General features: G+C 41.9%; 1 long non-coding RNA gene across 1 annotated transcript; it reads right to left on the bottom strand.

The window, feature by feature from the left end:
* Positions 1-20,605: 20,605 nt before the first annotated feature.
* LOC133662188 (uncharacterized) lies at positions 20,606-23,497 on the bottom strand. The gene is made up of 3 exons (XR_009828077.1): positions 23,364-23,497; positions 21,507-21,557; positions 20,606-20,975 (listed from the first exon to the last, which is right to left on the bottom strand). It is a non-coding gene; the product is annotated as an uncharacterized LOC133662188 (long non-coding RNA).
* Between the last annotated feature and the right edge of the window lie 48,151 nt (positions 23,498-71,648).

Genomic DNA, 71,648 nt, shown 5'->3' with positions numbered 1-71,648 from the left:
ATATGTATATGTATGTACGACAGGGGCTGACATTAAAAGCATCCTGATTGGCAACCAGGGAAAGGTGTGTCCTGATTGCCAAACAGGACAGGCGAGGGAGCAAGCACTCAGACAAGACAAGTGGCGGAGACAAACAGGAAGTGGAAAACAAAAATAAGAGCGCTGGACAAAAAATATTACAAAAACTAATAATGTGAGATCATGACAATGTGGATATTATTCTCCCTCCCGACTTATCAATCAATGTTCTAATTTCCTCTTCTTCGCTGGTTACTTCCAGCTTTAACACGGTTCCAGTTAGAACTATACTGAAGTGTACAAAGCATTTGTTATTTTCTTGTTTCACTACTTCACATTCACGCTAGCTTAGCGCCGCAGATAGCACAGCTGAAATAATCAGGGGCATCCATGATAACGTTGCTTGGATGGCAACATATGTTGCTCCAAAAACCTGTATGTACCTTTCAGCATTAATGGTGCCTTCACAGATGTGTAAGTTACCCATGCCTTGGGCACTAATACACCCCCATGCCATCACAGATGCTGGCTTTTCAACTTTGCGCCTATAACAATCCGGATGGTTCTTTTCCTCTTTGTTCTGGAGGACACAACGTTCACAGTTTCCAAAAACCATTTGAAATGTGGACTCGTCTGACCACAGAACACGTTTTCACTTTGCATCAGTCCATCTTAGATGAGCTCGGGCCCAGCAAAGCCGGCGGCGTTTCTGGGTGTTGTTGATAAATTGCTTTGGCTTTGCATAGTAGAGTTTTAACTTGCACTTACAGATGTAGCGACAAACTGTAGTTACTGACAGTGGTTTTCTGAAGTGTTCCTGAGCCCATGTGGTGATATCCTTTACACACTGATGTCGTTTTTTGATGCAGTACCGCCTGAGGGATCGAAAGTCACGGGCATTCAATGTTGGTTTTCAGCCTTGCTGCTTACATGCATTGATTTCTCCAGATTCTCTGAACCTTTTGATGATATTACGGACCGTAGATAGTGAAATCCCTAAATTCCTTGCAATAGCTGGTTGAGAAATGTTAGTCTCAAACAATTTGCTCAGGCATTTGTTCACAAAGTGGTGACCTTCGCCCCATCCTTGTTTGTGAATGACTGAGCATTTCATGGGAGCTGCTTTTATACCCAATCATGGCACCCACCTGTTCCCAATTAGCCTGTTCTCCTGTGAGATTTTCCAAATAAGTGTTTGATAAGCATTCATCAACTTTCTCAGTCATTTTTGCCACGTGTGCCAGCTTTTTTGAAACATGTTGCCGGTATCAAATTCCAAATGAGCTAATATTTGCAAAAAATTACCTTTTCCAGTTCGAACGTTAAGTATCTTGTCTTTGCAGTCTATTCCATTGAATATAGGTTGAAAATGATTTGCAAATCATTGTATTCTGTTTTTATTTACCATTTACACAACGTGTCAACTTCACTGGTTTTGGGGTTTGCAAAAGAGACAATGTTTGATTAATGTTCAAAACAGTTGCAGAGTATTCGACGAGCTAAGGTTGGAAAAACGCCCACAATGTTGCATTACGTCACTGTCGACAGTGACCCACCGTCATCATTCACTCCTCCCCTGTGTAAACACTTTTGATTTGTTGACCAATTTTATATGCATTTTCCATGGGAATTATTAAGAAAAATCACTTACCGAGTCTTCGGGTTTTTGGCTCGCATCATTGAGCGGCGCCTCTGAGAGGTTGTCTCTGCGAATGAGGGTGAACTCTCGGATGAACACTGCATCACCGTGATTGGCCCAAACAACAACCTGTAAATGGGAGAAGCCATTACTTACGATGTGTAGACAACCAGCGTGTAACCCACCCGGCCATCCTGTAATTGTTTATGATGCAGTAGCATTGACGTTGTCCTGTCGGTAGAATGTGATGTCACATATGACATGGCAAGCATGTGAAGGGGTTGGGGGTGGGAGGAATGTTGGACGGGGTCCATTAGTAATGCAGCAGGACCCACATTCACAAACTGGGGGGCTCGCAGCTGCTCGCCATGGGTCATAAACACCATGTAATGACTTGGGTCAACTACACTGAGACAAGTGAGAGAGAGGGGAAAAAAAATACTGGGTCGCCACATTCTGCATCTCGCACAGGGGTGTCGAACTCATTTTAGTCCGGGGGCCACATGGAGAAAAATCTACACCGAAGCGGGCCGGACTGGTAAAATCACAGCACGATAACTTAAAAATAAAGACAATTTCAGATTGTTTTCTATGTTTAAAAATAGAACAAGCACATTCTGAAAATGTACAAATCATAAAGTTGTTGTTATTTTTTTTACACTTACATGTTGCGGTTAATAGTATTCTATCTTTATTTGTCATTATCTATACTTTCTGAGTAAATTATGTGATAATGTTCATCAGTCAACTCATTGGTGTTAATTTTCAATCTATCAAGATAAAAAAAAATGATATCAAAATCAAATTAATGGATGTTATTTATGTAATTTGATCATTTTCCTAGACTGGTGCACTAACATCATGTGGTTTTTTTTTTTTTTTAAATATGTAGCATAATCTTCAAAGATACAAATAATTGCTATTGTGACATCTAGTGGACAAATTTAGAACAGCAGTTTCTTTCATTCAAAAATATTGGCTCATTTTTATTCTTAGCAAACTCATCCCGCGGGCCGGATAAAACCGGTTTTACCGGGCCGTACGTTTGGCACCCCTGATCTAGCAGCTTTATTTATCTGTTTGTGCTTTTAGTTGTTGTTCAAAAACTCCTGTTACACTTGAATACTAAAACTGGCTGAGCAGTTTGCTCCTATTTGCTATTTAAAAATGGGTTCTCTTGTGCAATATACTTGCTAATACATGTTGCAGCTTTAGTAGGCTGCTACCTCACACCACTTTGTACTAGGGTTCTACGGTATATACCGGTATTAGTATAGTACCACGATACTAATGAATCATATTCGGTACTGAAACGTACCCCAGCCCCTGCCGTCATCATGTCATGTCATTGCTGGTTTACGAGCAGAGGAGCATGTTTGGTAGTGCACAATCACTGAGTACTTACAAGCAGATGCATTTTGGTTTAAAAACTAAAGATAAAGGTGAAGTTATAACACTGAAACGCCCACCAGAAGAGGTGCTTTAAGACATGGCTAGCTACCTAGCAGCTAACAAGCATCCGCACTCTGCAGTGTTTTAGCTACTTCTAAATCACTAATCCTTGCCTACACGGCGACAAATAAAGTACGTTTCTTACAAGTATCATCCCTGCAGGACGAGGAATAGCTAAACATGCTTCACTACACACCGTAGCTCACCGCACGGCATCAAAATGTAAACAAACGCCATTGGTGGATCTACACCTAACATCCACTGTAATGATACCAAGTAGAGGAGCGTTTTTAGTCGATACTACTATGATTACGTTGATATTTTTTGGCATCACAACATCATCTTTCGTTTTTTTAAATTTATATTATTGTAGCGTTGAACGGGTTTGACAAATGTCTTTGCTTGAAGATGTCAAGAAATGCTGACCCAATGAACGATCGGTTCAATCTTTTAATGATCAAGTCAATTTTAAACACACGCACACAAGTGAAAGCACAGCATATTTAGTCAACAGCCACACATGTCACACTCAGGGTGTCCATATAAAACAAGATTAACACAGTCACAAACATGCACCACACTGTGAACCCACACCAAACAAGTAGACAAACACATTTCGGGAGAACATCCGCACCGCACCGCAACACAACATAAACACAACAGAACAGATACCCAGAATCCTTTGCAACACTAACTCTTCCGGGACGCTACATTATGTTTATAAACTCAGGAAATAGGTCTCTGGACACATGAGGACTTTGAATATGACCAATGTGTGATTCTGTAACAACTTGGTATCGAATTGATACCCAAATGTGTGGTATCATCCAAAACGAATTTAAAGCATTCAAACAACAGTAGAATACATTATTATTACATTTTAACAGAAGTGTAGATAAAACATGTTAAAAGAGAAAGTAAGCAGATATTAACAGTAAATGAACAAGTAGATTAATAATTCATTTTATACCACTTGTCCTTAATAATTTTGACAAAATAATAGAATGGAAAATGACACAATATGTTACTGCATACTTCAGCAGACTAAATTAGGAGCCTTTGTTTGCTTACTTACTACTAAAAGACAAGTTGTCTTGTATGTTCACTATTTTATTTAAGGACAAACTTGCAATAAGAAACACATGTTTAATGTAACGTAAGATTTTTTGTTAAAATTATGCCAATAATGCATTGTTTTGTGGTCCCCTTTATTTAGAAAAGTATCAAAAAGTATCGAAATAATTTTGGGTACAGGTACCAAAATATTGGTATCGGGACAACACTACTTTGAACCTCAACATTGGGTGGCCCAGGTTTTGCTCACATTGTGCCAGGTGTGCCATTGGCGTTGAAGAATACAAAATAATGAGGAATGGAGCTGGTTTAAGAAGCAAGCTAAGGCATGGCAGCGTTCCATTTGACTGGCTCGCAGCCAGGTGAGGTCAAGGATCAAGAATGCCAGCGATTAAAGAATGTGCTGTATTTTGCTTCAAACTTGGGAGCGGGCGCTTCGACAGTGATTGGGCAGTAACCGCAGACCCAGAGTCAAGCGTGGTGATTGTTGCTACTGGCAAAAGCTGTTCGGGGGAACAAATTTGTTGGCTCCTGCGAGAGAATCTTCAACCGATTTTCACAATTTCGCCTTTAATGGCCTTTATAGCGCAGATATTTAATTTCCCTTCGGTCATGTGTGGTCACGGGGGGAGCCAAATGCTTGCCACTTTTGTTCTTTGTGCATTTCAAAGAAAACACAGACGACTGGATTGGTCTTCTGGGAGGTCTGGCAGGAAAGTGTTTGGGGAACTGCCATGCACAATTCTGCAGAAAACGTGCAATGTGATGAAACGTAAACATATAAAATTTAATACATTCAAGTGTGGATCGCATCAAATGCAGTCAAGGGAACAGTGTCTTGTTTTCCAAAACTGCGGAAATACCTTATTCAAGGTAAAATATTTTTGAAGGGAACATCTATTACTGTTATCTCTCAGGTCAGTATGAACTCGTGGAGAGACTCCTACTCATTTCTGGATGGGAAACTGTTGTTTTTATACACTGTATAAAACTGTAACACGTCCCGACCGCACACGTTTGGAGGGCAATCATCAATCACCTTTTCCAAACAGTTGAGTCCTATTTGTGCCAACCCAGCTGTCAATATCAATCCTGTTTTGAGGCGGTGTGATGAGGGGGGACATGTGTTTTGAGGCTTTGGCGTGTGGTTATGAATAAAACTCGGAATTTCAGTGCGTAGCTTAATTGAGGCTTTTCTTAAGCACGCCGCTCGCCATCCGTCTTTGTCGCTGCCATGCGGTCTCTGTGTTCACAGGCTTGTGACCGCACCCGGGTTTGTTATTGATTTTTTTAGTCGGTGATTGCGGGGATTCAGTGCAGCCAACAGTGAGTCAATGTAAAGATCTGGAACACAGTTTTAGTTGTTTGATGCTTCCAGCGTTGTTAAAGTAATGGCCTGGCCTGAATACTACCATTTACTACATCTAGAGAGAGAGGGGTATCAAGAAGAAGTCAGAAACGTTTACCAGAGGCTAAGACCGAACCAAATAGTGTCCAAAGGCCTACTGAAACCCACTACTACCGACCACGCAGTATGATAGTTTATATATCAATGATGAAATCTTAACATTGCAACACATGCCAATACGGCCGGGTTAGATTAGTAAAGTGCAATTTTAAATTTCCCGCGAAATATCCTGCTGAAAACATCTCGGTATGATGGCGTTTGAGCGTGACGTCACGGATTGTAGCGGACATTTTGGGACACCATTGTGGCCAGCTATTAAGTCGTCTATTTTCATCGTAAAATTCCACAGTATTCTGGACATCTGTGTTGGTGAATCTTTTGCAATTTGTTTAATGAACAATGGAGATAGCAAAGAAGAAAGCTGTAGGTGGGAAGCGGTGTATTAGCGGCCGGCTGCAGCAACACAAACACGTAGCGGCTACGTCGTAGCCGGTGTTTCATTGTTTACATTCCTGAACGATGACAGTCAAGCTTTACCATTGGCCTGTGGGGAACTGGGAGAACAGAAACTCTTACCAGGAGGACTTTGAGTTGGATACGCGGTACCGTGAGTACGCAGCTGCGGCTTCCAAACATTTGATCGCTTGCCCGTACGTGCGTGCCGCTATGTGCATGTCACGTACGTAACTTTGGGGAAATATACCTGTATGTGCTGTATGAACTTTGCGGAGGTGAACGGTACTTTGGACTGTGGGATTGAGTGTGTTGTGCGGGTGTTTGATTTGTATTGGCGGGTTATATGGATGGGAGGGGGGAGGTGTTTGTTATGCGGTATTAATTTGTGGCATATTAAATATAAGCCTGGTTGTGTTGTGGCTAATAGAGTATATATATATATGTCTTGTGTTTATTTACTGTTTTAGTCATTCCCAGCTGAATATCAGGTCCCACCCACCTCTCACAGCATCTTCCCTATCTGAATCGCTTCCACTGCCCTCTAGTCCTTCACTCTCACTTTCCTCATCCACGAATCTTTCATCCTCGCTCAAATTAATGGGGAAATCGTCGCTTTCTCGGTCCGAATCGCTCTCGCTGCTGGTGGCCATGATTGTAAACAATGTGCAGATGTGAGGAGCTCCACAACCTGTGACGTCACGCTACTTCTGGTACAGGCAAGGCTTTTTTATCAGCGACCAAAACTTGCAAACTTTATCGTCGATGTTCTCTACTAAATCTTTTTAGCAAAAATATGGCAATATCGCGAAATGATCAAGTATGACATAGAATGGATCTGCTATCCCCGTTTAAATAAGAAAATCTCATTTCAGTAGGCCTTTAATACGAAGCCTAGCAAAAATGCTACATGATGGTATGGATATGCTAACCCAGCAAGCAAAATAAACCTCACTCTAATCACTTTTCTTTCAAAATTTTACAGCGAACACTATGAACTAATGCTCTGTGCTTTTTGCTGAAACACAAACGAACGCTGGAAGCTTGCTTCTGCTGTAACTGCCTCCGCTCGTGCAACTCATTGAGTGACACGTGGACAAATATACAAGCGTATAGCTTGGTTGGTAGAGCGGCCGTGCCAGCAACTTGAGAGTTCCAGGTTCGATCCCCGCTTCCGCCATCCTAGTCACTGCCCTTGTGTCCTTGGGCAAGACACTTTACCCACCTGCTCCCAGTGCCACCCACGCTGGTTTAAATGTAACTTAGATATTGGGTTTCACTATGTAAAGCGCTTTGAGTCACTAGAGAAAAGTGCTATATAAATATACACTACCGTTCAAAAGTTTGGGGTCACATTGAAATGTCCTTATTTTTGAAGGAAAAGCACTGTACTTTTCAATGAAGATAACTTTAAACTAGTCTTAACATTAAAGAAATACACTCTATACATTGCTAATGTGGTAAATTACTATTCTAGCTGCAAATGTCTGGTTTTTGGTGCAATATCTACATAGGTGTATAGAGGCCCATTTCCAGCAACTATCACTCCAGTGTTCTAATGGTACAATGTGTTTGCTCATTGGCTCAGAAGGCTAATTGATGATTAGAAAACCCTTGTGCAATCAGGTTCACACATCTGAAAACCGTTTAGCTCGTTACAGAAGCTACAAAATTGACCTTCCTTTGAGCAGATTGAGTTTCTGGAGCATCACATTTGTGGGGTCAATTAAACGCTCAAAATGGCCAGAAAAAGAGAACTTTCATCTGAAACTCGACAGTCTATTCTTGTTCTTAGAAATGAAGGCTATTCCACAAAATTGTTTGGGTGACCCCAAACTTTTGAACGGTAGTGTAATTCACTTCACTTATGTGCATTGCGCAACTCTTGTTTTCAGTAAAAATTCATGCAATATTTAGCTCTGTGCTCTTGTGTCATCCTTTCGTGTTCCTGATGATTCCCTCTTGTTTTCATGTGGGGTTTTTTGCCTTTTTTATTTGGGACCCTTTGGGACTGTGTGACAAGGGGTGGCACTTTCGTGTCTTCTGTGGTGCTTTTTTTGTGAACTTCTGGATCTGCCTCCCGGGTGCCTTTTGGCCATGGAGACCAGCTGCTGGGTCTCTGCCACACCAGAGTCCGTTTGGAGAGACTGGAGGAGATGCGGATGAAGAGACAGAGCTGCGGAGCTGGCGCTGAGCACCGGGACGGACAAGCTTCACAGTGTCTTGGCTGAATGAGCAGGTATCGGACGCCTCTGTCTCCTTAGACGTATCCTCGCTCATCCATGCCGACTGGACACTGGCCGAGAGTTGATGGGCGGCCGAGGGTGGAGTCGGCTCTCTTGGTTGCTTTGTTGGGTCTGCTCCTGTCTCTGGCCATGCTCCCTCTACCCCAGCAGACGATGGTGTGGAACACCGCAGAGGCCACCACAGTATATATGTTTGTTGTTGTTGTTTTACTTTTGTGGCTCTGCTCTTTTAATGTCTTTAATATCCATCGTGTTCTTTGATGTTTCCCTCTTACACACATGTTTATGTGTGCTATGACTATGAGGTTTTTGTTTTCCTTGGCCTCAGTCTGGACACTAGGTTTAGACTGAATATTTGACCTGTTTCTCACCTTTTTTGAAATGGGCGCCGGAAGTTGGCAGACCTGTCAGCGATCCTGTTCTGTCTCCCTGTAATGTTTGTCTGCTCTTGAATGGGATTGTGTTGAAAATCTTAATTTCCCTTTGGGGATTATTAAAGTATTTCTGATTCTGATAACAGCTACGGTTTCAAGTCTGCGTCGTTTGATGTGAAGAGTGCTTTCAACGTGGTGTAAATGTGATGGACTGTAATCGCCGCCATTACTCCTTGTTAGGGTACAAACTAATTTAGCCCTCTGTTGGCTGCTACCATTTATTACTATGCAACACTCAGTCACACCAGGCACTAGTCTCCGTAGTAACTGTCTTGTCGAGTACAAAACATTGAGTGAGAGGTGTACATATGTGAGATGTTATGCGCGACGGAGTGTTTTTATTGAAATGACAAGTGGCATTTATTGCCCAAGAAGCAATAACAGCTGCAATTTTAAGTCATTGCATCATTGGATTCGGATTTAGTTCCAATTTGATGACTCAAATCCTTCTCAGACTACCTTACTTTAATAATTAACATTTGCAATCTCAGTTTGGCAGGAATCTAAATGATGGATCTGTAAGAACAAAGAAGGCCCTAAAGAGATTTAAAGATGAATGATTTTGGTGGGCTGGGGAGTACGGGCAAGACTTCCCTCTTCCTGAGTTTCACAGGGTTACATAATCTCTCCCTTGCCTGTGTTACATGCTACAATGGGCTGTAAACACAGCGCCGAGGCCATCAATCATGGGCAAGAGTCAGTAGTCGAGAAAACAAGTGGCTTTTTTTTTTTTTGCTCTTTAAGTGGGTGTGATGGAGGATGCATACTGGGTGCATGTCAAAGCAAGAAGCCTTGCAGCTGCTGCTCTTTGATAGCTGCGGGAAGAACATCAACACAGCAATGCAAATTACTTCAAAGAAACCTAAGCCTCGACGTCAACATCTGGGATTTTACCTCTTTAATAAATTCATGCAGCACCTCTCCTCCCCCGCCCTCCCTATTAGGAGCTCTCAGCTCTGGTTCTGCCTGAACAGAAACTTCACTGACATCACCGTGAGAACCAGCGCAGGACTTCCTGCTGCTGATATGCACTCGAAGGAACCAAAAAGGGCCAAAGGTGTCAATTTCCTTTGCGACACATGAAAGACTGCAGAATAAAACACCTGCAAGCAATGCCATTTGTTTTCCTCCCTGTCTGTTCTGGTGACTTTCATGTTTTAAGTCCGAATGAACAGAATAGCCACTTCAAGCCTATTCCAATTATAGTTTTCCAGTATAATGGACATTGAGTGAAGGGTTTGGAGTAGGAGCTCTTTAACATGTGCCACCCTATTTTAAAAAAGACCAAAAATAATTGGAAAAAGGGACGGCGTGGTGAAGTTGGTAGAGTGGCTGTGCCAGCAATCGGAGTGTTGCTGGTTACTGGGGTTCAATTCCCACCTTCTACCTTCCTAGTCACGTCCGTTGTGTCCTTGGGCAAGACACTTCACCCTTTGCCTCTAATGGCTGCTGGTTAGCGCCTTGCATGGCAGCTCCCGCCATCAGTGTGTGAATGTGTGTGTGAATGGGTAAATGTGGAAATACTGTCAAAGCGCTTTGAGTACCTTGAAGGTAGAAAAGCGCTATACAAGTATAACCCATTTATCATTTACTCAAAGGCCATATCATTGACAGATGTGGGCAATTTCTCCGTTGGGTTAGTTACTGAAAACCAGTAACTAGTTACAATTACTAGTTACTTAATTTCAAAAGTAACTCAGTTACTAACTCAGTTACTTACATCAAAAAGTAATGCGTTACTGTGAAAAGTAACTATTTAGTTACTTCTTTTTTTCTTCTTTTTTTTTAAAGCTCCCATTAATGCCCTTTTAGCCTTCATTACAATACTGTTATTGCACTAGAGAATAATACAATCTGTTGATCAACTTGACATGCATTTTTATTTTCATTTTAACATAATTAATGAAAAACAGTGCAACATAAAAAGGCATTTCTCCTTTCTTTAAACTTGGACCAATGACCATTAATAAAAAAACAACTTAAAGTGCAACATAAGAAGGCACATCCTCTTCCTTGAAACATAGGTAGTGAAATAAAGCCTGATGCTGCTGTCTTCCACACTTGGAGTCATGGATTGTACAATCCTTGTTTTTCAGTGCTCAGTAGAGATGTAACACTTTTGAGGGGTTTAAGCACCTGGAGGACCTCCTCTGCCACTCTCACATCATCAGACAGGTTGATGATGTCTTTGACATTTTTCTTCAGGGTGTTGTGGGTCAATACAGAGTATATAGCTGCCTGCTGCTCCAACATATCATAAGTGGAGTTCCACTTCGTTTGGACATGATGTATGAGCTTTATGAGTAGGCAGCTTTAGCATTTCTTGCTTTGTCTTAAGTACATGAGCAGCTGTTGTGCTAGGAAACCTCCTTCCTGATCCATCCTATTGACTGAGATGTGATGCCAAATTCACTACATGTGCAAAGCACCTACCTGTGGTCCCAGTCCTGCCTCATTCACTGCATTTATGTGATTTTTGGCATTATCACTTGTGACTGGGATATCTTTATCTTCAATTCCTCCACTGCTTGTGTCAGTACCTGTGCAATGTGACTCTCGTAGAGTCTGCTGTGATAAAGTGAGCGCTTATCTTCACATAGTTTCCCTGGACGTGCACCAGTCTGTCGTGAGTGCAACAGATGATGCTCTGGATAGTTCATCCACAACTTTTTTCTTCTCCTGCTCATAAAGATCTGGCAAAATCTTATCGCTGAAGTGGGTGCGCGACGGGATATCGTAACGTGGCTCAAGCACGTTCAGCATGTGTTTAAAACCCTCGTCTTGCACAACGGAGTCTGCACCTATAAACACACCGATTAAATGGCGCGGGGCGTTCAAGCTCCTCCGTTACTCCGCCCGCCATGACCACGCTGTGTGTGGACTGAACGTGCATGCGAACAACCTTTTTGTTTTGTTTTATATATCAAACCGCGGATCACGTGTCCCCCTCCCCCCCCACAGCCACACCCAGACACACACACACGGCTCTTTTCTTCTCTCCGGCGTGTGACAGAGGAAGATTCAGAAGACCGCAGCGCTTCTGTTTCTAGCCGATACTACATAAAAAATAACGTAAAATAACGCAGTAACGCATCATGTAGTAACGGTAACTGAGTTACTGAATATAAAAAAATAACGCGTTAGATTACTAGTTACTTTGTAACGCGTTAGTCCCAACACTGGTCATTACCAATTAAACATAAGAAAGAACATAATTTTGGTTTGAAGCTCTTCATGCAGGTGAAACTGTTAGGATCCGCTGCTCGGATCACAGTTTGTTTACAGTTTAGTGTCACGTGTGTTTGTTTCTGTTGCCATGACGGCAGATTTTGCTCACCTGCCTCTGGTTAGCGTTCGGGACGCGCACCTGTTGCCCGAGCCCTAATCAGAGGGCTATTTAGTCTTTGCCCGGGCCTCACTCGGCCTGGCTGCCTAATTTGCTTATATGCAACAAGTATCGACCTCTTTGTTTCCTGCTAGCTTTCAGGCTATGCTTTTGCTTGCTAGCTCTCACGCTAGCCCCTTTGTTTTGTGTCTTCCGTGCTATGAGCACGTTTTTGTTTTTTTTCTGTCTGATTTATTTGCGGAAATAAATCATTTTCCTACCTGCAAGCTGTGTCCGAGCCCGTCTGCATCCTTGGGAGAACACCTCGCACCACGATGCGACCAGGTCGTTACAGTAGGCAGCCAGCAAGAAGTTCTCCCGCAGCGAGCACGTCGGAGGAGCTGGACGAAGGTACGTGGGAGGTGTTGCGAGCGATGGAAGCCGAGACGCTTCGCTATTCGACGGAGGAGAGGTCGAATCTTATGTGGGGAGCTGGAGGCTCTCTTATCCCCATCGACTCCCTCTGGTCGGAAGACATCGCCGCAACACCGCAGTACCGGGCGCGCCGGCAAAGACGGAAGCCGGCCAGAAGGTCCTTCCCTCGCCGTCAAGACGCGCCGCTCCCGCAAGCTCCTCCCCCGGACCGAAGCAAGCTACAAGCTTCCCAAGCTTCCCCTCAGATGTTTGGCAACCCTATCGACCACTTTGCCAAACATTTCACCGATTGGGCTGTCAGTCAGCTGGAGACCCACACGGATGACGTCATCCCGCCCACTGTGGATGACGTCAGAGACGAAGATTTTTTTTTTATTTCTTCTGCTCCCTTTTGTCAGCCACCTCCTAAGGACTTTAATTCTAAGATTAAGCATTATCAGGACATTTTTTTAAGGACTAAATCTAGTCAGTCCCAGTCTCAAGTGGGGGGTGACAATAGACATTTTGGACAATTTAGAGGAGAGGATTCTGCCCTCCCCCTGACCTCCCTCCACCCACCCTTGAAGACGGTTCCAATCCGCAAGGAGCGTGTCTGGGATCCGCTTTTTGAGGGGGGGGGGGCTAGTACTGGGAGCTGTGCGAGTGGGGTGGCACAACGGCGTGCTAAGCCGCAACCTCCTGCTCGGCCACCGCCACCTGTCCTTCGGCGGGCTAAGCCGCAACCTCCTGCTCAGCCACCGCCACCAGTACGTCTGCATGCTAAGCCTCAACCTCCTGCTCGGCCACCGCCACCTGCCCTTCGGCGGGCTAAGCCACAACCTCCTGCCCGGCCGCCACCACCGGTTTTTCGGCCTGCTAAGCTGCAACCGCCAGCTAGGCCACCTGCACCTAAGCTAGCGCCAAGGCTAAGGCTAGCACCAGCTCCACCACAGGTTCCAGTACCTGCACCTCGGCTGGTTCCCACACCAGTACCTGCACCTCGGCTGGTTCCCACACCAGTACCTGCACCTCGGCTGGTTCCCACACCAGTACCTGCACCTCGGCTGGTTCCCGCACCAGTACCTGCTCCACGGCTGGTTCCCGCACCAGTACCTGCACCACGACTGGTTCTCGCACCAGTACCTGCACCACGACTGGTTCTCGCACCAGTACCTGCACCACGACTGGTTCTCGCACCAGTACCTGCACCACGACTGGTTCTCACACCAGTACCTGCACCACGGCTGGTTCTCGCACCAGCACCTGTACTACGACTGGTTCTCGCACCAGCACCGGCTGCCACGACAGCGACTCCGGCTGCCACGACAGCGACTCCGGCTGCCACGACAGCGACTCCGGCTGCCACGACAGCGACTCCGGCTGCCACGACAGCGACTCCGGCTGCCACGACAGCGACTCCTGCTGCCACGACAGCGACTCCGGCTGCCACGACAGCGACTCCGGCTGCCACGACAGCGACTCCGGCTGCCACGACAGCGACTCCTCCGGCTGCCACGGCGACGTCGACTCCTCCGGCTGCCACGGCGACGTCGACTCCTCCGGCTGCCACGGCGACGTCGACTCCTCCGGCTGCCACGGCGACGTCGACTCCTCCGGCTGCCACGGCGACGTTGACACCTACCGCTTCCACGGCGACATCTCAGCGACCTCGAGTGGTCCGGCGGCGCAAGCGGAAAGCAGGTCCCCGCATGCAGCCCTCGAGGTCAGTGAAGGGACGCCAGTGGCGCAAACAGCAGCGACATCCAAGACTTTGTTGCAGGACTCAGAGGCTGCTGAAATTCTGGCGCCACTCATGCCCACCTTCTCGGCGGCCACGAATGTGGCCTTACCGTGGTCGCCCGCCTCGCCAGCGGCGGCGGCGTTCCATTCGCCGCCGCCACCTGACCCTTCCCCGGTGGATTCGGGGACACGTGGCCTGGCGACCCACCACCAAGTCCCCCCCCCGCCCGCCCTTGACTCGTGAACTTTTTGCTTGTTTTTTTTTTTTTTGGGTTCCAGTTGTTTTTTGGGTATTCAAGGGACATCTGGAATCTGTCCTTTTAGGGGGGGGGGTACTGTTAGGATCCGCTGCTCGGATCACAGTTTGTTTACAGTTTAGTGTCACGTGTGTTTGTTTCTGTTGCCATGACGGCAGATTTTGCTCACCTGCCTCTGGTTAGCGTTCGGGACGCGCACCTGTTGCCCGAGCGCTAATCAGAGGGCTATTTAGTCTTTGCCCGGGCCTCACTCGGCCTGGCTGCCTAATTTGCTTATATGCAACAAGTATCGACCTCTTTGTTTCCTGCTAGCTTTCAGGCTATGCTTTTGCTTGCTAGCTCCCACGCTAGCCCCTTTGTTTTGTGTCTTCCGTGCTATGAGCACGTTTTTGTTTTTTTTCTGTCTGATTTCTTTGCGGAAATAAATCATTTTCCTACCTGCAAGCTGTGTCCGAGCCCGTCTGCATCCTTGGGAGAACACCTCGCACCACGATGCGACCAGGTCGTTACAGAAACAAGCCATCCCTAAGCTACAAAACCAGAAAAAACCCATTCGCAAAAATTTTTAAAATATGGAATGAATGGCCAAATCTATATCAGGATCAGCTTAATCCATCCATCCATCCATTTTCTACTGCTTGTCCCTTTCGGGGTCGCGGGGGGTGCCAGGGCCTATCTCAGCTGCATTCGGGCAGTAGGCAGGGTACACCCAGGACAAGTCGCCACCTCATCGCAGGGCCAACACAGATAGACAGACAACATTCACACTCACGTTCACACACTAGGGCTAATTTAGTGTTGCCAATCAACCTATCCCCAGGTGCATGTCTTTGGAAGTGGGAGGAAGCCGGAGTACCCGGAGGAAACCCACGCAGTCACGCGGAGAACAACCAAACTCCACACAGAAAGACCCCGAGCCTGGGGCTTGAACCCAGGACCTTCGTATTGTGAGGCACATGCACTAATAAATAAGAATAATAACAAAAAGCGCACTCAAAATGGATTGAGGGAGAATAACTACGGATGCACACAAAAGGTGTGGAGGGGTAACGGTTAACACTACACAGCAACGCCGGAGCAGAGTCAATGAAAACGAAAGGAGTGAGTGGATTATAGGAGAGGAGATGACCACAACTGGAAGGCTGAATCATCAGGAATCTACTGGCGCCGAGTGAATGGACTAGAGCAGTGGTCCCCAACCACCGATTGGTACCGGGCCGCACAAGAAATAAAAAATAAAAAAATTAAAAAAATGTTTTTTTTTTAAATTAAATCAACATAAAGAACACAATATATACATTATATATCAATATAGATCAATACAGTCTGCAGGGATACAGTCCGTAAGCACACATGATTGTATTTCTTTATGAAAAAAAATAAAAATAATAATATACACTACCGTTCAAAAGTTTGGGGTCACATTGAAATGTCCTTATTTTTGAAGGAAAAGCACTGTACTTTTCAATGAAGATAACTTTAAACTAGTCTTAACTTTAAAGACATACACTCTATACATTGCTAATGTGGTAAATGACTATTCTAGCTGCAAATGTCTGGTTTTTGGTGCAATATCTACATAGGTGTGTCATGATCCGTGGTCCGGATCATGTTTTGTTTAGTTATGTTCTGTTAGTTTTGTACTTCTTTAGTTCCCGTTTAGGCTTCCTTGTTTGCTTTTGTCACCATGGCGACTTAGTGTGTTCACCTGTCTCTGATTAGTGCTCACCTGCTTCCCGAGCACTAATCAGAGGCATTATTTAAGTTGCCTTTGCCAGGCAGTCGGCCTGGCTTCACTGATTATGTCACACGGTTTGGTCACGCCTGTACCAAGTAAGTTTCTTGTTCCATGCCCTAGCTTCTGTTTAGTCTTAGCTTCACGTGTTTTAGGCACGCCTTTCTTTTTGTTGTGTTGTTTGTGTTTTTGGTAGTTGAGTGATTTATGTTAATAAATCCCATCCTACCTTTACGCCTTCGTCCGGAACTGTCTTTTTGCATTGAAAGAACAAACCGCAGCAAGCTGCAGCCCCTACGTGACAGAGTGAAGCCAGCAGTCAGTTCTTTCGCATTTTGACAGCCAGGAGATGGAGACGTGCCGCTGAAGACGCAAGCCAGCCAGAAAGGCTTCGTTTCGCCGCCAAGATGCGTCGTTCCCCCAAACTCCTCCTCCGGAACACAGCACGCCTCATGCAGCCCAGTCTTCCTCGCCGCCATTGTTTCGTAATCCCATATCTCATTTTGCCAAACAATTTTTAGATTGGGCTGCAAGCCAAATGAACTCTGACAACTTAACTACATCCATTTTGAATGACGTCACCCCGCCCACTTCCGAGGACGTCAGTGAAACGGCGCGCGGCGATGACATCATTCCGCCGGCGTCTTCAAGGGAAGACACTGATCAGGAGTTTCTTTTTTTTCCATCTGTCTCCCTTGGTCAGCCACCTCCTAAAGACTTTTTTCCTAAAATAAAGTACCATCAGGACACTTTTTCTAAAAATAGATTCTGTCAACTTCAATCACCTCCGCCCCCAGTGACTTTGACTCTGCCCCTAAGGACTCTAGCCCCGCCCACGTCAAGGACTTTTTCCCGCTGTCCTCCCACACAATCTCAGGTGGGGGGTGAAAAAAGATTTTCTGGACAATTTAAAGGGGAGGATTCTGCCCCCCTCCTGACCTCCCGCCACCCGCCCTTAAAGACTGTTCCAGACCGCAAGGAGCGCGTCTGGTATCCGCCCCTTGAGGGGGGGGCTGGGGCCGGGAGCTGTGCTGGTGGGGCTGCTCAGCTGCGCCCAGCCAAGCAACAACCTCCATCCCGGCCGCCACCACCAGTCTTTCGGCCTGCCAAGCCGCAACCTCCAGCCCGTCCTCCACCACCAGTCCGTCTGCATGCCAAGCCGCAGCCCCCAGCTAGACCGCCTCCGCCATGCTCATGGCTAACCTCAGCCCCGGTGGGCTTGCAGACGCCACCATCATCTCCGGTGGGCTTGCAAACGCCACCATCTCCAGCTCCTGTACCTGCACCACGCCAGACACCGGTACCTGCACCACGCCAGACACCGGTACCTGCTCCTCGCCAGACACCGGTACCTGCTCCTCGCCAGACACCGGTACCTGCTCCTCGCCAGACACCGGTACCTGCACCTGCTAACACACCTGACTCGCCGCCGGTACCTGCTACCACGCCTGACTTTCCGCCGGTACCTGCTACCACGCCTGACTCGCCGCCGGTACCTGCTACCACGCCTAACTCGCCGCCGGTACCTGCTACCACGCCTGACTCGCCGCCTGTACCTGCTACCACGCCTGACTCGCCGCCTGTACCTGCTACCACGCCTGTCTCGCCGCCTGTACCTGCTACCACGCCTGTCTCGCCGCCTGTACCTGCTACCACGCCTGACTCGCCGCCTGTACCTGCTACCACGCCTGACTCGTCCGCTGCGGCGTCCAAGCCGGCCTCGTCCGCTACGGCGTCCAAGCCTGCCATGACGGCGCCGACGCGCCCACCTCCCCGTCGACCACGGATGTGGCCGCTCCCTGGTCGTCCGCCTCGCCGAGTGCGCCCACCTCCCCGTCGGCCACGAATGTGGCCATTCCCTGGTCGCCCGCCTCGCCTGCTGCAGCGGCGTTCCACTCGCCGCCGCCACTTGACTTGTCCTCGGTGGATTCGGGGACACTCGGTCTGGCGACCCACCACTATGTCCCCCTCCCGCCCTCCCATGACTCTCGATTCTGCCTTGTTTTTGTTTTGGTGTTTTAGACATCTGGAATCTGTCTTTTAAGGGGAGGCTCTGTCATGATCCGTGGTCCGGATCATGTTTTGTTTAGTTATGTTCTGTTAGTTTTGGACTTCTTTAGTTCCCGTTTAGGCTTCCTTGTTTGCTTTTGTCACCATGGCGACTTAGTGTGTTCACCTGTCTCTGATTAGTGCTCACCTGCTTCCCGAGCACTAATCAGAGGCATTATTTAAGTTGCCTTTGCCAGGCAGTCGGCCTGGCTTCACTGATTATGTCACACGATTTGGTCACGCCTGTACCAAGTAAGTTTCTTGTTCCATGCCCTAGCTTCTGTTTAGTCTTAGCTTCACGTGTTTTAGGCACGCCTTTCTTTTTGTTGTGTTGTTTGTGTTTTTGGTAGTTGAGTGATTTATGTTAATAAATCCCATCCTACCTTTACGCCTTCGTCCGTAGCCATCTTTTTGCATTGAAAGAACAAACCGCAGCAAGCTGCAGCCCTCACGTGACAAGGTGTATAGAGGCCCATTTCCAGCAACTATCACTCCAGTGTTCTAATGGTACAATGTGTTTGCTTATTGGCTCAGAAGGCTAATTGATGATTAGAAAACCCTTGTGCAATCATGTTCACACATCTGAAAACAGTTTAGCTCGTTACAGAAGCTACAAAACTGACCTTCCTTTGAGCAGATTGAGTTTCTGGAGCATCACATTTGTGGGGTCAATTAAACGCTCAAAATGGCCAGAAAAAGAGAACTTTCATCTGAAACTCAGTCTATTCTTGTTCTTAGAAATGAAGGCTATTCCACAAAATTGTTTGGGTGACCCCAAACTTTTGAACGGTAGTGTATATATAAACACCCCCCCCCCCCCCGCCCCCCCCCGGTCCGTGGGACTAATTTTCAAGCAGCTACAAAAATGTCATTATTAGCTTTATTAAACAAAAACTCTCACAGTACACTAAATGTATGTTTCTTTTTGCAAGTTTGTCCTTAAATAAAATAGTGAACATACAAGACAACTTGTATTTTAGTCGGTACTTTTCAGAGGTGGTATAGTACAGAATATGATTCATTAGTATCGCGGTGCTATACTAATATCGGTATACCGTACAACCCTACAATCTACAAATATATACTGTACATTCTGAGAAATGAAGAACGCACTGGTGAATTTAGAATGCAAAAAGACCTGGACATTCATGGAAAACAACAGTGGTCGATGATTTCCACGGTGAAGAGAAAACCTTCACAACAACCAAACTATAAACACTCTCCAGGAGTTAGGAGCGTCATTGTCCGAGTGAGTGAGAGTAAAGACAGAGGCCTCACTGCATGATGCAAGAGACTTGTAACCTTCAAGAATAGAAAGGCTAGATTAGACTTTGTTTGATGAAACCACAATCATCCTTTACCAGAATAATGGCAAGAAAAAAAAAGTATGGCCAAAGTGTTGAGCAGCTAATGATCCAACGCATACCACATCATCTGTAAAACATAGCAGAGGCAGGGTAATGGCTTTGGCATGCGTGGCACTGGGTTTCAAAAATGCTTTAGTCCCTCACTTTTGCAATCTTATGAATGCGGATAATTTTGTCAAACTTTCATAAATTAATAAATTTGTCCTATGCAGCGTGATTAATGTTCAGAGAAAGTCTGTGCCGTTTTTTGTGAGCTGTCAAAAGCCTCTTTTGAGAGCCTCATTAAAACAAAATAAAAAATCCACATTAAACATAATAACCGTCATTACCTTTTTGGGACAACCGCCCCACATCTGCTGCACAGATTAGTGTAAGCGGTAAAAACCTATTTTCGTCATGTGACATTTGCTGGCTAATGTCTTCTAAAGGCCTCAGCAGACAGGTCCTTCTTGTTTGTGTTGTCCCACCACACCGTCGGCTCATAGGAACACGGTGGCCACACACATGGTCAGCAGGTGGCTTAACCCTTCAAAGAAACATCGCTTATGTTACATTCCTTGCTTAAGTGTTGGCTTTTTGTCAGCTCCACAGTGATGAGCCATGATTTATTGAAAGGCCACAGCCGCTACGTACATTACAGTAGTTGCTCTGTTTGCTTTACAGGCTTTATTGTGTGCTCCCCGAAGCCGGAAGATGGTTGAACAGAAACGGCTGCCGACAAGGACTGTATATAAATGATAGATGACAAGGTATCCAGTTCACTTGCAGCATGTTTGAGCGAAAGCTCTGTGGCTAATATGTTTTATCATGCATGTTTGTGGCTACAACTGCTTTGACCATTAGCACTTAGGGGCCTGGTTTTTGGGGTTTGTGCTGTGGTCTGGCCAGGTCCCTTTCAAGGTATTTTAAATCACATCACACACACATTTTGTTTCAGTCCTGAACATTTTTAATACAAATTATAAAATTTTTATTTCAATACATATGCTGTACATTCTCTCAAATGTGTAATTGACATTAATGCAAACCAGCAAACTAACCTAACTTGAATAAATATAAATATGTATCCATCCATCCATTTTCTACCGCTTGTCCCTATATAAAATATAACATAAAATGTGCAAATATCATTCTTTAAATATACAATATTTCCAATTTGCACAGGAAATAACTTTGGTTTCTTGAATAGTTAATAAAATAAAACATTTAAAAAAACATTTCAACAGAATGTTTCTATTTGCCTTCTGTTGCGCCAGCACTGGTAACTGATGTGGACTCAAGCCGCCTTGATGAGGTGGATGCAGACTTGGTCATGGTTTCTTTATCGTTGTTCTCCTCAGAAACTTTTGGGGATGTTGATGGCACTGTTGGAAAAAAATAGGAATGCATTTATCAAGCACATTCTGCATGCATAGAGTGCAACAGTTGAGCACCTGTTACATAGATATAAGCACAGGCCCTACATTTGAAAATAGGAAATGTCTATAAGTGACTTTATGGACAGTGAGTGTGAATATGTAAAACAAAAGATGAAATATTGTATGTATGTATGTTTGTATGTACATTATACCGTATGGATATTTACTGTAATGTGTTTAAATAGGGCTCTAACAGTCAGATAAGAAAATTACACTATCTTCATCATCACTGGTGTATAGGTATAAGGGAATTTGAGCAAAGTTTATGTTTATTCAGTTACTTTCAAAAGCTTAAAGAGAAATGTTAGCGTATTCTCATGTTTTGTATGCTGACTATGGAACTAATAAAGCAAATTTAATAGCATTAGGCCCATTTGTTTTGGTGCTCATGGTGGATATCGACATGAGCATTAAGATAGATTGGCTTGCATGTAGTACTTTCACAGTGGCCATAGAGCCACGATGTAAAAGTCTTACCGGTCTTTTGCCGTTTCTTCTTTCTTGTTCTTGTTCCTCTTCCACTTCTGGCTTCCTAAAGGGTAAATGTGTTTCATTATTGAAACCGTATTTCGACGCGCCGTCAGCACAGTGATGTCCACAGTGTGTCACTGTGTCGACTGCTGGTAAGGGCCCTCTCGGTAAAAATTCAGAGAGTGTCATTGACACTGTGCTATAGTGTCATTGTCATTCATTCATTCCTTTTTGTCAGTGTCATTGTGCATATGAGACTTTTGGGTGCTGGAAGGGGCCCTCAAGGGGCATTCCGACAGTGTCTGACAATATTCTGATATTGTGTCATTTTATTTTCCCGTGATAGAATCACAAAGTTGTTGTTACTGGTAAATTCGGATTTATGACTTTCAGAGGGGGGCCCTAGGCAATTGCCTAGTTTGCCTACACGGTTGACAGTAGAGCTAAAGCTGTGCAATGAAGAGATTAAGGCTATGTCTACACTAAGCCGGATAACCCCTTAAACGTATAGTTATTTAGCCTAAGCCCCGTGTCAGCCACACTAAACCATCGTTTAAGTCTGCCCTCCTCGGACAATTTTTTACACGGGTAAGTGCGCCGTCTAATTCTTGAATCTCTGGCTCTTAGCTTTGTATGGACTCATTGATCGTTTACAAACTGAGTTCAGAGAGGAAGTGATGCCAGAAAGGCTGCGGCCCACACAGGAAGTGACATCAGAAAGAACGTGCCCCACACAGGAAGTGACATCATAACAACCCGTTCGGTAACTCGGCGGCAACTACTAAAATGATGTAGGCGAGTCATTCAGTGTTTCTCCTTCTTGTACATGTACAGACGCTTTTGGAAATCACACATCAATACCTTAAGAGAAAGAAACGCACAATTGCAGCTATTTGGGATACAACACATCTCAGACGGCAACATAGCAATTTTGAGCGACGGTTTTGGATAAGGCCTGGAAGAATGGCTGCAGCCTGGTGGGATATGTTTGTCACCGAGTGTGTTGTGGCAGAGCTAAGGCAAGAGAACTTTCGAATGTCCAGGTCAGCTGTGATTCTACTTAGTGAAAAACTTTGTCCAGTTGTCGAAGGAGAGACAACGACAATGCGGGCTCCCGTGGACAAGGGAAGACTACGAAAAATAGCAAATGCATTTGGACTGGCAAAGCAGACTGTCAAATATTGTCCGTGATGTATGTCTAGTTTTGTACTCCGTAACTATTGTGAAGCCATGAAGGGGTTGTGGCCGTCAAGTACGACCGCCAATTTCAGCCTACAAGCACAGTGTCCTGTTGTTGGTTGTTGTAAAATGTTCTTTATCACATTGTTTACTTTCACACGTCCATTAAATATATGATTCATGTATGTTGGCTCAGGTGTGATTCACTACAATAGGGCTAGTCTAACAGCTGCTGAGGGTGAGGCAAGCAAGGTTTACTGTTAAAAGAAATGTGGCAATAGTCTACATTGAAACACCGGGTAAGGATACACTTCCAGGTCAGAGGTGACTATGACGCACGCATTTTTTCGCGTATGCGTACTAGGTCTCGTTGCGCCGGCGGACGGAGGGGGGAGGTGTTCTTAAATGGTGGCATTGTGTGTGGACAAGGATAAGGTTAGGTGAGAGATACCCTGGATAACCTTAGTGTAGAAGGGGCCTAAAAGAGTGTTGGAGCTTCTGACGACGGAAATGTCAGCCGTAAAAAACAACAAACAATATTGCAGCGGGTAGAGGAGGGGAAGTACCTATGGGTACAGAACATCGGGAAGGACCAATAAGTGAGGGAGCTAACGAACAGAGTGGCAGAGCTAGAACAATAGTCAAGAATGAATGATGTTATTGTGACAGGACTACACGTTAAACCCCCGACATTTGCACGGGCAGTGGCTGCTGACGATGGAGGGGAGCCCGGGAAACTAGATATCAGCTCCACAAAGCAGCAGGTGCCTTTTCTGCGTTGTAAAGGATGGGAACTGGACATTCAGGACACAGAAGCTTGAAAAAAAGAAGGATCCACACCAGCAACAATCATTAGGTTCGTTAACAGAAAACACACACCCATCATTACTAAAACAAGGGAGGTAGTTAAAAGGAACACATGTGTATATACAAACCCCAAAACCAGTGAAGTTGGCACGTTGTGTAAATCGTAAACAAAAACAAAATACAATGATTTGCAAATCCTTTTCAACCTACACTACCGTTCAAAAGTTTGGGGTCACATTGAAATGTCCTTATTTTTGAAGGAAAAGCACTGTACTTTTCAATGAAGATAACTTTAAACTAGTCTTAACTTTAAAGAAATACACTCTATACATTGCTAATGTGGTAAATGACTATTCTAGCTGCAAATGTCTGGTTTTTGGTGCAATATCTACATAGGTGTATAGAGGCCCATTTCCAGCAACTATCACTCCAGTGTTCTAATGGTACAATGTGTTTGCTCATTGGCTCAGAAGGCTAATTGATGATTAGAAAACCCTTGTGCAATCATGTTCACACATCTGAAAACAGTTTAGCTCGTTACAGAAGCTACAAAACTGACCTTCCTTTGAGCAGATTGAGTTTCTGGAGCATCACATTTGTGGGGTCAATTAAACGCTCAAAATGGCCGGAAAAAGAGAACTTTCATCTGAAACTCGACAGTCAATTCTTGTTCTTAGAAATGAAGGCTATTCCACAAAATTGTTTGGGTGACCCCAAACTTTTGAACAGTAGTGTATATTCAATTGAATAGACTGCAAAGACAAGATACTTAACGTTCGACCTGAAAAACGTTGTTAAGTTTTGCAATTATTAGCTCATTTGGAATTTGATGCCTGCAACATGTTTCAAAAAAGCTGGCACAAGTGGCAAAACTCATCAAACACTTATTTGGAACATCCCACAGGTGAACAGGCTAATTGGGAACAGGTGGGTGCCATGATTGGGTATAAAAGCAGCTTCCATGAAATGCTCAGTCATTCACAAACAAGGATAGGGCGAGGGTCACCACTCTGTGAACAAATGTGTGAGCAAATTGTCGAACAGTTTAAGAACAACATTTCTCAAAGAGCTATTGCAAAGAATTTAGGGATTTCACCATCAACGGTCTGTAATATCATCAAAAGGTTCAGAGAATCCGGAGAAATTACTGCACGTAAGCGATGATATTACGGACCTTCGATCCCTCAGGCGGTACTGCATCAAAAAGCAACATCAGTGTGTAAAAGACATCACCACATGGGCTCAGGAACACTTCAGAAAAACGCTGTCAGTAACTACAGTTCGTCGCTACATCTGTAAGTGCAAGTTAAAACTATGCAAAGCCAAAGCCATTCATCAACAACACCCAGAAATGCTGCCGGCTTTGCAAAGGATTTGCAAATCTTTGTATTGTTTTTATTTACGATTTACACAACGTGCCAACTTCACTGGTTTTGGGTTTTGTAAATGAGCATTTAACAAATACAAACACAGCCATAGCAAGAAAAGCACGCAACATAAAAAAACAAGGCAAGATACAACAAACTGCAAAATATTCATCAAGCTCAATGGAACACCGGTTAAAGCTAAAGTCATTGTCGTCAGGAAAATAGAGGAACTACAAGCAAAATAAAAACATTGACACACACAATAAAGCCCGCATCACACTTTTAGAGATACAATGTTTAGCACATGTTTATTTTCCAAATTCACAAGGCCAAGCAGAACAACAATTCACTGTGCTACGCTTCTCGATAATATTTTTACTAACAATTTCAAAAATACTACATGGTCTGCTAATAACAGACATTAGCAATCATCTACCAGTTTTCACAATTTATAATCGAAACTACAGAAAGACAACATGGATGACAAAAAGACATTTCAAATACTACTCATGGAGAACATTATGATCAGTTATGAGAATGAACAAAGAAAACAAAATTGGGACAATGTGTACAGTGAAAATTATGTAGATGATGCATACTGATTTTTTATAATACCTTCCTGATACTGTATGACAAACATTGTCCATGGAAACAACATAGTAAGAATCAAAAGAAAAAACATGGTTAACAAAGGGTTTGAAAAATGCATATGACTAAAATAATACATTACATAGATAGAGTGGCCGTGCCAGCAATCGGAGGGTTGCTGGTTACTGGGGTTCAATCCCCACCTTCTACCATCCTAGTCACGACCGTTGTGTCCTTGGGCAAGACACTTCACCCTTGCTCCTGATGGCTGCTGGTTAGCGCCTTGCATGGCAGCTCCCGCCATCAGTGTGTGAATGTGTGTGTGAATGGGTGAATGTGGAAATACTGTCAAAGCGCTTTGAGTACTTTGAAGGTAGAAAAGCGCTATACAATTATAACCCATTTATTTATTATAACATTTATAAAACAAATATCTAAAAATATAAGAATAGGCTAACTACGAACATGGAGAAAAAATATTATAGTTAATTTATTACACAAGAAAAAAACCAACATGAGAGAAACATGGGGCATATTAAATAGTATCCTGAAAAATGGTGCTAAGAAAGAGTAACTCCAATACTTTTGAGACGGAAACATAAAAAATGACTCTATGGATGAGGGAGTTGAACACTTAAAACAGCTATTTTGTAAATGTTGAAACTAATCTGGAACAAATGATTCCAAATGTCCATGATGGATCAGTTAAAGCGTTTGATGATACCATAGACCGAAATCCCAAATTGATGTTCCACAACAATGTGACAAAAGAGGAAACAATCAAAACTGTAAAGAAATGCAAATCCATGACTTCAACAGACTGTCATGAAATAAATATGGAAACGATAAAAAGTTATTGCAAAAATTTCAGAACATTCCGCGTACATCACCAATGTATCCTTTCAAACAGGCAAATACTGAGAAAAAATGAAAGTAGCAAAAGAAGTACCGATTTACAAGACTGGAGACAAACATCAGTTTGCAAACTAAAGGCCTGTTTCTTTACCGCCACAATTTTCTAAAATCATTGAAAAGTTTTTTAATAACTGATTGGACAAATTCATAAACTAAAGTGCAACACTCACGGACAACCAGTATGGATGCAGAACTAATATATCAACATCGATGACATTAACAGAAATAACAGAGGAAGTTACCAATACAATAGATGGAAAGCAGTGTGCAGAAGCAGTATTTATTGATCTGACAAAAGCATTTGACACAATTATTCATAGTATCTTAATCATTAGCTTGGTATGGCATCAGAGGGTTGGTACTGAACTGGATAAGAAGCTACTTTACCAACTGAAAGCAAAACATGAAGTTAGGTGACAAAACGTCAACAGAACTAAACATATCTTACAGTGTACCCCAGGGATCAATACTGGGACCAAAACTATTCAATCTCTATAGTTACTATTGTTTGCGGACAACACAAATGTGTTTTGTTCGAGAGAACACACAGAGGCTAATACAAATATTTGTTTTACTTTTATTTATGTTTATTTATGAGTTAGAATGCTTTTTTTTTTATAAATACATGTGTTCTTGTCTCTCATAAAGATTGTGAATTACAGGCAAACATGCAATTCCCCTTTAAAGAATACGAGAACTGGCTGCTGTCAGAGTAAAGTTGCTACAGAGATTCTGTGTGAAAAGTGAACATTGGAACCAGTAGTGTCCTTGCTTCTTGCAACTTATGGATTTTATTATTCTTATCAGTCCTAAAAAATTCCTGTGTAGCCACAAGCTTTGGTCTGTGACCAGAAAATATTAACTCCAAGAGGGTTTCATCATTCTGAGTGGGAAAACCCTATCACGGACGTGTATAAAGGGCGTAACGGTACTGTACATGTATTCGTCATCCCATTTACAAATAAATACAGTGCAGCCCGGCCTTTGGCTAGCGGGAGCCATGGCTCGCAATAGTGCGTAGGAAAAGAGCCGTACGAATCATTACTGGAAATGCATCCAGCGAACCCACAAACCCAGTATTCAAACAATTAATCTTATTAAAAAAATCATGAACTGGCAGAGTATAATATCCTAAAAACCATGTCAAAGCACATGCAACAATTCTACCAAACATTCAAAACAGATTTGGGAAAAGAGAAAGTAGTTATAATCTGAAAGGAACTGAGATCTTTAATAAATCTAGATTTAGAGCAGTGACAATGGAAATAAGTATTTCAATGAGAGGTGTTAGTTTATAGAACAAACTTTACAGTGGAATAAAACGTACATTTATTTCTATATTAAACATTTTTTAAAGATCATGACAATGAAAAATGACTGGGAATAATGATTTCTTCATTATTGGTTCAATTCTTGTAAAATGAAAATATGGCTTTGAAAGTCAATTGTAGTATTTGTGAAAATAGGGAGCATATATGGCACATTTTTAACTTCTTTATGCTCCTTTTCATTCACTTTAATGTTGATTTAGTTTTATTTCATTCCTTTGTTTTTTTTTTAATGAATGAAATAAATAACCGAACTGAACTGAACAGAAGTCAAAGCTTAAACACCCTTTTTTGCCATTGAAATCTCTTGTTTTTGGGGAGTCTGCCCGGGTAAATGCACACAAAGACAAGTGGATAAAACGAAAAAGCAGTGAGCCGCCATTGTTCAGTGGACTAGAGGCCGGAACTACTACTTAAGCCAATTAGGAACTTTCATCCCTGTGCAAACTGTTACTGTTGCACTTGTCTGCATCATCACACTTTCCTAAAAATAAACTTTGTAAATTAATACATATAACTCGTATATATTTTTTTAATTACCTGCCAACAGTCCGATTTATGTATTTTCCGGACCATAGGGCGCACCGGATTATAAGGCGCACTGCCGATGAATGGTCTATTTTCGATCTTTTTTCATATATAAAGCACACCGGATTATAAGGCGCATTAAAGGAGTCATATTATTATTTTTTTCTAAATTGAAAACACTTCCTAGTGGTCTACATAACATGTAATGGTGGTTCTTTGGTCAAAATGTTGCATAGATTATGTTTTACAGATCATCTTCAAGCCGCTTTCTGACAGTCTCTTCCGGATGCCCTGTTTTGTGGGCGGTTTTATTTACGTAGCTCACCTTTGGCAGCGTCTTCTTTGTTGTAGCGGTGTAGCGTGCAAGGATGGGGGTGGAAGAAGAGTCAAAAGATGGAGCTAACTGTTTTAATGACATTCCGACTTTACTTAAAACAATAACAGAGCAGCATCTCCTCATCCGGACACAACAACAATGTGTCTTGTGAAAAATCGTCCGACCGGAACTCTCTAATAACTAAAGTTCCTTGGGTGAATAATGTATACTCACTACACCGGTATGTTTTAGCGCTTTTATGGCAAGTTTACTGACATATATAAGAAAGAACTTTACACTACTTTATATTAGAAATGGGAACAGAGGAGGATGAATGTCCCATAACAAGAAGGTACGACACGGACTACAAAGGCGGACGCGCGCAATTTTTCAGGATTTATGCAGATCCCAAATACAGATCAGCAGGTACAGAAGGTAAGAAAAGTTGCTCTTGCATAGTATTGTGAAACAAAACGCCAGATAATATGTCTTACCTTATACACACCATAATAATACTCGTATGTTTAATGCGCCGATAATCCACCAAGCGGTGCAGCTTCATAGCTTACCAAAGTCGTACTAAAACATTTTGATAGATTTTTAAACGCCGTGTGTAATGTTCTATATTTTCAATGGAACATTTAAAATGTTGGTGTTGTTTATTTAAAGGCCTACTGAAATGACATTTTCTTATTTAAACGGGGATAGCAGATCCATTCTATGTGTCATACTTGATCATTTCGCGATATTGCCGTATTTTTGCTGAAAGGATTTAGTAGAGAACATCGCCGATAAAGTTCGCAACTTTTGGTCGCTGATAAAAAAAGCCTTGCCTGTACCGGAAGTAGCGTAACGTCGCAGGTTGAAGGGCTCCTCACATTTCCCCCATTGTTTACACCAGCAGCGAGAGCGATTCGGACCGAGAAAGTGACGATTACCCCATTAATTTGAGCGAGGATGAAAGATTCGTGGATGAGGAACGTGAGAGTGAAGGACTAGAGTGCAGTGCAGGACGCATCTTTTTTCGCTCTGCCCGTAACTTAGGTACAAAGGCTCATTGGATTCCACACTTTCTCCTTTTTCTATTGTGGATCACGGATTTGTATTTTAAACCACCTCGGATACTATATCCTCTTGAAAATGAGAGTCGAGAACGCGAAATGGACATTCACAGTGACTTTTATCTCCACAACAATACATCGGGGAAGCACTTTAGCTACGGAGCTAACGTGATAGCATCGGGCTTAACTGCAGATAGAAACAAAAGAAATAAGCCCCTGACTGGAAGGATAGACAGAAGATCAACAATACTATTAAACCCTGGACCTGTAACTACACGGTTAATGCTTTCCAGCCTGGCGAAGCTTAACAATGCTGTTGCTAACGATGCCATTGAAGCTAACTTAGCTACGGGACCTCACAGAGCTATGCTAAAAACATTAGCTATCGACCTACGCCAGCCCTCATCTGCTCATCAACACCTGTGCTCACTTGCGTTCCAGCAATCGACGGCGCGACGAAGGACTTCACCCGATCATCGATGCGGTCGGTGGCTAGCGTCGGATAGCGCGTCTGCTATCCAACTCAAAGTCCTCCTGGTTGTGTTGCTGCAGCCGGCCGCTAATACACCGATCCCACCTACAGCTTTCTTCTTTGCAGTCTCCATTGTTCATTAAAGGCCTACTGAAACCCACTGGGGCGGCATAGCTCGGTTGGTAGAGTGGCCGTGCCAGCAACTTCAGGGTTCCAGGTTCGACTCCCGCTTCCGCCATCCTAGTCACTGCCGTTGTGTCCTTGGGCAAGACACTTTACCCGCCTGTTCCCAGTGCCACCCACACTGGTTTAAATGTAACTTAGATATTGGGTTTCACTATGTAAAGCGCTTTGAGTCACTAGAGAAAAGCGCTATATAAGTATAATTCACTTCAATTCACTACTACCGACCACGCAGTCTGATAGTTTATATATCAATGATGAAATCTTAACATTATAACACATGCCAATACGGCCGGGTTAACTTATAAAGTGACATTTTAAATTTGCCGCTAAACTTCCGGTTCGAAACGCCTCTGAGGATGACGTATGCGCGTGACGTAGACCGGGGAACACGGGTATGCCTTCCACATTGAAGCCAATACGAAAAAGCTCTGTTTTCATTTCATAATTCCACAGTATTCTGGACATCTGTGTTCGTGAATCTGTTGCAATCATGTTCATTGCATTATGGAGAAGGAAGCTGAGCAAGCAAAGAAGAAAGTTGTCGGTGCGAAATGGACGTATTTTTTGAACGTGGTCAGCAACAACAGTACACAGCCGGCGCTTCTTTGTTTACATTCCCGAAAGATGCAGTCAAGATGGAAGAACTCGGATAACAGAGACTCTAACCAGGAGGACTTTTGACTTCGATACACAGACGCCTGTAGAGAACTGGGACAACACAGACTCTTACCAGGATTACTTTGATTTGGATGACAAAGACGCAGACGTGCTACTGTGAGTATGCAGCTTTGGCTTCTAAACATTTGATCGCTTGACCGTATGTGCGCAACTTTTTTTTGCGTATGTACGTAACTTTTTTAAAATATATAAGCTTTATGAACCTTGGGTTAGGTGAACGGTCTTTTGGGCTGAGTGATTGTGTGTGTTGATCAGGTGTTTGAATTGTATTGGCGTGTTCTATGGAGCTAGGAGCTAGCATAGGAGCTAGGAGCTAGCATAACAAACACGCAGGTGTTTTTATGCAGGATTAATTTGTGGCATATTAAATATAAGCCTGGTTGTGTTGTGGCTAATAGAGTATATATATGTCTTGTGTTTATTTACTGTTGTAGTCATTCCCAGCTGAATAACAGGTACCGTGAGTATGCAGCCTTGGCTGCTAAACATTTGATAGCTTGACCGTATGTGCGCGTCACGTACGTAACTTTTTAAAAATATATAAGCTTTATGAACCTTGGGTTAGGTGAACGGTCTTTTGGGCTGAGTGATTGTGTGTGTTGATCAGGTGTTTGAATTGTATTGGAGTGTTCTATGGAGCTAGGAGCTAGCAGAGGAGCTAGGAGCTAGCATAACAAACACGCAGGTGTTATTATGCAGGATTAATTTGTGGCATATTAAATATAAGCCTGGTTGTGTTGTGGCTAATAGAGTATATATATGTCTTGTGTTTATTTACTGTTGTAGTCATTCCCAGCTGAATATCAGGTCACCCCCGGCTCTCACAGCATCTTCCCTATCTGAATAGCTTCAACTCCCCACTAGTCCTTCACTTGCACTTTACTCATCCACAAATCTTTCATCCTCGCTCAAATTAATGGGGAAATTGTCGCTTTCTCGGTCCGAATCTCTCTCACTTCATGCGGCCATCATTGTAAACAATAGGGAACTTTGCGTATATGTTCAACTGACTACGTCACGCTACTTCCGGTAGGGGCAAGCCTTTTTTTAATCAGATACCAAAAGTTGCAATCTTTATCGTCGTTGTTCTATACTAAATCCTTTCAGCAAAAATATGGCAATATCGCGAAATGATCAAGTATGACACATAGAATAGATCTGCTATCCCCGTTTAAATAAAAAAAATTCATTTCAGTAGGCCTTTAAACTAATTGCAAAAGATTCACCAACACAGATGTCCAGAATACTGTGGAATTTTGCGATGAAAACAGAGCTGTTTGTATTGGGATACAATGTGTCCCAATACTTCCGCTTCAACCATTGACGTCATGCGCAAACGTCATCATATCTAGACGTTTTCCACCGGAAGTTTCCCGGGAAATTTAAAATTGCACTTTATAAGTTAACCCGGCCGTATTGGCATGTGTTGCAATGTTAACATTTCATCATTGATGTATAAACAATCAGACTGCGTAGTCGGTAGTAGTGGGTTTCAGTAGGCCTTTAAGTCATTTTGCCATCATAGTGCAGCCTACACATATCTCTTATGTTTGACTGCCATCTACTGGTCACACTTATTACACCATGTACTAGATAAAACTGCTTCGAGGTCGGTAAGCAAAACCAGAATTATTTCGTACATTAGGCGCATCAGGTTATAAGGTGCACTGTCGAGTTTTGAGAAAAAAAGAGGATTTTAAGCGCGCCTTAAAGTCTGGAAAATACGATAATTTTAAAACTCACTAAAGCTGTTAATACAAAAGCTTAGAAGTTTTATGTTTTGCATTTGTTCCCCAAAATAAACGCAACCGTGAACTTAAAACCGAGGTGCTTACCGAACTGTCATTGTGTACCCTAACACCCACAGTATGTACGGCAACAGTCCTGAGATAAGAGAGTAAAGAAAAGCTGCTTTTAATTTATTTCCTAAGAATAGCCGAGCACGTGAAAGAAAAAAGAAGGCCACAATGTTTCCTCTTCCAAAAAGTGTTAAGTGAATACCCGCATAAATCCCCTTGAAGGCGGATTAGCAAAAAATATCTTTCCCTCTAAGGTTTCATTCAGACAGGAGCCAGTCTTGGGGGAAAAAAAAGGAGGGCCTGTCCTTGTTTAAACATTAAACGTCAACTTAATCAAAGGCAGACATGAGCGTAACACAAGTCGAGCTTTTTGGTCTTTTTCGTAGGACAAACACTGGCACTGCGTTTGAGCACGACTCAATTAAACGGCAAAAAGCTGCGGTTATTGCTATTGATTGGTGCTTTTTGAACTTAACCCCGAGGTCACTTCCTCCCAAAAACATCCTCGGAGGTTAATGAATCATCGACCTCGATCGTCTGTTTTACTTTCCCCCTTGACCTTTTGTCACACTGACATAAAGACACTATGGAGGAGGAGCGCTTGTTTTCTTAACCTCTTGTCTGTCAGCGCTCGAGTAAAAGAGGCTCATTAACATGGAGCACAACACTGCAGGGCCTCTTTCTATGACCTCCTTTGACCTTTAAGTTTGTTTAGATTCAAAATTAATTCACCATAATAAATAAAAGCAATACATCAAAGGGTTGTAACTAGTATAGATGCTTATGTTTAGGTAACATTTTTATATCATATTGCTGTAAAATTGCCACACAAAAAATAATGTCGACCGTCTGAGAGGGGGGCCAGCGTCTACCTCCCATCCGCGCCTACATGGACGACATGACCACCTTGACCTCAACCGTTGCATGCACTAAACATTTGCTGGGAAAGCTTCATGCCAACATTACATGGGCACGGACAGGGGCGCCGAAAAGGGGGGGTAAAGGAGACGGATTCTAGGGGCCCATGATGGAGGGGGGCCCAGAGAGGCCCCTAATGATGAGGAAATTATAATACAGGGGGCCCTGTAAAGATTCTTTTCATGGGGCCCAAAATCCCTAGCGGCGCCCCTGGGCACGGATGAAGATTACACCCAGCAAGTCCAGGAGCATATCCATCGTCAAGGGGAAACTCACGGACCAAAGGTTCTACATCGAGGATACTCCCATTCCGTTGGTGTCAGAGCTGCCAGTCAAGAGTCTAGGGCGATTGTACAACGCAAGTCTCAAAGACTCGGACCAGAGCGATCAGCTGAGGGAAGAAACCCTCAAAGGCCTTGTCCGCATAGACAAGACCTTACTTCCTGGTAAGTTGAAACTGTGGTGCCTACAGTTTGGATTGCTCCCCCATTTTATGTGGCCACTAACAGTCTACAAGATCCCCATTAACCAAAGTCGAGAAGCTGGAGATAACAGTCAGTGCATATATCAAGAAGTGGCTTGGCCTCCCGCGGTGCCTCAGTAACATCGGCCTATATGGTCATGGTGCCCTGGAACTGCCCATCTCTAGCCTCACGGAGGAGTTTGAATGCACAAAGGTGAGGCTGAGCATAACACTGACTGACTCTCAAGATGAGGTGATCCGAGCGGTTGTTCCCAGACTGGCAACCGGGAGGAAATGGATCCCATCTGAGGCTGTGCAGCAAGCCATATCTGCTCTCAGGCATGGAGACATTGTGGGACAAGTGCAGCACAGAAGAGGTGGGTTTGGACTTGAAGCTAGTCGACCCACATGGCACAAGGCAACATCAGCCCAGAGGAGAAAGCTGGTGGTTGATCAGGTTTGACAACAAGAGGAGGCAGACAGATGTGCAACAGCAGTGGCACAGTCCAGACAGGGACAGTAGACTAGCTGGGAAAACCTGGAGCATCGTAAGCTCACATGGAAGAATCTTTGGGAAATGGAAGGGAGCCAAATCAGCTTCATCATCAGAGACACCTACGATGTTCTTCCCACACCCAAGAACTTAAACCAATGGTTTGAAGAAGATCCTTCTTGTGCACTCTGTCAAACCCATGCAACACTCAGTCAAAACCTCACCGACTGCAAAATCAGTTTGTCTCAAGGCCGCTACACCTGGAGGCACATCCAGGTCCTAAGACAACTGGCGATCACCCTGGAGGAAAGGAGAAATACCAACAAGACCCTCCCTCCCCCAATCCCTAGTCACTCAATCACCACTCCGTTCGTAAGAGCAGGGCAACTCCCAGCAAAACCATCTGCAAAAGTGGAGTCAACCCTTCTGGACTCTGCCCGGGCCGGGAAAATGCAGGTTGACTTTAACCAGAAACTCATCTTCCCACCTCATCTTCATTACAACCAGCTTAAGGCTGGACCTGGTCTTGTGGTCAACCTCCCAGAAGACTGTGTTCATTGTTGAATTAACTGTACAATGGGAAGCAGCAGTTGGTGAAGCATATGAGCGCAAACAACTGAAGTATGCGGACATAGCAGCCGAGGCAGCGAGGCGCGGCTGGCGTGCCCGAATGCTTCCAGTTGAAGTCAGGTGCAGAGGCTTCGTTGCTACGTCCACAACGAAGCTTCTGAAAGGAATGGGATTGAGAGGTCAGGCCTTCCGGCGGGCTGTCAAATCGCTGCAGGATGCTGCTGAACGAAGTAGCAGATGGGTATGGATCAAGAGAAAGGACCCCAACTGGGCTGCTAAATGACATCTAGGGGTAAAGGCAGAGGGGGGCACACCTGGGACGCCAGATGTCGCCGTTGAGCCCTTCCGAGGTGTCGTGGGCCTATCAACGAAACACCAACTAAGGAGGGTGCCCACCTGAAGACCCCAGTGAAGCTTTTTCCCCTAACCCCCCACACCCTCACTCAGCTGATCAATCTGAGGGATTGTACTATCTAGTCCTATGAGCTCAACTAATATATATATATATATATATACACTACCGTTCAAAAGTTTGGGGTCACCCAAACAATTTTGTGGAATAGCCTTAATTTCTAAGAACAAGAATAGACTGTCGAGTTTCAGATGAAAGTTCTCTTTTTCTGGCCATTTTGAGCGTTTAATTGACCCCACAAATGTGATGCTCCAGAAACTCAATCTGCTCAAAGGAAGGTCAGTTTTGTAGCTTCTGTAACAAGCTAAACTGTTTTCAGATGTGTGAACATGATTGCACAAGGGTTTTCTAATCATCAATTAGCCTTCTGAGCCAATGAGCAAACACATTGTACCATTAGAACACTGGAGTGATAGTTGCTGGAAATGGGCCTCTACACATCTATGTAGATATTGCACCAAAAACCAGACATTTGCAGCTAGAATAGTCATCATCATGGCGCCGATGAAGGCTGCCTCGGTGCTCTTGTTCGCTCTGTTTTGTTTGTTTTTGTACATAAATTGTGTTTCCGGGTGCTCTTACACCAGTGAAGAGCTACTGAACTTCAGTTCCACCATCCTTATGGACATGTTACCGGTCATCTTAGCGTCAGCTGCGGATTTGGTCCATTCTGTGCTCAAAAGAGGGAAACCGCATCGAAGAGGAAAGCGAGCGGGCGCACTTGTCCGTCTTCGCGGACGGGGATTACGCACGCCTCTACCAGGCATCTTCCTCTCCAACGTCCGCTCACTTGCCAACAAGATGGACGAGCTAGCGTTGCTGATGAGAAGGAACAAGGACTTCTCCTCATCCTGTGTGTTGTGTTTCACGGAGACTTGGCTGAGCGCAAGTGTCCCGGACAGCGCGCTTCAACTGGAGGGCTTTCATCTCCTCCGCGCGGACCGAGACGCGGCGCTCTCTGGCAAAAAAAGAGGCGGGGGACTATGCTTCTTTATCAACAATAGCTGGTGCACAGACGTGACTGTGATTTTTAGACACTATTCTTCTTCTCTGGAATATTTCTTCATCCACTGTAAGCCCTTTTACTCACCGCGTGAGATTGTTTCATTCATTCTCGTGGCTGTTTACATCCCGCCCGGCGCGGACGTGCGTGACGCTCAGCGCGCGCTCGCAGGACAGATCTTACATGTGGAACGGTCTTTTCCTGACTCTCTTGTTATCGTGCTTGGTGACTTTAACAAGGGAAATTTGAGCCAGGAATTACCAAAGTATAGACAGTTTATTAAATGCCCGACCAGAGAGGAGAGCACGCTGGATCACTGCTACACTACATTGAGCAAGGCTTTTCATGCAATCCCGCGCGCTGCTCTTGGACTATCAGATCACGTGATGGTGCACTTAATCCCTTCATACAGACAGAGACTGAAACTGGCTAAACCTGTTATGAGGAACATTAAGTGTTTCACCGCCGAGTCTGTGGACGAGTTGCGTGCTTGTTGGGAAACGACAGACTGGGAGGCAATTGGAGCGGCCACGAACAATCTGGACGAGTATACGGACACTGTGACCTCATACATACAGTTCAATGAGGCGCGCATCATTCCAACGCGCACCAGGGTTTGTTATAACAACGACAAGCCCTGGTTCACACCGAAGCTCCGACAGCTGCGCAAGAAGAAGGAGGCTGCGTGGAGAAGCGGGGACCGAAGTACATACAGAGAAGCGAAGTACCACTTCACCAGGGAAGTGGAGAAAGCTAAATCTGTGTACTCTAACCGTCTACAGGAACAGTTCCGCTCCAATGATTCTGCGGCAGTTTGGAGAGGTCTAAGGGCCCTTACGAATTATAAGCCCAAAACCCCCCAGGCCCTGAATGACCGGACTCTCGTTAAGGGCCTCAACACACATTACTGTCGTCATGAACGGCCTTCAGCTCATCAAAGCCATGCTCCCCCCACCATCACCCTCCCCACCAATGCCAGCACATCATTAAAGGAGTTAAAGGTCTCAAAGGACTCCAATGACATCACAGGACTCCAAAAACATCATAAGACTGTAAAGACCCTCTCCATTAAAGAAGAGGATGTACGGCGGCAGTTCTTGAAGCTGAATACGCGGAAGGCCCTCGGGCCGGATGGTGTCTCCCCCTCCACTCTCAGACACTGTGCGGACCAGCTGGCTCCTGTCTTCACTGACATTTTTAACACCTCTCTGGAGCTATGCCGTGTGCCGTCCTGCTTTAAGACCTCTACCATTGTCCCTGTCCCCAAGAAAGCACGGATCACAGGACTAAATGACTACAGGTCGGTCGCGCTGACGTCTGTGGTCATGAAGTCCTTTGAGAGCTTGGTCCTGCCCCACCTCAAGGACGAGACAAGCTCTACCAGCTCAGCGTGCCCGACTCCCTCTGCAGTTGGATTAATGACTTCCTGACAGACCGAAGACAGCACGTACGGCTGGGGAAGATTGTCTCGGACAGTCGAACCACAAACACTGGTACTCCTCAGGGCTGTGTACTCTCCCCCTGGCTCTTCTCCCTGTATACAAACTGCTGCACCTCCAGTCACCAATCCGTAAAACTGCTCAAGTTTGCGGATGACACCACCCTCATCGGGCTCATCTCGAATGGCGATGAGTCCGCCTACAGGAGAGAGGTGGACCGGCTGACGTCCTGGTGCAGCCTCAACAACCTGGAGCTGAACGCCCAGAAAACAGTGGAGATTATCATGGACTTCAGGAAAGTCACAGCCCCACCATCCCCCTCACCCTGATTGACTCTCCCACCCCCGTCCCCATTGTGGACTCCTTCCGTTTCTTGGGCACCACCATCACCCAGGACCTCAAGTGGGAGCTGACCATCACCTCCCTCATCAAGAAGGCCCAGCAGAGGATGTACTTCCTGCGGCAGCTGAGGAAACTTAAGGTGCCGACCAAAATGCTGGTGCAGTTTTACTCAGCCATCATAGAGTCCATCCTGACCTCCTCCATCACAGTGTGGTTCCCCGGCGCCACAGTCCAGGATAAGAATAGACTGCAGCGCATTGTACGTGCTGCTGAGAAGGTGATTGGCTGCAAGCTCCCATCCCTCCAGGACTTGTTCTCCTCCAGGACCAGGAGGCGTGTGGGTCGGATCACAGCTGACTCTTCTCACCCTGGACACACAGTATTCTCCCCTCTCCCCTCAGGCAGGAGACTACGCTCCATCCAGACACACACCTCCCGCCACCTGAACAGTTTTTTCCCCTCGGCCATCAGGCAAATGAACAATAACTCCTAACAGCAGCTCCTTGAATTCCTTGAATCCCTTCTAAGTCTATCTGATATCTCAGTCACAGCTCTTTTTATACCAAATATGTGTTATATGTGTTTTATGTCGCACGTTTGCACCAAGAAAAATTCCTAGTTTGTGAACCCGTTCTCAAACAATGGCAATAAAACTATTCTGATTCTGATTCTGATTGTGATTCTGATTCTGATTCTGATTTACCACATTAGCAATGTATAGAGTGTATTTCTTTAAAGTTAAGACTAGTTTAAAGTTATCTTCATTGAAAAGTACAGTGCTTTTCCTTCAAAAATAAGGACATTTCAATGTGACCCCAAACTTTTGAACGGTAGTATATATATATATATATATATATATATATATATATATATATATATATATATATATATATATATATATATATATATATATATATATATATATACATATATATATATAGTCACGGCCAATACGCCCTCATCTTTGCACTCTGCTTGTTGCGCCTCCGGGAGCGCACCTCGGGACGCGCCCACGTCTGCGCACTTCCAGGGACGTGCCGGGCGCGTCTCCGCCCTGCAGCAGCCAGCAGCTGCAATCATTCACCGGCAATCTGCACACCTGGCGATAATGAGAGGTCCTGCCTTCAAGAGCCTGCTCAGCCTGCTATCCGTAATGAACGTAATCATCTGTCGTGTACAGTAGGCCACATCGAGCTTTATGCAACTTGCTTCGCTCTCTGTGTTCTCCACCGTTGTGTTTATTTGGTCTCCTTGTATTCCTTGTCATTCTTCCTGCAGTCTGCCTTTGGTCCACGTGACGAACTGTGCGTCTCGTTGTCTCTCTGTGTGATTTCTTGTGTGTTTTCCTTTGGATTCCGGACTGCCTCCTTCTATCCTCGACCTCCCGCTTGGACACGGACCTCATACGCCTCGCTTAACCCCCTGACCATCTGCCTGCCCCACGGACTGCCTTCTTGCCTTGTCCCTCCTCTCAATCCAACACTAGGTAACACACTACAGCCAATCACACACACACAACCTCACACACACACTCTTGGATTTCGTCACACGCCATTCTATAGTTTATTTATTAGTATTGTTTCATGAATATATATATTATATTGTGTGTGTGTATATATTTATATATATATATATATATATATATATATATATATATATATATATATATATATATATATATATATATATATATATATATATATATAAATATATATATATATATAGCATAGAGCAATATTTCTCCCTTGTGGAACTGTACCGTCACTACTCCCCCTGCATATATGTATATGTATATATGTATGTATGTTTGTATATACATATATATATATATATATATATATATATATATATATATATATATATATATATATATATATATATATATATATATATATATATATATATATATATATATATATATATATATATATATATATATATATATATATATATATATATATATATATATATATATATATATATATATATATATATTTATGTATGTATGTATGTATGTATGTATGTATGTATGTATGTATGTATGTATGTATGTATGTATACATACATACATACATAAAATGTAATTTCAGTTCTTATGTGTCTTGTACATGTAAGAATGGACAAATAAAGCTGATTGATTGATTGATTGATTGATTGATTGATATATATATATATATATATATATATATATACTATATATATATATATATATAATATATATATATATATATATATATATATATATATATGTATCAGTGGCGTGCAGTCACTAGAGGCAGGGGAGGCGGGGCCTCACCTGCCATCATGGAAAGAAAAAAAATGTAAAAAGAAAAAAATAATAATTAAATTGTTATATGTATCCAGTGATTATACTAAAGTTATTTTCCATTTAACTTCACCAGTTTTAGATTATTTTTATTTTTATTTTCACATTTGCCGTTCAAATACTGAGAAGAGACGGTGCGGTGATCAGCAGCCATTTGAGGCACGTCACTGATTTGTGCCTCAACATGGAATGTGCACAATGACTCGGCTAACTGCTGAGCTGCTGTGCAGTGAGACTGTATTGCTATATGAATTATATTATACATTTCCATAGTTTAGTTAGCTGAGGTATATAATGTACAGTGTATTTTGTCAACAACTGTATGTGTGTAACGTATTTTTTCAGCTGAGCATTCATAAAACTGCTGCCAAAGACGTACTGTCTGAGGCTCGCAGTATTCCTGCCTCCTGGTGGTAGAGGGCGGTATTGATCCCAGAGATCATTCCTTGCCGCAGAAAAAAAAAAAAAAAAAAGTTAGCAATAATAAGTGCAGCGTTTTTTTATTTCCTCTCGCCTGAACTTTTATTAAAAACATGGAGGATTACATATGTAAAATAAAACAGTTTTCTAAACTGGACTTTCAATCGAAGCAGGAGGTAATAATTAGAGGTAGACCAACGCCGGAGCTAAAATGTTTGCTTTTGACTTCGGGACAGAAGACTCGTTCTTTTCAAACGGCGTGGTACACACGCAAAGGCTGGATGTCCAGCAAGAAAGGTAAGACCATAATAATGTTTTTTTTATTAAATGTGCTTTTTTGTGTGCTAGTTTGTATGTGTAAAGAATGCTGGTATGAGCTTTTAAACATAACCCGTTAACTGCTGCCAATCACATGGTGAATAAGATCCTATTTAGGGTTCATATGTTTGTAAATCTGACTGTGATGATGCAGTGCCTCACCAGACATTAACCTCACCGCACGCCACTGGTATGTATGTATGTATGTGTATATTATTTATATATATATATATATATATATATATATATATATATATATATATATATATTATATATATATATATATATGAGTGACGTGCAGTCAGTAGAGGCAGGGAAGGCGGGGCCTCACCTGCCATCATGGAAAGAAAAAAAAAATGTAAAAAGAAAAAAATAATAATTAAATTGTTATATGTATCCAGTGATTATACTATAAAGTTATTTTCCATTTAACTTCACCAGTTTTAGATTATTTTTATTTTTATTTTTATTTTCACATTTGCCATTCAAATACTGAGAAGAGACGGTGCGGTGATCAGCAGCCAGTTGAGGTATGTCACTGATTTGTGCCTCAACATGGATTGTGCGCAATGACTCGGCTAACTGCTGGCCTGCTGTGCAGTGAGACCGTATTGCTATATGAATTATATCAGCTAACTAAACTATAGCATAGTTTAGTTAGCTGAGGTATATAATGTACTGTGTATTTTGTCAACAACTGTATGTGTGTAACATATTTTTTGTGCTGAGCATTCATAAAACTGCTGCAAAAGACGTACTGGCTGAGGCTCGCAGTAATCCGGCCTCCTGGTGGTAGAGGGGGGTAGTGATCCCAGAGATCATTCCTCGGCCGCAGAAGAAAAAAGAAAAAAAAAAAAAAAGTCAAGTGCAGCAATTGTTTATTTCCTCTCGCCTGAACTTTTATTAAAAACATGGAGGATTACATATGTCAAATAAAACAGTTTTCTAAACTGGACTTTCAATCGAAGCAGGAGGTAATAATTTAAGGTAGACCAACGCCGGAGCTAAAAGGTTTGCTTTTGACTTCGGGACAGAAGACCCGTTCTTTTTAAACGGCGTGGTACACACACAAAGGCTGGCTGTGTGGATGTCCAGCAAGAAAGGTAAGACCATAATAATGTTTTTTTTATTAAATGTGCTTTTTTTGTGTGCTACAGTTTGTATGTGTAAAGAATGCTGGTATGAGCTTTTAAACATAACCCGTTAACTGCTGCCAATCAAATGGTGAATAAGATACTCTTTAGGGTTCATATGTTTGTAAATCTGACTGTGATGAAGTCAGTGCCTCACCAGACATGAACCTCACCGCACGCCACTGATATATATTTATATATATATACACATTCCAAAAAAAGTGCTGTTCCACTTTGAAATGTGTAGCAAAGCCTGCTTTTTCTTTTTGTACACGAGGCCGTGGTTGGAAAGGTTTATTGTTGGAAGATCTAAACCAAATAAAACACTTCTTAGGTTGCAAACAATGACATACCTTCCAAGATTATGAATGCTTCTTAGGATGAAAAAAATCCCCAAACCATGCAATAAACAACCGCAGGGTTACAGAAGGGCACAAACCTGCCTTGGAGTTTATGTTCATATGGGTTGGACTCTTAGCACCCTGCTGTTTTGTAGACCAGCTATTTTGCTCGTGTTTGCATCCCCTCCTTGTTGACTTTGGAGTTTCTGCTTTGACACATACCTATCGCCGCTGAAGAAAGAGAAAAATCCGACGGCCCGGTGTGTATTTGTCAGCCTAGTTCAGCTTTGCAGTGAGGTGAAGGTGCTCTACTGAAATATTAAGAAGAAAAAAGTTCCAAGGCTAGCTAAATAATTGGATTTGGCTCAGCGTAAACGCAAGAGTGTGTTCCGCAATCGGACCGTGTTTGTACAGCTGGAGCCTATGCCCAGAGTCATCTCAGCGGGGAGCAGGGTTTGGCAACATCGGGCATAGTTACAGAACAAGCGTGCTGAAGAATCCCTGGCTTCGATCCCTAAACCCCTGTCCTTTGCTTTTACACAAACAAGCAGGATAAAACTGACAGAAAACGCTCACCAGATCATTTCAAATGTACTGGAAAAAGAGGCTGAGACCAAAGCTACAAGGAGACAAAGCTTAGTGACTTCATAGTCGGCATCCAAAAACAAATTAATTTAAAAAAATAAAACCAGAACCAGAAACAGATTCCACTTGAAAATAAATCAAGCAAAGACATAACTGAAAGAGCATCTTCAACTCATAAATGCATGCTAAGATTTGCTCCGGCATTCTATCTTTTGATCTGATAGCAGACAACATTGCTTCAAAACTCAAAAAAATATGGTCCACAGTTCCAGTGTGTGGCATAGATGGCACATATCGAGACATCAGACCACAATCTTGAGGATAAAATCTCAAGACAATACATTATCATATCCCTAAGGATCAAGGATTCAACAATGTTGGCCACAAAATAACAGCAAAAAAAACCTAATCTGGTACAGAAAGTATTTCAGGCTTAGCCCCGGAAAGGAAAACATTTTCCGATGGGCCCCCTGAGAGTTTCCAACAATTAGCAGGACCCCTGAAGGTGCGTAGTAGGTTTACGTAAACGAGCAAGTGTAATCGTTAATTGCTGTTATTTATTAAATGATCAAACTTAAACATTGTGGAGGAAATCACCGAACAATATCGTGAGCAGGGTTATTCTAAAAATAGTAAACAGTTTAATATTAACTAAGAACTTACCGGATGCGGCTACTATAAAGAACATTTCTAAATAAAACACTGTTTAATAATAGCCAATTTAAAAGCACAAAATCTGGAGAGAAAAAAACCTCTCAAAGCCAAGAAAGTCCGTCTTTTTGCTCCTTCTCCATTTTGATTTTTTTAAGTTATTATTTCATGCGAATGTGCACGTTTTTTTTTACCCCGAGAGCTTGTCGTGGTCATCGATCCTGCTCTCTGTGGAGTAAAGCCTGTGGATGTTGGTGGCCCACGAGGCACGGAGCAAACTCGCAGTTCAGCTACAAAGCAAACGCGCTCGCTCCATCAATCTACAGACATCAGGCATCATTGCAGCAAATGTTGATATTAATTCAGTTCAGTTTCAGTTTATTTGGAACATGCATACGATACAATGTAATGCATCACATATTTCCAGTTGTTTCATCACAGCACGTCCGAAAAGGAGTAGGAAGAAGCAGATCTTATTTAATCCTACCCCTTTTCATACCATAGCCATTGTATCCAATTTCCTTGTTCTCTGTAACAGAACAGTGAATAAATAAATAACAAATAAATAATATACCATAGTAAGTAAACACATATTAAATACATAAATAATATTTATCTCAAAAGAAAAGAAAAAAGGGTTCAAGATGTTCATAATTCTTGTTATGTGTACTTTGTGAACACTAGTAGTTTGAACAGTCTCTTAAAGTGAATCATATTGGTGCTTTCTTTGATTTATTTGCTTAATCCATTCCATAATTTAATTCCACATACTGATTTGCTAAATGTTTTAAATGTTGTACGTGCATACAAATGTTTTAAATTAAATTTTCCTCTAAAGTTATATTTCACCTCTTTTGTTAAGAAGAATTGTTGTACATTCTTGGGTAGCAGGTTCTAGTTTGCTTTATACATAATTTTAGCTGTTTGCAAATGCACCAAATCGTTGAATTTCAACAATTGTGATTTGATAAATAAAGGGTTTGTATGTTCTCTATATCCAACTTCATGTATTATTCTAATTGATCTTTTTTGTAACACCGTTAATGAATGAAGGGCACATTTGTAGTTGTTTCCCCATATTTCTACACAATAACTCAGATATAGTAACACTAACGAGCAGTAAAGAATATGAAGTGATTTTTGGTAATGGCCACTATACTGAGTAACAAAAATTATTACAGGATGCAAAATAAGTGGCTGAAACTGTCACTATAGACAAGGTTTATAACATTACTATTTTATTGTGTGGCTATTGGCAAGTGGCCACCGTAGACAGGTGGCCATTAAGAGGTTTTAACTGTATTACAATACATTGATGGTAATAGTATGATACTTTGGGATGTACATTGTTAGGATTGTATAGATACAGATACAAATATTGATATTCCTTACTGATACCATTGCTTATGTATTGGGTTTAAATAAAAATGCAAAAAAAAATATGTTAAAAACTGCCCAGTAGCCTTGTGGTTAGTGTCTGCCCTGAGACTGGAAGGTCGTGAGTTCAAACCCCGGCCGAGTCATACCAAAGATTATAAAAATGGGACCCATTACCTCCCTGCTTGGCATTTGGCAACAAGCGTTGGAATTGGGGGTTAAATCAACAAAATGATTCCCGAGCGCGGCCACCGCTGCTGCTCACTGCTCCCCTCCCCTCCCAGGGGGTGGAACAAGGGGATGGGTCAAATGCAGAGGGTAATTTCACCACACCTAGTGTGTGTGTGACTATCGTTGGGACTTTAACTTTAACTTTTAAAAGATATATATATATATATATATTATTTTTATTTTATTTTACCACAAAAGGAGATAATTCCAGCAACATTGTGAGTTTGGTCACATTATTAAATACAAACTACACAGCGAATGATTTGTAATTGCTGGTTTACATGTCCATTGCATGTTGTCATGTAGTGACAATAGTGTTGTCTATAGACATTTGATTATTCCATTAAACAAAGTATGATTTTAATGATGCTGCTCTTAGATGTTTTGAAAGGATGAAGCAGACTTTCATCTATTTGTTATTGCTTTGTACTCACTAATAAAACACCTGTATTATCTTTACTATATAAACTCCAGTGTATATAAAAAAAAAAAAAGTTTCTAACCCGAATGTGCTCGCGTCGTGTTACGTATTTAGAATGTCTTCTTTGAGAACATTGACATAAACAGGGATCTCAGTAAGGTACACAATTACAGAGGAATTGAAACATATCAGCCGAGGTTCAAGCGGGCCCTTTGGGAGGTTCAGGAGGCATCGCCCACTGAAATGGAAGCGATGTTACCATTTTTTAAGATGCTTTGGAAGGCATTTCCTACATAGAAATTCGGTGACAATGCAAGAAAACTTACCAATGGTTTTTATCTATTAGAAAACCAAACTTCTTGGTCATGACTGTACCACATCATCAATAGTTCACTGTTTTTGTTGAGAAAATACCATATCAGACAGCACGGTGGAAGAGGGGTTAGTGCATCTGCCTCACAATACGGAGTTCCTGGGTTCGATCCTGTGCTCGGGATCTTTCTGTGTGGAGTTTGCATGTTCTCCCTGTGACTGCGTGGGTTCCCTCCTGGTACTCCCGCTTCCTCCCACCTCCAAAGACATGCACCTGGGGATAGGTTGATTGGCAACACTAAATTGGCCCTAGTGTGTGAATGTGAGTGTGAATGTTGTCTATCTGTGTTGGCCCTGTGATGAGGTGGCGACTTGTCCAGGGTGTACCCCGCCTTCCGCCAGAATGCAGCTGAGATAGACTCTGGCACCCCCCGCGACCCCGAAAGGGACAAGCGGTAGAAAATGGATGGATGGAATCACCATATCAATACAAGCCATTAAAAAATTAATCCCTAGTTTATTTCATTAGTTCAATGCTTTGTCTGGTTTGAGAACATCTCTTCACTCCATCACTATAAGGCATATATAATGACCACATGAGATATGATGGCTATATTTGATAACAAATGTTGTAATTGCAAAAAATATATATATTTGGTTTAACTAGTGAGTCACTTGGTAAAGTCATGGGTGTAAGATTGCATTCAGAATTATTTATTTTTTTTCAATTATAACATGAAGCTTCGTATTACATGTAATCTTAATACATTAATTATTGTACTGTAATAGCGGAGCAGATATGAAGGACACAGACTGACTGTGCCCAAGCCAGTTTTAAAAAAAATAGCACTGTATAGCTAACAGTGCTATTTTTTGATATTTCGCAGTGCACATTTGTGGTGTGCTGACATCATTGCGGTGTGCCAAGGCCAAAAGTGTGTCCTTCGAATCCGGCCGACAAATGTGTCCTTTTCTCCCATTAGCAGAAAGTTTGCATCCATGTACACGGGCGGCTCTGTGGGGGGGAAGTGATCGGCTGGTTCTTGGTGGATTGTGCGTTCCGGGGCTGGATCGCTGCCCCCTGATTTGTTTGTTTATGAGTGTGTGTGTGTTGGTGTGTGTGTGTGTGTGTGTGTGTGTGAGTGTGTGTGTGTGTATGTAATTATTATTGTTATATACTGTATATATATATATATATATATATATATATATATATATATATATATATATATATATATATATATATATATATATATATATATATATATATATACAATATATATATATATATATATATATATATATATATATATATATATATATATATATATACATATATATATACACATATACGTCTCAGGCTACTGCTGCCGGGCTGCGTGTCTGGGGCCGCTGGGTCCCGCCGCCCACCCCTTCTGGATGCTCGTCTTGGTTGGGGCCAGCTGGGTCTAATCCCCACGTCTATCGTGGCAGCTCGGAGCGCTGCAGTGTTGCATTGCGGCCAGCTGCTGGGGTAGTGACCATGTGTGTCAGCGTGTCTGTGATCCCTTGTTTATTTTTTATTTTCTTCCTCTTCCCCCTCTTCATTCTCCATCATTGGGGTCCCTGCAGGTGGGGTGGGTGGTTCCCGTGGCCCCGTGCTGTGGGGTCCTGGGGTGGCTGCCTTAGGTGGGGCGGCCATATAAAAGAAATGTTAAAAAGCCAGACAAAGGGCATGTTTCGAGCTAATGTTTATTTTAAAAAACAATCAAACTGAGCATCTTTTTCTCTTGTTTGGTGAACAGTTGTACATTAAGTTATATATTTATATAATGTAGCTTTAATGTAGCAAGTTAAGTTTGCCATGTAGCTTGTAGTGTAGCTTGCTACAATTCTCCGGGGATATCTTACCCTGTAGCTTAGCTACATTTAATCAAGAGTAATTTGTAATTTAGCTTACTACATTTTCTAAGTAGCTTGCCCATCACTGGGTATCACAATACAGTATTTGTTTGAATTTATTACGTTGATAATATACAAATACAGATGATAGTACCACGATAAAGTTGATGTACTTAAAAGTTGATAGTATTATAATCTGGTTGATAGTATTATGACACTGTAGTTAGCAGCATCACAATACAGTGTTCAGATTAATTGGTTATGCTATGATACACTGACACTAATACATAAATACAAAGCTGGTGGTGTCATGATATTACTACTGGTTTAATCATACAGCTGATACTATCTAGAATCTATATAGTTGATGGTATCATATAATGTATATATATAATATTGTAGTATTACTCTCAAATTATTTGACAGTGTGAAAATACAGTTGATAGCTATTAATATAATATCATCACAGAGCTGAGAGTATCACAATACAGTAGATACTATTGGGATAATTAATGGCATCAAAATACAGTTAGTAGTTTTAGTCTCACAATAGTTGACAGTGTCAACATACAGTTGATAGTTTAGTGATATAGCTGGTAATGTCATCATAAAATGTGAAGTGAAGTGTGAAGTGAATTATATTTATATAGCGCTTTTCTCTAGTGACTCAAAGCGCTTTACATAGTGAAACCCAATATCTAAGTTACATTTAAACCAGTGTGGGTGGCACTGGGAGCAGCTGGGTAAAGTGTCTTGCCCAAGGACACAACAGCAGTGACTAAGATGGCGGAAGCGGGGATCAAACCTGAAACCCTCAAGTTGCTGGCACGGCCACTCTACCAACCGAGCTATACCGCCCCATTATTATTAAGTATATTATTACACAACAGTTGATAGTGTTAATCTTGCAATAGTTGATTATCACAATCTTTATACAGTATAAACAACATTTGTAAAGTTACAAAAGACTTTACGTTAGTAATATTTGCAGACGACAAGACTATGTTATGTTCAGGGAAGACAAACAGAAGCGTACAAATGTTAATACAAGAAATAAAAGATGGTTTGACAAAAACAAACTATCTTTGAATCTCAGTAAAATGAAACTAATGTTAGGGGTAGCAGTAGAAGGGAAAGTCAAACAAATACAAATAGACAGAATATTGAAAGGGTAAAATAAAACACATTTTTGGGTGTAATAATAGATGATAAAATGAACTTGAAATATCATTTAAAATATATACAACATGGAATAGCAAGAAACACGTCAATAATGAATAAAGCAAAATATGTACTCGACCAAAAATCACTCCATATTTTCTACTGCTCGCTAGTGTTACCATATCTGAGTTATTGTGCAGAAATATGGGGAAACAAACCAAAAATGTGCCCTTCATTCACTAACGGTGTTACAAAAAAAGATTAATTAGAATAATACATAATGTTGGATATAGAGAACATAAAAACCTTTTATTCATTGAATCAAAATATTGAAATTCAACAAATTGGTGCATTTGCAAAAAGCTAAAATGATGTACAAAGCAATGCAACAATTATTCTCAACAAAAGAGGAGAAATATAACCTTTAGAGGAAAATCTAATTTAAAACATGTGTACGCACGTACAACACTTAAGACCTTTAGCACATCAGAATGTGGAATTAAATTGTGGAATGGATTAAGCAAAGAAATTAAACAAAGTACTAATATGATTCAGTTTAAGAGACTGTTTAAACTACAAGTGTTCACAAAGTACAAAGAAGAAGAATTATGATAACTTGAACCTTATAAAACAAAAACAAAATGATAATCTCATTCATCTCCTAGGTGAACCATAAATTACTTCATTATTTATTAACAAGAACTTTAATTGTGTATGTGTTTATACGTTTAAATAGTATTTATGTATTTAATATTTGTTTACTTACTTATCATATATTAATGTATTTACTCATTTATTTATTAACTGTTCTGTTACAAACAGAGAACAAAAAAATGGGATAAAACTGCTATGATACAAAAATAGGCTCTACTTCTTCCTACTCCTTTTCGGACGTGCTGTAATTAAACAACTGGAAATATGTAATTGTATGTATGCATGTTCAAAATAAACTGAAACCAACTAACAATATAGCTGATAAGTTACAATAAAGTTGTTAGAATTGTCCTGAAGATGTCACGGCGCTTGTGCAATCCCTCATGCCTTCTGCTGCAAGCTCGGCTGACACCTCCTCTGGAAGCGCACCAGGACACGCCCCTGCTCGCTCTGGCTGCATTGCGGCCACGCGCCGGCAAAGCTGCAGGCAATCGGTAATCAACGCACCTGGCAGCATAAAGACCAGCGGACCAGAAGATCCAGTGCCAGAACATAGTTCACTCCCGTAGTAAGCATCCCTTCTCTGGCTTCCCTCCCGCATACTTGATTTCTCTCTGCGCCTTCCCTGTTCCCGTGTCTGATGTCCTTTGTGTCTCCCGCATTACTTTCCGTGTCTTCCGTAATCGAGTAGTGTGCCTCGACTTCCCTCTGGATTCCAGACTGCCTCCCCCGATCCTCGACCCCTGCTTGGACACGGACCTCGTTGCTTCTCTCCAGCCCCCGACCGCTTGCCTGCCAACGGACTGCCTTCTCGCCTTGCCCCTTTAGTCTGACGAATAATTCATCCAACATGCACATACAACAAACTCTGGTAGCATTCAAATGGTTAATTCTACACATCGTTTTGCACCTATCACTTAGAGTAGCATACGCATCCCACCTACTCATCAAGTTCAATAAACCTATTGAACTGATTCCTGCCGTGATGTCATCTCCTTCCCCCGCCGTACATAACAGATGATATCACGATACAGCTGAAAGAACCACAGTTGATAGTATCCCAGTAGTTGATTGTATATGTGCCAAGTATTTCAATAGAGCATGCAGCAGCACAATTGATTTTGAGCGCTTAAAACTATAACAACATATTAATATTTGATGCTAATAAATACAGTCAACACTGTATTGCAGGAGATATCAATACACTAGACACTACTGTATCTCTATTTCTACCACCCACCCATTATTGTTGACTGTTCACTGGCAAAAACACTGAAGTCCTCTGCATTGTTAGCAGCCACTTATTCCATGATTTGCCCATAACGATTAAGCCGATAAGGGGCTTTTTCGCCGCTGCATTCCATTTGTGCCCTCCTACCAATCAATCACAGCGAACGCCTCGCACAAGACGACACACGCATGCTCAAGCGCGCCTTTTTGGAAACATTCCTTCTTTGTCAATCAGAATCAAATGAAAATTGAAGAACACACAGCCATAAACAGCATGGAGATCGGTATTTGTGTGATGTCATCGCATAACCACAGTATAACGTGCCAAAATTCCACAGTGGCACTTCAAATTTAACACCGTGCTGCCAAGACAAAGGCGGTCAAATGATGTCCATGGCTTGAAACAACAACAGTAGCCCACTCTGGGTGTTTTGCTTTCTTTTGTCATTGTACAGGTCAAACATCCATCACTGCTCAGCTAAAACAACAGCATGCTATATGGAAAAGATCACATTTTATAAAGGTCACTTAAAGGGGAACTGCACTTTTTTGGGAATTATGCCTGTCGTTCACAATCATTATGAGAGACATGACGATGAAAGTTTTTTTTTTTATATGTCCTTCTAAATATGAAATAAATGCGATCAAAAGTCAGCTTACAATGGAGCCTAAGGCCTATTCTGCCTATAAAGCCCTTAAAAAAACAACATCTAAACACCTCCATTATGATTTTATATGCATGATGTAAGTACATATGTAATGTACAAACAGGCACATTTTTGTGTCGTTCTGGCCATTTCCGAGTCCTAAATGGCTGTCAAAGTGTACCAACTTGTTGGAATACCTACTCAGACTTCTTCTGTTCCGGTGAGATGCATGATTTATGATCTACAACAAACTTCCAGGGAGCAAGGAAGCAAGGAAACATCTCGCCAGTCGATCATGTTGAAATTGTACAAAGGCTTGTGATCACAGCGCCACAATAAATAGTTTGTCTGTGTTAGCGCTTATAAAAACAATATCACTAATACTTGGTTAATATTGAAATTACAAAATGTAAATGGATTATTCTTGGCGGTTTTTGAATGTTTATTTATTGGATTTTATGGGCAAATTATAGGACCTCCCATTGGCTACGCTGTAAGCGGACTTTTATTTACAAGTTACAATGCATTAAAAACATTTTTTTTTAAATCCATCCGTCGTCATGTTTTTCATAATGATTGTGAAAAAAAGTCAAAATTACAAAAAAAGTGCAGTTCCTCTCTAAAGTCTATAGTTCACCCTTAGGTCTTCAGGGTTCGATTCCGGAGAGGGAGCCTGAGAAACAGCTACCACATCCAAGGAAGGCAGCAGGCGCGCAAATTACCCATTCCCGACACGGGGAGGTAGTGACGAAAAATAACAATACATTGGAATCAAAGTAACATATTTCGGTCTACGCTACTACAAACCATGGTGTACCGCTGTACTGTATAAATCAATTAATCAAACATGAATTTAAATGTACTCCATAACTTTGCCATCATTGATAACCTGCAGTCCGTTTGTATGTTTTCTTCATCTTTCGGTTTCAAGCCCGGTACAAGAGGGTTCACTCTGCAGTGTTTCCCACACATTCATTTATTTGTGGCGGCCCACCACGAAAGAATTACGTCCGCCACAAATACAATATTTTATTTTTTTTTTTGTCCTGTCCAGCTTCTCAGACAAATCATATAGTTGATGTAGATGCCCATATAGGCTGTTCAGATTTACTTTACAAAAGAGAAGTGTAGGATACTTCTCTTGTTGCCTTAATTGTATTTGACCACTACTGTTTTCTGTTTATTTGTTACTGACTGTGGCAGGACACCTCTGCCTATGTTTCACTTTATGTTGCTGGTAAATAATATGGTTGTAGTAGTAGGCTAAAGTTAAATTATTTAGTATGCACTAATTAAAGGGGCAGAGCTTTAAGAGACATTTTAGCTTTTATATTTTATAAGACATATTTTTTGTAAGAACCACAATTAATAAATATATTTCAGTGAATAACTTATTTTTCAAATCTGTATATAAATATGTACACAAAGTTATATTGTAAAATTGATGGATGGATGGATGGATGGACGTTTAAAACAAAACTGTTATTATGAATTAGTAAGTATACATTTTTTAGCCTTTTTAGAGAAAATCATATCATTGTAGTAAATTATGCAAATTACTCAATGATGTCATGGTGACCACGCCCATAGCCACGCCGATGGCCACGCCCCCACCGCCACAGGTGTCTTGGCAGTTTATGGGAAACACTGCTCTGTGCATCACTCTCAGCACCTGAGCGTGTTCATTCAATAGCAGAATTAAATGAACGGAGTGAATCCTCTTGTCAGTCAGCTACAGTCTTTGTCTTACACACATAGAAAGTACAGCCAGGAAGCCTCGCTGGTCGCGACTAACTAGTGAGAAGCAGACAATAATATTGTTTATTGACAGTAATTTGTGAGACAATACTGTATATCCATCCATCCATCCATCCTCTTCCGCTCATCCGAGGTCGGGTCGCGGGGGCAGCAGCCTAAGCAGGGAAGCCCAGACTTCCCTCTCCCCAGCCACTTTGTCCAGCTCTTCCCGGGGGATCCCGAGGCGTTCCCAGGCCAGCCGGGAGACATAGTCTTCCCAACGTGTCCTGGGTCTCCCTCGTGGCCTCTTACCGGTCGGACGTGCCCTAAACACCTCCCTAGAGGGGCGTTCGGGTGGCATCCTGACCAGATGCCCGAACCACCTCATCTGGCTCCTCTCGATGTGGAGGAGCAGCGGCTTTACATTGAGCTCCCCCCGGATGGCAGAGCTTCTCACCCTATCTCTAAGGGAGAGCCCCGCCACACGGCAGAGGAAACTTAATTCGGCCGCTTGTACCCGTGATCTTGTCCTTTTGGTCATAACCCAAAGCTCATGACCATAGGTGAGGATGGGAACGTAGATCGACCGGTAAATTGAGAGCTTTGCCTTCCGGCTCAGCTCCTTCTTCACCACAACGGATCGATACAGCGTCCGCATTACTGAAGACGCCGCATGCCTGTCGATCTCACGATCCACTCTTCCCTCACTCGTGAACAAGACTCGGAGGTACTACCGTATTTTTCGGAGTATAAGTCGCACCGGAGTATAAGTCGCACCTGCCGAAAATGCATAATAAAGAAGGAAAAAAACATATATAAGTCGCACTGGAGTATAAGTCGCATTTTTTGGGGAAATGTATTTGATAAAACCCAACACCAAGAATAGACATTTGAAAGGCAATTTAAAATAAATAAAGAATAGTGAACAACAGGCTGAATAAGTGTACGTTATATGACACATTAATAACCAACTGAGAACGTGCCTGGTATGTTAACGTAACATATAATGGTAAGAGCCATTCAAATAACTATAACATATAGAACATGCTATACGTTTACCAAACAATCTGTCACTCCTAATCGCTAAATCCGATGAAATCTTATACGTCTAGTGTCTTACGTGAATGAGCTAAATAATATTATTTGATATTTTACGGTAATGTGTTAATAATTTCACACATAAGTCGCTCCTGAGTATAAGTCGCACCTCCGGCCAAACTATGAAAAAAAATGCGACTTATAGTCCAAAAAATACGGAATTTACAATACTGTATATAGTCCAGCAACATGTCCTAAACGGCCCGTGACTAATACTATAGCAATTATTCATTTTGTTGATTATTGTAAAGTAAACAACTGGTAGTATGTTTTTAGCATTTTGACCAAGAAGTTCAGTGTTACTCAATTAAATAGTATTTATAGTTACATTTCAAGGGGAGAAAAAAGAATCCCAGAATGAGGTATAAGAATTTGAGGAACCAAGTTAATCTCATTTGGATCTTTTACATAATAGCCTACATCATGTTAAAACAATTTGTAAAAAATAAAAAATAATTAAAAAAAAGCCGCCATTCAATCCAGTTACAGTACCTCTGACGCGACAAACATTAGCTAACTCAGCCCCAGGAACCCTTCCCCCTATTCACTTTACACCAGTTATAGTGTACTTGATACTGATACTGTTCATTTACAATTAACTTTGTTTACTTTTGATTTAGACCAGGGGTGTCAAACTCATTTTAGATCGAAGGCCACATGGAGTAAAATCTACTCGCAAGTGAGCCGGACTGGTAAAATCACGGCACGATAACTTTTTTTTTGTTTTTGTCCTGTCCAGCTTCTCAGGCAAATCATATAGTAGATGTAGATGCCCATATCGGCTGTTCAGATTTACTTTACAAAAGAGAAGTGTAGGATACTTCTCTTGTTGCCTTATTTGTATTTCCATCCATCCATCCATTTTCTACCGCTTATTCCCTTCGGGGTCGCGGGGGGCGCTGGAGCCTATCTCAGCTACAATCGGGCGGAAGGCGGGGTACACCCTGGACAAGTCGCCACCTCATCGCAGGGCCAACACAGATAGACAGACAACATTCACACTCACATTCACACACTAGGGCCAATTTTAGTGTTGCCAATCAACCTATCCCCAGGTGCATGTCTTTGGAGGTGGGAGGAAGCCGGAGTACCCGGGGGAACCCACGCAGTCACGGGGAGAACATGCAAACTCCACACAGAAAGATCCAGAGCCCGGAATTGAACCCCAGACTACTCAGCACCTTCGTATTGTGAGGCAGACGCACTAACCCCTCTCCCACCGTGCTGCCCCTTATTTGTATTTGACTTTATTAAATGTATTTATAATATCATTTGGTGCAGCCGGGCCGGAGCAGGAGGGGATAGAAAGAGAAACAAAGGAAGACAGAGGGAGAAATTGTGGGGACAAGAGGGGGATTAGACAGTGAGGCAAAAACAACAACAGCAAACACAACAGTAACAACAACAACAACAACAACAATAGAGCAACATCAGCAAATACGATATGTACAAATATGATGGTAAAAGTTATAGCAAAGAAGCAGTTAGCGAAATAAATAATAATACAGAAATGACAATGAGCATTATTACACTATAAATGAAGCAATACAAATACCAATAGAAATAGCGCTATTGATAATGAACAATACCAATAATTTACCTCTATTAACAACAATACAGTTGTTCAAATGCAACAATACATATACGTAATGATAACTAGAGATACAAAAGAATGCAGAAGAATGGAGGGGAAGAAAGAGAAGCAACCCATATTAACCTTGTAGATTGTTATAGTATCAATAGGTTAAGCTTTGTCAGTGTACCATGTGTTACCCAGTTTAACCTAGAGCAACAACGTTAATAAATTATGTGCATGAGTGTATGCACGTATATGTACTTGTATACGTACAGAATGTGTATATGTATCAGTGTTTCCCACACATTCATTTATTTGTGGCGGCCCGCCACGAAAGAATTACGTCCGCCACAAATAAAAATTAAAATGTTTTTTTAAAAAAAAAAAACTTTTTTTTTTACACTTGCATGTTGCTGTTAAAAGTATTCTATCTTTATTTGTCGTTATTTATATTTTCTGAATAAATGATGTGATAATGTTCATCAGTCAACTCATTGGTGTTAATTTTCAATCTATCAAGATAAAACAATTATATCAAAATCAAATAGCTGAGATAGGCTCCAGCGCCCCCCGCGACCCCGAAGGGAATAAGCGGTAGAAAATGGATGGATGGAAATTACGGTATGTTATTTATGTAGTTTGATCATCAACTGATGTACTAACATCATGTGGTTTATTTTGTAGGTATGTAGCATCATCTACAAAGATACAAAGAATTGCTATTGCGACATCTAGTGGACACATTTAGAACAGCTGTTTCTTTCATTCAAAAATTTCAGGTTCATTCTTATAATTAGCAAACTCATCCCGCCGGCCGGATAAAACCTGTTCACGGGCCTGATCTTTTTATTTTATTTTTTTATCGAGACAGATTATTTATGTGTTTAATTATTGTTAACTTACTATGGTATATTATTTGTTTATTATTTATTTGTTCACTGTTATGTTACAGAGAACAAGGAAATGGGATAAAACAGCTATGGTATGAAAAGGGGTAGGATTAAATTAGCTCAGCTTCTTCCTACTTCTTTTCGGACGTGCTGTAATGAAACAACTGGAAATATGTGATGAATTACATTGTATCGTATGCTTGTTCGAAATAAACTGAACTGAACTGAACGTTTGACACCCCTGATTTAGACCGTTAAAAACTCATGATTGGGACATCTTTAGGACTACACTGCAACAAAACATGTACTGTATTCCACAAATTCTTTAAACCAATAGAAAAGTGTTCTTGGTCGTAGTTCCACACAACTTTTTGTGGTCAGAAAGGCTTTCAGTCTTATGTTTTTTAAACCCATCGCACACTCCACCACTTGGTTCCGTCACTCCGGAATCTACTTGACGCCGGAGACTTTCATGTTTCCTCCACTTGGCCTTTTTGCTCTGAGGACATCCTTCATGGGCCTATTCCCCTTGCACTCCATTAATATCCTGCTCCCTCTGCCAATTTCACTATGTTACTACTTACTGTAAGCTAACGTAAAAAAAATAAAATAAAAATAACATCCACGTCACCTTATGTCAACAACCTTATGACCTTTTCTTCCCTTTGCTCTGAAGCGACAAATGGAGGCGTTTTTCTCGGGCTTTACAACTCTGTCAAGTACCGTTTTTTAACACTTTAACCCAAACCTCCCCTCCTCTGTAATTAGACATCACACAGGAGGGCAGTGGGAATGTTGGAGGGTGCTGAGTTGTGATGTACCCCTCCTCTGTGCTGTGCTGCCCTGGAAAGAGGATCCGAGGTCAAGCCTGAGGAGACTCGCCGTTGCTTTGGGCTGGTCGGTTATGTGAGAAAATATGGTGGCCAGATGATGCGGCATTTGGGACGAAGCGGCGAGGGGATAAATCATTAGTGCTCTGTCACTTTTCATGGAAGGGGGAGAGGGTGTTTCGTCAGGACAGGATGCCAGAGGGCTCGGCGGTGGGAAACAAACCGTCCTGATGATGGAGCAAATGCGGACACAAGGGGCTTCGCAGGAAATGGAGGGGGCAGAGGGCCGCCACCTGCAAATATCACACTACAACTGGACAACACAGCCCTTTGCTGTACGCTTGTCAGCTACTGACAGCCCCAAGGCAAAAATACAGAACTTTCCTCCAAAAGTCTTATCTTTGTCCATGTGATGTCAGAAGAAACCAAAATTGAGCTGTTTGGCCACAATACCCAGCAATGTGTTTGGAGGAGAAAAGGTGAGGCCTTTAATCCCAGGAACACCATACCTACCATCAAGCATGTTGGTGGTAGTATTATACTCTGGGCCTGTTTTGCTGCCCATGGAACTGGTGCTTTGCAGAGAGTAAAAAGGAGGATTACCTCCAAATTCTTCAGGACAACTTGGGCGCAGATGAGTGTTCCAACAGGACAATGACCCCAAACACACGTCGGAAGTGGTAAAGGAATGACTAAATCAGGCTAGAATTAAGCTTTTAGAATGGCCTTCCCAAAGTCCTGACTTAAACGTGTGGACAATGCTGAAGAAACAAATCCATGTCAGAAAAAAACAACAAATTTAGCTGAACTGCACCGATTTTGTCAAGAGGAGTGGTCAAAAATTAAACCAGAAGCTTGTGAATGGCTACCAAAAGCACCTAATTGCAGTGAAACTTGCCAAGGGACATGTAACCAAATATTAACATTGCTGTATGTATACTTTTGACCCAGCAGATTTGGTCACATTTTCAGTAGACCCATAATAAATCCATAAAAGAACCAAACTTCATGAATGTTTTTTGTGACCAACAAGTATGTGCTCCAATCACTCTATCACAAAAAAATAAGAGTTGCAGAAAGTATTGAAAACTCAAGACAGCCATGGCATTATGTTCTTTACAAGTGTATGTAAACTTTTGACCACGACTGTATGTATCAGTATGTAGCATGACTGTGCAATTGTACACGGTATGATAATATCAACCCCAGATTCTCTGACAATCATTGGTACTTTAACTTTAACTTTAATAAAGATTAACCATGGTTCAGTGCTCCTTCCTTTGATGCATATGTCATACAGTGTATGGGGGTGGCATTTCTCTCAAACTGATAGCTGCTGGGTTCGCTCCACAGTCCCCCCGTAACCATGTTGAAGAATCCTTGGCCAAGATACTGAACCCCCAGTTGCACCTGATGCTGCGTCATCGGTAGGTGATTGAGGAAACAGCGTCCAAGCGAGTACCTTACAGGTAGCTGGATGGTCTTTTCCCCATTGGCTACAGGACCGAATTGCTTGATTTATACAAATAAATCAAATCTGCTAAAAATGGTATTTCAATTTGACAAAGATGCACGAATAATCGTGTTTTCTATTAAGCTTATTGCTGGTTGTCCCATTTAAGTCGGAATGGCTTATAACAGGGGTGTCAAACTCATTTTAGATCGGGGTCCACATAAAGAAAAAAATCTCTCCCAAGTGGGCCAGACTGGTAAAATCACGGCACGATAACCTAAAAATAAAGTGTCACGGCCAGGGCGCATTCCACTGCGAATTCATCTGTGCGCTGCGCTGAGCCACTCCTGCTGCAGCAGGCAGCTGCAATCAATCAGCAATAAGTACACCTGAAGCTGATGAGACGCCGCGCTTCTTAAGTCAGTGCAAACCTGCGTTCCGGGCCAGAACGTAGCTACCTGTTCCTGTACAGTAAGCCGACATCTCCAGCTCTATGCTCACTCTCTCTATGTGTTTTCTCCTCCTCTGTGTCATTTGTCTTGTGTTCCTGTGTCGTTCCAGCAGCATTCCTCCGTTTCCTGATAACGAGCAGTGTATCTCGTCTCCCTGTCTTCCCTCTGGTTCCCTGGCTGCCCTTTTGGATTTCTACCACCCGCCTGTACACAGACTTTGACGCCTCGCTCTTGCCCCTGACCTCCTGCCTGTCCCTGGACCTCAGAGCTTGACTTCCGCACCTCGCTCCACACTCCCGGTAACACGACTCAGTTAATCGCTACACATAGTCACATCATACACATATTTGGATTAAGTTTCACACTTCCTAATATTGTTATTAATAAATAGAGCTAAAACGACGTCCCTGCATCTGTGCCGTCTCCTTCTTCCCCGCTGTACCGTAACATAAAGACAACTTCAGATTGTTTCCTTTGTTTAAAAATGGAACAAGCACATTTTGAAATTGTACAAATCATACATGTTGTTGGGTTCTTATTTGTTGCTGTTAATAGTACTCTATCTTTATTAGTCATTATTTATATTTTCTGAATAAATTATGTGATAATGTTCATCAGTCAACTCATTGGTGTTAATTTTCAATTTAGCAAGATAAAAAAATTATATCAAAATCTAATTACAGTATGTTATCCAGTAGGACATCCAGCGGACACATTTAAAACAGCTGTTTCTTTCATTTAAACATTTCAGGTTATTTTCATACTTAGCAAACTTATCCCGCGGCCCGGATAAAACCTGTTCGCGGGCCTGATTCGGCCCTTGGACCGTACGTTTGACACCCCTGGCTTAAAATGTATACCATTCAGACATACACTACCGTTCAAAAGTTTGGGGTCACATTGAAATGTCCTTATTTTTGAAGGAAAAGCACTGTACTTTTCAATGAAGATAACTTTAAACTAGTCTTAACTTTAAAGAAATACACTCTATACATTGCTAATGTGGTAAATGACTATTCTAGATGAAAATGTCTGGTTTTTGGTGCAATATCTACATAGGTGTATAGAGGCCCATTTCCAGCAACTATCACTCCAGTGTTCTAATGGTACAATGTGTTTGCTCATTGGCTCAGAAGGCTAATTGATGATTAGAAAACCCTTGTGCAATCATGTTCACACATCTGGAAACAGTTTAGCTCTTTACAGAAGCTACAAAACTGACCTTCCTTTGAGCAGATTGAGTTTCTGGAGCATCACATTTGTGGGGTCAATTAAACGCTCAAAATGGCCTGAAAAAGAGAACTTTCATCTGAAACTCGACAGTCTATTCTTGTTCTTAGAAATGAAGGCTATTCCACAAAATTGTTTGGGTGACCCCAAACTTTTGTGTACATTATATATTACATGCATACATTAAGTCATTCTCTTATTTATGTGTCAAACTTCCTGTTCCTGTAGGCATGTGTCCTGCGAATCCTGCCCAGCAGCATGTATCCTCCCTTTTCCCTGCATATAAATGTCACATATTAAACATTATATATGTGTAAAGTCATATTCCCAAGCTATTTTGCCTTGCTTTGTTAGACTTAGACATCTCAAAATTACATTACTTTGCAATCTGCCATTTCTAATTTCCACTTCTGCGACTTTTATTCACCAGCCTACCAAGAACAGTATGAAATTACATCGTTTTCGGCCAAGCTCTGGCAGGATAAATGTCCGCCCTCCCCAATTTGGAACAGTAGCATCCCACCAGCACACCTACTCGCAAGTCGCTCGTGGAAGAAAAACGGCCACAAAGGCAACGAGGAATGCAACCTTTAAAACTTGATCAAGTCGAAGACTTGCAAACTCACATGTTTTTTTTAAGTATTGTCACACTCAGCAGCCATCGCTTCCAAGATTAAGACCAGATGGTAACAATGAGATGAGAATGAAGGCTTTTGTTGTGTAACTGAAAACAGTCCTTCTTGTTAACAGTTTCCAAAGACTTGCTCCATACGTCCATCACGGGCCAGATGTTCTTTGGGGTCTTTTTCCTTAACTCCTCGATCGGGGCCGATCCTTCTGGAAATTAATTCACTTCCCATTTCGAGCCACAACAAAAGCGTTCATGAAAACGTGCCGTAAAACACATATATATATATTCTATCAATTATTGATAGGTGACCCCACAAGAGCATATGTTAGTTTTCTTCAATCAAGAAATATTTTTGACATCCATCCATCCATTTTATATACCGCCTGTCCTCATTAAGGTCGCATGTAAGCCGGAGCCTATCCTCGCTGACTTTGGGCGAAAGGCGGGGTATATCCTGGACTTGTCGCCAGCCAATCGCAGGGCACATATAGACAAACAACCATCTACACCAGGGGTGTCAAACTCATTTTAGGTCGGGGGCCACATGGAGAAAAATCTACTCCCAAGTGGGCCGGACTGGTAAAATCACGGCACGATAACTTGGAAATAAAGACAACTTCAGATTGTTTTCTTTGTTTGAAAATAGAAAACAAGCACATTCTGAAAATGTACAAATCATAATGTTGAGTTTTTTTTAACGGTTAATAGTGTTCTATCTTTTTGTCCTTATTTATACTTTCTGAATAAATGATGTGACAATGTTCATCAGTCAACTCATTGGTGTTAGTTTTCAATCTATCAAGATAAAAAATAATATCAAAATCAAATTACTATTAATGTTATTTATTAGGGGTGTGGGAAAAATCAATTCAAATTTGAATTGCAATTCTCACGTTGTGCGATTCAGAATCGATTATCATCTTAAAAAAAATCGATTTTTTTTTATTTTTATTTATTTTAATTAATCAATCCAACAAAACAATAAACAGCAATACCATAACAATGCAATCCAATTCCAAAACCAAACCCGACCCAGCAACACTCATAACTGCAATAAACAGAGCAATTGAGACACAAACACGACACAGAACAAACCAAAAGTAGTGAAACAAAAATAAATATTATCAACAACAGTATCAATATTAGTTACAATTTCAACATAGCTGTGATTAAAAATCCCTCATTGACATTATCATTAGACATTTATGAAAAAGAACAATAGTGTCACAGTGGCTTACACTTGCATCGCATCTCATAAGCTTGACAACACACTGTGTCCAATTATTTCACAAAGATAAAATAAGTCATATTTTTGGTTCATTTAATAGTGAAAACACATTTAAATTATTGCAATCAGTTGATAAAAAATTGTCCTTTACAATTATAAAAGCTTTTTACAAAAATCTACTACTCTGCTTGCATGTCAGCAGACTGGGGTAGATCCTGCTGAAATCCTATGTATTGAATGAATAGAGAATCCTTTTGAATCTGGAAAAAATAGTTTTTGAATCGAGAATCGTGTTGAATTGAAAAAAAATCGATTTTGAATCGAATCGTGACCCCAAGAATCGATATTGAATTGAATCGTGGGACACCCAAAGATTCACAGCCCTATTATTTATGTAGTTTGATCATTTTCCTTGACTGATGTACTAACATCATGTGGTTTATTATTTTTACATATGTATCATCATCTACAAAGATACAAAGAATTGATTTTGCGACATCTAGTGGACACATTTAGAAATGCAGTTCCTTTCATTCGAAGATTTCCGCTTATTTTTATACTTAGCAAACTCACCCCGCGGGCCGGATAAAACCTGTTCGTTTGACACCCCTGATCTACACTCTCATTCATGTCTATAGCCAAAGTGTGGGCCCGAGTGACAAATTTCCGCCACCTAGTTGTTTGCTTTTGTCTGCCAAAGCATGGCTTCCTCAATGTAATACATATTCATACTGATCAATTTTAAGATCACACAATCTTTAATGGCTTGTTCGCAAGGCTAAATATTTGCCATCAATCGATCATGATGACCTCCACTAACTCATTTATGGTGTTGTGGGACTAAACTCCTCACTCATTGAGCTGCTTTATGCTTGAAATCACTGTGTTTGGCCTGCGGCCAACTGGCACATTTTCACTTTGGCCCTTTTCAGGGAAACAAGTCTGGGCACCCCTGATTTAGTCTCCAATTAGCCTAACATGCATATTTTTGGAATATGGGAGGATGCCAGAGTACCTACAGAAGACCCACACACGCACAGGGAGAACATGCAAACTCCACAAAAGATGCCTAAATGGAGCATCCAGATCTTCTGACTGTGTGACTTACATGCTAACCACTGGGCCACCGTGTGGACCCTACTTTTAGCATTTAAGAATTAAATGCCAAGTGAAAAATGCTGCAAAACCTGAGGCTCCAGGCTGATCTCTGTTGGATGTGTGTGTACTAATTTACAAAACCCAAAACCAGTGAAGTTGGCACGTGTAAAACTTAAATAAAAACAGAATACAATGATTTGCAAATCCTTTTCAACTTATATTCAATTGAATAGACTGCAAAGACAAGATACTTAACGTTCGAACTGGAAAACGTTATTTTTTGCCAATATTAGCTCATTTGGAATTTGATGCCTGCATCATGTTTCAAAAAAGCTGGCACAAGTGGCAAAAAAGACTGAGCAAGTTGAGGAATGCTCATCAAACAGTTATTTGGAAAATCCCACAGGTGAACAGGCTAATTGGGAACAGTTGGGTGCCAAGATTGGGTATAAAAGCAGCTTCCATGAAATGCTCAGTTATTCATAAACAAGGATGGAGCGAGGGTCACCACTTTGTCAACAAATGCGTGAGCAAATTGTTTAAGAACAACATTTCTCAACCAGCTATTTCAAGGAATTTAGGGATTTCATCATCTAAGGTCTGTACTATCATCAAAAGGTTAAGAGAATCTGGAAAAAATCACTGAACGTAACATTGAATGCCCGTGACCTTGGATCCCTCAGGCGGTACTGCATCAAAAAGTGACATCAGTGTGTAAAGGATACCCCCACATGGGCTCAGGAACACTTCAGATAACCACTGTCAGTAACTACAGTTGGTCGCTACATCTGTAAGTGGAGGTTAAAACTTTACTATGCAAAGCGAAATCCATTTATCAACAACACCCAGAAACGCCGCCGGCTTCGCTGAGCCCGAGCTCATCTAAGATGGACTAATGCAAAGTAGAAAAGTGTTCACGAGTCCACATTTCAAATTGTTTTTGGAAACTGTGGACGTTGTGTCCTCCGGAACAAAGAGGAAAAGAACCATCTGGATTGTTATAGGTGCAATGATTATTTGCAAAAAAAAAATAGTTTCTCAGTTCGAACATTAAATATATTGTCTTTGCAGTATATTCAATTGAACATAAGTTGAAAATGATTTGCAAATCATTGTATTCTGTTTTTATTTACGAATTACACAACGTGCCAACTTCACTGGTTTTGGGTTTTGTAAAACCACCTACGGTTATCAATTGTTTATCGATGTTAATTAGTTCCGCGCCTGACCGTGGTAAATGGAATATTTTCATATAGCTAGGGCATGACAAAACCTTCTAAATACAGGGTTTCACATTATCAGAGCTCTTTCAACATGAAGTAGCACCCACTTATTCACCTTTACACTATTTCCGTCTAATATAGTAATGATGCTTGAGGCTATGAGTCAATCGGTGGCCACAATACAGAACAGCGTACTATGATTGGTTTGGTCCAATCAAGTGGCTAATATTGTAGTATAGATATTTTTACCTGTTTGAGCCATTTATGCTTGAAAATGCTTATTTTGGCCAAAAAATGTCAAATATGCTTACGGTTTTTCAGAAAAAAATATCTGCGGTACAGTTGAGCCTCGAACTTCAAAGTGCGATGTGCATCTTTAGCCTCAGCAACCTCACTCCACACACTTGCCAACATTCTTTTTGACAGATTTATATCATGAACATTGTAATGTTTTTGTTGTTGTAAACAATGCTTTCTGTCTCTCTTTTAGCGGCATATTTGCATGCAGCCCATCTAGGCAACAAACCAGCTGATTCTTGATAAAATGATTGGTTGTTGCCAAATAGCGACACCTTGCTGTCAAACTAGCATACTACACAACTAAACCCTAAGGACGAGGTATTGTTAGTATTGTATACTGAAACGCTCAGAGTTCTTTAATTTTAAAATTGTTACCATTAACACGTGTAGGGAGAAGATACCTCAATCCCTAAGGGTGATTGCACTTAGGTGATCTTTTTGTATACAGTAATTGTCTGCTTTACATGTACTATTTACAGTGTGTCAGTCCTTCTCAAATAGTTGGGGAGGTTGGGGAGGCGCGTGTGACCTTGGGGAACATGCTTTTGTTTGCCGTACCAGAATATGATGAAGCGTATGTAGCACTTGGCTTCATTGTAACCATGGTGGGAGACAATGTTCCCTCTAATTGTTCATGTGTGTGAGCAAACACAAAAACTCCCTGAGCATTCAGTGGAGCACATGTGAGCAACATCACACGTGGCAATACCAGCAGCACACCTGTCTCAAACCAATCTTTTATAATAACACTCAAATGAGAAGAGTCATTTTCATGAGATTATTTAGTAATATTAGTGATTTGGCCCACTTGTAATGAAAATAAAAGAAATCTTGTTTTTCATAAGCTATGGATTAGTATTGTACAATATATCTGGGTGGGGGTCCTGCTTTGGGAATCATGTGTACCCCTTTCGGAGATCACATTTAGTTCCCCTTAAACATCCTCATGTTGCACAATGAAATGTAAGCATAGGATGAAGTGTGCATTCCTGTAACTTTCTCTAGTAACAGTATTCCATGATTAATATCAATAAATTAACATTAATAATAAATGACAGTAAAATAAGCACACGTATGACTGAGGAGTCATAGTGTAACTTTGTGTGCTGTTTGAGTGGTCCGACTTTTTGTGTGGCCAGTGGTTTAGTGGTATGCGTGTTGGTGACAGATGACAAGTTGGTTTTGGCCTGGTTTGTACAGCAGAAAATGACTAGTTTTTCGAGATAGAAGTGTTTTACTCATGTTTTTGGTGTGGTTATGGCCGAATATAAACAGTTTTGCTCAATAAAGTGATCGATATAATTCCTGGCCTCGAAGCATCTCGATAGACGTTACAATAATTGAACGGTGTTGACGAACACCGTTAGGGCCGCTTGTTGTCACTGTCACTCAGAGTTGCATTGCAAAATTACACAGAATAAATGTGTTTATTTTGTTTAGAATTCAGATGGGATTTGATTTGGTGCGCGGCATATATTTGCTGTGCGCAGAGGACGCTTGAGCAGTGCGCAATTGCGCAGGCGCGCACTTTAGAGGGAACCTTGGTGGGAGACTTAAAAAGTTATGCAGAAGTATAGTTATAACAATTTCATAGACAAATTACACTATTCATAGTCATGGTGGACAGTGGCGGAGGGCGCTAAATATTTTCTTCTTCCTGGGGGGGCCGTAACAGAAAATATTTGCGAAGCACTGCAGTATGTCAACATTTTGGGCAGCATGGCTCAGTTGGTAGAGTGGTTGGTTGCGGTTTCGATCCTCAGTCCCCCTGTGACCATGTCGAAGTATCTTTGAGCAAGATGGGGACGGCGTGGCGAAGTTGGTAAAGTGGCCGTGCCAGCAATCGGAGGGTTGCTGGTTACTGGGGTTCAATCCCCACCTTCTACCATCCTAGTCACGTCCGTTGTGTCCTTGGGCAAGACACTTCACCCTTGCTCCTGATGGCTGCTGGTTAGCGCCTTGCATGGCAGCTCCCGCCATGAGTGTGTGTGAATGGGTGAATGTGGAAATACTGTCAAAGCGCTTTGAGTACCTTGAAGGTAGAAAAGCGCTATACAAGTATAACCCATTTATTTATTTATTAAGATACTGAACCCCAAGTTGCTCGTGATGCTGCTTCATCAGTAGGTGAATGTGGTAATTATACACATCATTATCTAGAACCACTCGACATCAATTGCACCGGTCGCCCAAGGGGGGGTCCCCTCTGAAGTTTCTCATTGTGCCCATTACCGAATCAACTTTAAACTCCTTTTATTTGTTTTTAAATGTCTAAACAACCTCGCGCCAACATATCTCTCCGACCTCCTTCAGCCTTACTGTCCCACCCGATCCCTAAGATCAGCTGCTACTAACGGTCCCTGACACAAGGCTGAAGATTAGAGGTGACAGAGCTTTCGCCGCTGCTGCTCCCAAGCTCTGGAACGACCTACCTCTGAGTGTTAGACAAGCCTCCTCTCTTCCTGTTTTTAAATCTCTCTTAAAAACATACTTTTATTCCATGGCTTTTAACACTGAGTGATATCCATCCTGCAATGGCGCCCTATAACACACCTGCTGTGAACCTGTTTTTATGTTTTATTTATTTTATTTATTTATTTTTTATCGTGTACTGTTTGTGTTGTGTTGTGTTTGCTCAGTACTCGTATTATCTTTTAACCTTCCCATTGTACAGCACTTTGGCTACCCCTGTGGTAAATTTTAAATGTGCTTTATAAATAAAGTTGATTTGATTTGATTTGTTTGGGTTGAGGTTTTTTTCTTGCCCTGATGTGGGATCTGAGCCGAGGATGTCATTGTGGCTTGTGCAGCCCTTTGAGACAATTCGTGATTAAGGGTTATGTAAGTTAACTTTGATGGATTGATTGATAATGGTGTCAAAGGGCTTTGTGTACCTTGAAGAAAAAGGTAGAAAAGCATGATACAAATATAATCCATTTATCATGTTATCAGAAAAGCCCTGTACTGTGACTCAAACAGTACAAACATTAGCTTCCTTAACATTCGGAACCTCATTCCATTTACTAGTCTAAATACACTATATTGCTACATGTTTGATAAGGATTGCCGTTTCTGTTGTTGTAAACAGTTCTTGCTTTATTACGATTTGCTGGCAATCTGCAATGTAGCCCGTTTAGGCAGCCAACTCGTTGAACCTAAATAAAATGATTTGTTGTCACCAAAAAGACACAATTTAGGCCTTTGACGTGAACGCTATAAACGTCTTTACAATGGTGCAATCAAGTCCGAGAGATTTTGACCGTTTACATGACTCGACTCCACTCGATCCTGTCCGTCCATTGGAGGCTGCTTTCAAGATTTAAGTGGGGACCATTTCCTTGAATAAACAACAGAATTTGTTTCCTTTTGCTGCCAACTTCCTTGAGAGAATTCCAGTGGAATAATTAAAAGGAACACTGGAAGAGAAGTGGAATACTTGTTATGTTTTAGGTAGGTGGAAAGCAGATCTTTTTATTTTGCAGGATTCCACACTGCTGCACAAATCAAGGGGATGGCGTGAGAGCCCTCCCAAGAACCACTCAAGGTATGCCATTATGTCACCCACAAAGGAAGGTTTATTCCATTTAGGGTCAGAGCCACAGGGCACTTGGCCCACACACGCAAATCACAAGGGGTTGGACTTTTCAAAGACCAAACACGCAAATAGAGACCTATTCTTCCCTCACGCTGACCTCTTGTCGAACATGAAAAAGGGGAGCTGGGACCACTTGTTGATCCCTGGTCTCTGAAGTGATGGCGGCGGGTCACGGCAGGGAGAGCAAATATGCTGACTCAGGCTACGTTTGAACACATGCTAATCAGAGAAAACCTGACATTGCAATTGTCAGAAATAGGAGTTGTCCATGCCTATCTGTCAGGAAGGATACATTCCATAATAATAAAGGAAGGCTTTTTGGATGCCAATATACCAATTCAAGGCGCGCAAAAATGCTACCTCGTAGGGCGCCACATAAAATTAAAGAATACTATTTTTTTTTTTACCTTAAAGATGCTAAAACCAAAATAATCTATGTCAAGATACACTACCGTTCAAAAGTTTGGGGTCACATTGAAATGTCCTTATTTTTTAAGGAAAAGCACTGTACTTTTCAATGAAGATAACTTTAAACTAGTCTTAACTTTAAAGAAATACACTCTATACATTGCTAATGTGGTAAATTACTATTCTAGCTGCAAATGTCTGGTTTTTGGTGCAATATCTACCTAGGTGTATAGAGGCCCATTTCCAGCAACTATCACTCCAGTGTTCTAATGGTACAATGTGTTTGCTCATTGGCTCAGAAGGCTAATTGATGATTAGAAAACCCTTGTGCAATCATGTTCACACATCTGAAAACAGTTTAGCTCGTTACAGAAGCTACAAAACTGACCTTCCTTTGAGCAGATTGAGTTTCTGGAGCATCACATTTGTGGGGTCAATTAAACACTCAAAATGGCCAGAAAAAGAGAACTTTCATCTGAAACTCGACAGTCTATTCTTGTTCTTAGAAATGAAGGCTATTCCACAAAATTGTTTGGGTGACCCCAAACTTTTGAACGGTAGTGTATGCTAAGCCAGTGGTTCTTAACCTGGGTTCGATCGAACCCTAGGGGTTCGGCGGAGGTCAAGACACACCCGACTCATCGTGTAAATATAAACTTTTTCCTATCGGCGTATTACGGGTACGGCAACAGCAGAAGTCACACTGATTTGCAGGTGTGTAATTTGTTGTGAGTTTACGCACTGTGTTGGTTTTGTTCTTTGAACAAGGTGATGTTCATGCACGGTTCATTTTGTGCACCAGTAAAAAAACATGGTAACACTTTAGTATGGGGAACATATTCACCATTAATTAGTTGCTTATTAACATGCAAATTAGTAACATATTGGCTCTTAACTAGTCATTAAGTACTTATTAATGCCTTATTCGGCATGGCCTTATTATAACCCTAACCCGCTAACCCTGGCCATAACCCTCTACCCCTAACCAAATAACTCTAAATTAAGTCTTTATTACTTAGAATATGTTCCCCTAGTGTCCAAAAAACTCTAAATTAAGTCTTTGTTACTTAGAATAGGTTCCCCATACTAAAGTGTTACCAAAAACATATAAGTGATAATTTGAAAAAAAACCATCATTTTATTTTTCACTATAGAAGGGTTCGGTGAATGCGCATATGAAACTGGTGGGGTTCGGTACCTCCAACAAGGTTAAGAACCACTGTGCTAAGCTGTCTAAATAAAACACTGACAACTTTGTGTTGTAATTGACACAGCAAAAAATTATTCAGTCTGATGTCTCATGATACATATACAGTTGTGGTCAAAAGTTTACATACACTTGTAAAGAACATAATGTCACGGCTGTCTTGAGTTTTCAATAATTTCACAACTCTTATTTTTTTTGTGATAGAGTGATTGGAGCACATACTTGTTTGTCACAAAAAACATTCATGAAGTTTGGTTCTTTTATGAATTTATTTTGGGTCTCCTGAAAATGTGAAAAATTATTGGAAACTCAAGACAGCCATGACATTATGTCCTTCACAAGTGTATGTAAACTTTTGACCACGACTGTAAATAAAGATTAATTCATACAACGTTCAGAATATGTCGTGGGCCAATAAAAAACAACTAGCTGCCGGCCAAAAATGGCGACCGGGCTCTTTGGACACCACTGCACTAATGCTACAATTATGTTTCAGTTCCTTGAGGTACAACCTACTCAAATGTGAGACATATAGTGCTCAAAGATGTGTGTAAAGTGTGCATCCTTGGAGGGTGCTACCTCAATGACAAGTCATTGTACCCTGGAAGCTACAACCATGTTTGACCCCTTCAAGACACAA

Source organism: Entelurus aequoreus, linkage group LG12 (genome assembly GCF_033978785.1).
Source record: "Entelurus aequoreus isolate RoL-2023_Sb linkage group LG12, RoL_Eaeq_v1.1, whole genome shotgun sequence".
NCBI lineage: Eukaryota > Metazoa > Chordata > Actinopteri > Syngnathiformes > Syngnathidae > Entelurus > Entelurus aequoreus.
This window is presented reverse-complemented; position numbering and strand designations above follow the sequence as displayed.